Below are 67,215 nucleotides of genomic sequence, written 5' to 3' on the forward strand. Positions count from 1 at the left end.
TATTTTAGTTTTATGCCCATTGGTGCTTATCAAACTACCGTAAATGACTGGGTATTAGACGCCCCTTTTTCTCACAGTGGTGTATACGGTTAGGTAATCTAGCCAGGCATTGTAAAGATAAAAATCAATAATCTTCGTCTGTGAAACTTAGTAACTGTGAAAGTTGTGATTGATGTCCTTTGGGTGTCCGAAAATTAGGTATGCAAAATAAATTATTTTGGAAAATAAATATGGGTGTCCGAATATTTAGAGTGTCCGAACTCAGGTGAATTACGGTACTTTATTCTTTTCTGTAGGTGTTGAATTTATTTTTGGTCACAGTCAACAAACATGGTGGCCGAAAATGCCAGACGATTTGACATCTTTTCTATGCGTCTTTTAACCAAAAACATAGATTAAAAGTTTTTTTCTTGGACTTTTCACAGATTTTTTTCCCTGCGTCTAATACCCCCTGTCGTCTTATACACAGTCATTTACGGTAGTATGGGAAGACTTATGACAGAAACTTACTGGATTCACAAAATTGGTCCTATGTTTCCAAACGGTTACAATTCTAAATTATATAGACTGTACTATTTGAACATTATAGACCTGACCATTGTATTTTGTATGACATCAGTGAAGTTTGTTTCAAGTCTTTCAAAGGACAGTCTTCTATATCTTATGATCTGCTTTGGTACAAATTTTACCAAAGAATGTTTAAATTGGTTATAAACTTAAAAACATGATTTCATACGAACCTTTGTCGTTCTTTTTTTTTTAAATTTAATTATCTTTTAAGGTCCTCCTACATTTTATTTTGTCTATGTATTGAATTCAATAATGAAATAAAAATTATGCTTTCAGTTTAGCTTTCTTGAAAACCCTTAGACACAACATATTTTATACAAAGTAAGACCTTGTAAAACAAAAACACATCAAAATTACTTATCAACTTATGCCCAGACTCACGTAGGTTCGATACCACAAGCCTGTATGACGCTAAACCATTGCCATAAACGTGCATGATGCTAAATCATTGTCCTAAACGTGCATGATGCTAAACCATTGTCCTAAACGTGCATGATGCTAAACCATTGCCATAAACGTGCATGATGCTAATTCATTGACCAAAATGTGCATGGTGTTAAACAATTGTAATAGACGTGCATTATGTCAAACCATTGCCCTAAACGTGCATGCTGCTAAACCATTGCCCTAAACGTACATGATACTAAACCTTTGTGCTAAACGTGCATGACGCTAAACCATTGTCATAAACTTGCATCTTGTTAAACCATTGTCAAAACGTACATGATGCTAAACCTTTGTGCTAAACGTGCATGACGCTAAACCATGGTCATAAACTTGCATCTTGTTAAACCATTGTCATAAACGTACATGATGCTAAACCATTGTCGTTGACGTGCATGATGCTAAACCATTTCCCTTAACGGGCATTATCCTAAACCATTGTCTCATTGTCCTAAACGTGCATGATGTAAAATCATTGTTATAAACGTACATGATGCTAAACCATTGTCTTAAACATACATGATGCTAAACCTTTGTCCGAAACGTGCATGATACTTAACCTTTGTCCTAAACCTGCATAATGTTAAACCATTGTAATAAACGTGTATGATGCTAAATCATTGTCCTAAACGTGCATGGTGCTAAACCTTTGCCGTTAACGTGCATGATGCTAAACCATTGTCCTAAACGTGCATAATGCTAAGCTATTGGCTATAAATGTGCATGATGCGAAATCATTGCACTAGGTCCACAGTCTTAGAGGTCCCAGTGCAGTTTGACCATTGTGATAGCCATGGTATCTGTGGAATCAGTGACGTCCTACCATTATGATAGCCTCGAACTCTGTGGCCTCGGTGCCGTCGGACCATTGTGATAGTCTTGGCATCTGTGGTCTCAGTGCCATCGGACCATTTTGATAGCATTTGTCTCTGCGATAACCTTGGTCTCTGTGGTCTCGGTGACGTCCGACTTTTGTGATGATCTTGGTCTTTGAGGTCTCGGAGCCGTCGAATCATTTTGATAGCCTTGGTCTCAGTGCCATCGGACCATTTTGAGAGCCTTGGTCTCTGTGATGTCGGTGATGTTCGACTTTTGTTAAAGCCTTGGTCTCTGTTGTCTCGGTGCCGTCGGATCATTGTGATAACCTTGGTCTCTGTGGTCTCAGTGCAATCGAACCATTTTGATAGCCTTGGTATCTGTGGTCTTAGTGCCGTATGACAATTGTGAGAGCCCTGGTCTCTGTGGTCTTAATGGCGTACGACCATTGTGAAAACCTTGGTCATGGTGGTCTTAGTGACGTCCGACCATTGTGACAATCTTGGTCTCTGTGGTCTCAGTGACGTCCGAAAATTGTTATAACCTTGGTCTCTGTGGTCTCTATGACGTCCGACCATTGTGATATCATTGGTGTCTGTTGTCTAAATGACGTCCGACCATTGTGATAGCCTTGGTCTCTACGGTCTTAGAGCTGTCCGACCATTGTGAAAGCTTTGTGCTAGCATTGGTGTCCCTGGCGTCAAAAATAACCTTAAATCATTGCAACAATTGGCATAAACTCTTACATACACGCAATAATTTCAAACATGTTTGAAATATTGAACACGACAAAAAAATATAATTTCAATGTTGCTTTTCTGAGTATCAAACTCAGATTCTGGACGTTATTGAGCAAAGTTGAGGAGGAGCTTCTTTACATATGCGTGGATCTGCTCAACCCCGCAAGGATTTACAGGTACCAAATCATTGTCAAGGAAGGCTTCTTATATACTACTTTAATAGAGGCATCTTATTATGCAGGTTGGACATTTTTCTAATCTCCTTGAACACAAGCTCACTCAGTACCCAGTTTACTGTGGCGGGTCTACCGTGGGTGGGGGGGGGGGGGCACAGAGGGCCAATGCCAACCGAGCGGGCCGAAAAGTAATGTTTTTGGGCACGTCTTTATTGATTCAACTGTACGAATATGTTGTTTTGTCACAATATGAATTTATATAAGCAATTGAGCAAATAAACAGTTGAACCTGATTATCGAGTAAAATAAAGTTTACGACACGAAAAAGACTCTTGAAAATGCCATCGGCACCTGAGCATTCGATAATGAAATATCGGCGCCCCATTTTACACAGACACCAGATCAAAAGAAGACAAATATGGCTGCACTTGTACGCGTAAGTTTACTTTTTCAGAATATGTCATATACCAGAAATATAAGTTGTTTTAAACTGTTAACATGTGCACAATATATGCTCGTCATTGCTTTTAATGTTATCGTGTGTGAACAAGATATGTGTGTGAGTGTATGACGTGCATTTAAAAAAAGTTTAAATTCAAAAGTTGCCGCCTTGAAACTTTCCATTTCGGACTTTGTTATTGTCTAGTTCTCGGAATTATGATAGAGCCATTGGAAATTAAAACATAATGATTGATTTTAAACCCTTTTTGGAATTTGTTGTCAAGTTGTATTTACTTCAATTAACTTAAATGGCAATGACATCCGAAGTACCTACAGTATCGTTGAGTGCATTTAATATATTGTAGGTTTATAAAACATTTATTCTTCGTTTATTTATGTGTGTCTCAGGTGGACGAGTGGTTAACAACTTAGCCTGTAATCCGTCTACCTTGGTTCAATTCCCCAAACCGGAGGATATCGTTGTTGTTTTTTGAAAGATTTATCTTAGATCAGTAAATGTTATTTCTTTAATTCAATTGATCTGCCAAAAACATTGACAGTGAAGACAAATGTAAAATTCTATGGCATTATACGATTAAAATAATGCATTGAAAAAAGTTTGATATGTTTATTATTAGTTGTGCCCACCATTTAGAAAGTCCTGGACCCGCCATTGGTGTATCAACAAAGTTTAACCATACATAGATAGTTGTACATCGTGAAAAAGACAACAGGTGGTATATCCATGAATGTTCATTTTATTAGGTTATATTATGGTAGTATTTATATAATGCCACCTTTATTATTTAGTACTCAACACTGTATTACTTTACCTTCCGTTTTCATGGTATATACGTTACAGGTATTTTCAAGCAATAATTACAAAAAATAAAACAGCGAACGAAACTCTACCTGATTATGTCGTTTTGTATCGTGCATTTGATATTCATAAACTATGTTAGGTAAACATTTCGTGTAGTCATCTTTCAAAACAAGAAGACAGGCGAAACTTTAAATATTTCATTATTTAAGAATATTTCTCTTGTAAACATCTTATAAAATGATACGTATATCGATAGTTGTGATCGCACTGGCTCTCGGGCGATGTAGAAGTACCGCAGAAAATATTTGTTCAACTTCAACAGACTGCAAGACCTGTACCTCGACCAAAGATATCCACGGAAACAATTGTGACTGGTGTGTGAAAGATAGAAGATGCTACTCGCCAAAGGAACGACACGACTGTGCAAATTATTCAATTGTCACTGCAGAGAACGCTTGGCAAAAACAGAAAATGGTCGAAAAAAGATCTTATAACCCTGACGAGGCTTACCACAACCTTTTATTATCAGCAGCAGCCTATTCTGATGATCCTCAAACGTGCTTGGACTCCAAATATCCAAAAGGAGGATACAAAGTCATAAACAAAGCAGTTGCGGACTGTGCGGACTTTGCATTTATTAAATACAAACAGTGTTTTGTATATGTTGCAGTGTCAACTGTTACGAAAAAGATAGTTGTGGCGTTCCGAGGGACAGTCTATGAGGGGGATTATAGGCAATTATTTGATGAAATACTCTCAATTCTTTCTAAAGGTAAAGTGGCATTTTCAACGGGCGGAAAAGTTCAGAAATACTTTTCAAAAGCGCAAACAAATCTTTACCCGTGTGTCAAAAGTTCAATCATGGAGATGGTAAAGAAATACCCTCGTTTTGAAGTCGTGGTAACCGGGCATTCACTTGGAGGCGCGATTGCATCTTTAACAGCCGTCTCGCTTGTTTACGAGGGAATCGTACACTCTGAAAACCTGACCCTCTACAACTTTGGAAGTCCTCGAGTTGGTGACAAAGTCTTTGCTGATCACTTTGATAGGATTGTGAACAATAGCTTCCGAGTTGTACACTACAGGGACGTTGTGGCACATCTTCCGACCTGCTTGCTCAAATGCGGGCTTGTTCCAAGTTCCCCTTATCATCATAAAAAGGAAGTTTTCTACCCCGAAGAAAACATGACAGTCCACTCTAATTACAAAGTGTGTTCAGAGGATGAGGATATGTCATGCAGTGACGGAAGCCTGAGCAAGAAATGGTGTGTTAAAGACATGGTTGATTGCATGCGGTATCATAAATACTACTTTCAGCTTCGTGTCGGAACGTACTGTACATCACAAAGGCAAAACGAAAAACCTTTTGATTTGTCCGGTAGTTCATGCAAAGTGTTTCCATAAATTGAGTACATAGATGATAATATACCAATAAGCACATTTCTTCTCAAAGTTATTCTCAACTAGACAACAAGTAGGCAAACGTATGAAGAGTCATCGTTTTGACATCATCAATTGTTTTGTTAGTTTAAACTTAATCATTTTACAACGATTGTGAAACAAAGTTATTACAACATTATATCACGCGAGAGTGTGATTTTGTATTGTGGGGGAAACCGGAGTACCCGCAGAAACCCCACTTGTCCGGCTTGGTGACCACAAACCAAACTCACATGCATCAAGGTCGAACCCGGTTCACCTAGGCTAGAATCGAGTGCGCTAACCACTGCACCAACCGGACAACATCCGGTTGTTTTAGAGTTATTTTATCCGAATGTTTTTTATTTGTTGCCACACATTTGATGAAGGCACCCATGCTGAAAATATTTTAGTTTTATTCCCATTGATGCCTTATCGAAAGAGTATTGGAAGACTTTTGGCAGAATCTTACTGGATTCACAAACTTGGCACTTTGTTTCCAAACGGTTAAAATTCTATATTTTATAGACTTTATTTTATAGATAAATGCTGTTTAAACAATATAGACATGAACATTTTATTTTGTATGAAATTAGGTCAGTGAAGATTCTTTCAAGTCTTTCAAAGGCATTCTTCTATATCTTATGATCTGCTTTTATACAAATTTTACCAAAGAATGTTTAAATTGGTTATAAACAAATAAACATGATTTCATACGAACCTTAGTTTATTTTGTCAATGTATTGAATTCAATAAGGAAATAAATTTATGCGTTCAGTTTAGCTATCTTGAAATGCCTTAGACACAACATATTTTATACAAAGTAAGACCTTGCAAAAAGCACCAAAAGTACATACCAACTTATGCCCAATTAGGTTCGCCACCACAAGCCTGCATGATGCTAAACCATTGTCCTAAACGTGCAAGATGCTAAACCAATGTCATAAACGTGCATGGTGCTGAACCATTGCATTAAACGTGCATGATGCTAAACAATTGCCCTAAACGTGCATGATGCTTAACCATTGTCTTAAACGTGCATGATGCTAAACCTTTGCCCTATACGTGCCTGATGCTAAACCATTGTCCTAAACGTGCATGATGTTAAACCATTGCCCTATACGTGCCTGATGCTAAACCATTGCCCAATACGTGCCTGATGCTAAACCATTGTCCTAAACGTGCCTGATGCTAAACCATTGTCCTAACCGTGCTTGATGCTTAACCATTTCTCTAAACGTGCATGAAACTAAACCATTGTCCTAAATGTGCATGATGCTTAACCATTGTCCTAAACGTGCATGATGCTAAACCATTGCCACAAACGCGCATGAAGCTAAACCATTGCCCTAAACGTGCATGATGCTAAACCATTGCCATAAACGTGCATGATGCTAAACCATCGCACTAAATTTGCATGATGCTAAACCATTGCCCTAAACGTGCATGATGCTAAGCCATTACCCTCAACGTGCATGATGCTAAACCATTGTCCTAAACGTGCATGGTGCTAAACTATTGCCCTAGGTCCACAGTCTCAATGGTCTCAGTGACGGCCGACCATTGTGAAAGCCTTGGTCTTTGTAGCATCGGTACCGTCGGACCATTGGGATAGTCTTGGTCTATGTGGTATCAGTGCCGTCGGATCAGTGTGAGAACCTTGGTCTCTGTGGACTCAGTGCCGTCCAATCATAGTGATAGCCTTGGTTTCAGTGGTCTCAGTGACGTCCGACCATTGGGATAGCTATGGTCTCTGTGGTCTCAGTGCCGTCGGGCCATTGTGAGAACCTTCGTCTATGTTGCCTCAGTGCCGTAAAACCGTTGTGATAGCCCTTATCTCAGTGGTCTCAGTGACGTCCGACAATTGTGATAGCCGTCGTCTCTGTGGTCTCGGTGACCATTGTAATAGTCTTGGTCTCTGTGGTCTCGGTGATATCAGACCATTTTGATAGCCTTGGTCTCTGTGGTGTCGTTGACGTCCGACCATTGTGATTGCCTTGGTCTCGGTGACCTCGGTGCCGTCGGACCATTGTGATAACATTGGTATCTGTGGTCTTAGTGCCGTCGGGCCATTGTGATAGCGTTGATCTTAGTGGTCTCAGTGACGTCCCACCATTATGATAGCCTTGGTCTCTGTGGTCTCTGTGACGTCCTACCATTGTGATAGCCTTGGTATCTGTGGTGTCGGTGATATCCGACCATAGTGATTGCCTTGGTCTCGGTGGTCTCGGTGACGTCCGAACATTGTGATTGCATTGGTATATATGGTCTCAGTAGCATTTGACCATTGTGATAGCCTTGGTTTCTGTTGTCTCACTGACGTCCAACGAGTGTGATAGCCTTGATGTCTGTTTCTCAATGCTGTCCGGTATTGTGACAGCTTTGGTTTCTGTGGCTTCAGTGCCGTCCGACCATTGTGAAAGCATAATGCTAGCATTGATGTATCGGCGTCAAAAATAACCTTAAATCATTGCAACAATTGGCATAAAGTCTTAAACACACGTAATTCTTAAAACATGTTTGAGATATTGAACACGATAAAAACATATAATTTAAATGTTGCTTTTCTGAGTCTCAAACTGAGATTCTGGACGTTATTGAGCAAAGTTGAGGAGGAGCTTCTTTACATATGCGTGGATCTGCTCTACCCCGCAAGGATTTACAGGTACCAAATCATTGTCAAGGAAGGCTTCTTATGTACTACTTTAATAGAGGCATCTTATTATGCAGGTTGGACATTTTTCTAGCCTGAAAATAATCTCCTTGAATATAAGCCTCACTCAGTACCCATTTTATTCTCATGAATTATAAAGAAAACAATTGTTGGAAAAGCATCTTTAGTGGCAGGCTGGTAATTCGATATGACTGACAACTTAGTTTACTCTATAAGTGCAATGATTGAGCTGGTATAACAAACCCATGTAATGAAGATTACAAATGAGAATGTTTGCCTTTTCAGGTCAAACAACGATTTTTGACGATATCTGCTGCTACTGCAGGGACAGGGATGTTTTTGACACTGATGAAGTGCAAGGTTTAAAGGAATGCTGTGGCATTGTTTGTCTGATATGCGCAACACACAGGGAATCAAAATCTATCAAGACCAGAGGCGCTAAGAAACCAAAAAAGGGTGCAAAAAATGACAGTTCATATACAATTATAATAGATACAGTACACTTTTAAAACATAGACCATTCACTTGCAAGCTGTTTGCGACATTCATTATCGTTATAGTGTATTACAAAGAGACATACAACAGAACATATAATATGAAAAAATAACAGACTTATACAACACATTATTTTCATTAATAAAATATTTAAATGTATACACATTTTCTTTACGTATTGAAAAAGAGCATAAAATTACTAGTATCGACTTATTTTCATTTCAGAATAGTGTCATTTCAGTTTAGAAGTATTTTCAGTCTAATTTTTGTTGGTCGAATTGGGAAAATTTTGACTTTTATTTTTATTATTTCTACCCCCCCCCCACCGACTCATTTTTTATTTTTATAAATTCCCTAAAATAATAAAAAAAAGCTTTTATGGAATATTTCCTAGATAGCTAGATAATTATCGCGAAAATAAAGTGGTTAACACAAAACATTTCGCGAACCTTTACAGGTTATCTTATGGCAGTAATATGCCACCATATAAACTAGATAAGATTCGTGTAACCACTTATCTATAAATACATCTTTGGTTCTACAGTAACTGGTTATAAATTTATTATTTTCGCCTAGTTAGCAGCATAATAATTGGTTCAATAATTTGATAAGATTCGTGTTGCCAGTTATCTATAAAAAGATGTTTACAACTCTGGTTATCTACTTATGATTTGCGAATTTCACTAAGAAATTATAGTTAAGCGGTAACACGAATCTTATATATAGTTAACAAGTTATTATGTGACTTGCAAAGTGGAGTCTCAAACCATAACTAGCTTACCCATTATTGCTTAAAGTAGGGAAGCATTTATTGGTTATTTATCTAGTTAAGCAGTTATTATGTTACTACTTTAGTGGAATCAACAAAGTTTAACCATAACTAGAGAGTTGTACATCATGAAGAAATCAATAGGTGGCAGATCCGTGAATCTTCATTTTATTAGGTTATATAATGGTAGCATTTATACAATGCCACCTTCATTATTCAGTACTCAACATGTTATTACTTTACCTTCCGTCTTCATTGATATATGCGTAACAGGTATCTATTTGTTAATACTGAAACAAACAGCAAACGAAACACTTCCTGATCATGTCGTTTTGTAATGTGCATTTGATGTTCATAAACTATGTTAGTCATCAGTCAAAACAAGAAGACGGGCGAAGCTTTAGATATTTTATTATTTTAGAATATTTCTCTTTTAAACAACTTATAAAATGATACGTATATCGATAGTTGTGATCGCACTGGCTCTCGGGCGATGTAGAAGTACCGCAGAAAATATTTGTTCAACTTCAACAGACTGCAAGACCTGTACCTCGACCGAAGATCTCCACGGAAACAATTGTGACTGGTGTGTGAATGATAGAAGATGCTACTCGCCAAAAGAACGACACGACTGTGCAAATTCTTCAATTGTAACTGCACAGAACGTTTGCCAAAAACTAAAAAGGGTCGAAAAAAGATCTTATAACCCTGACGAGGCTTACCACAACCTTTTATTATCAGCAGCAGCCTATTCTGATGATCCTCAAACGTGTTTAGACTCCAAATATTCAGAAGGAGGATACAAAGTCGTAAACAAGGTAATTGCAGTTTGTGGGGACTATATTAAATACAAACACTGCTTTGTTTATGTCGCAGTGTCAACTGTTACGAAAAAGATAGTCGTGGCATTCCGTGGGACAACATATGCAAGTGGGGATTATAAGCAGATATATGATCTAATAATCTCATTTCTTTCTAGAGGTAAAGTACCATTTCCTTCTGGTGGAAAAGTTCAAAAATACTTTTCGAAAGCCTTAAAGAATCTTTACCCATGTGTCAAAAGTTCCATCATTGATATTGTAAAGAAATACCCTCGTTTTGAAGTCGTTGTAACCGGGCATTCACTTGGAGGCGCGATTGCATCTTTAACAGCCGTCTCGCTTGTTTACGAGGGAATCGTACACTCTGAAAACCTGACCCATTACAACTTTGGAAGTCCTCGAGTTGGTGACCGAGTCTTCGCTGATCACTTTGATAGAATTGTGAACAATAGCTGGCGGGTTGTACACTACAGGGACGTTGTGGCGCATCTTCCGACCTGCTTTATCAAATGCGGGCCAGGTTCCTCGTATCACCATAAAAAGGAAGTTTTCTACCCCGAAGTAAACATGACAGTCCACTCTAATTACAAATTGTGTTCAGAGGATGAGGATATGTCATGCAGTGACGGAAGCCTGAGCAAGAAATGGTGTGTTAAAGACATAGTTGATTGCATGCAGTATCATAGATACTACTTTCAGCTTCATGTCGGAGCGTTCTGTAAATCACAAAGGCCAAACGAAAAACATTTTGATTTGTCTGGTAGTTCATGCAAAGTGTTTCCGTAAACAAACAACAAAGATGAGAATATTCCAATATTTATATTTCTTCATATAGTTTCTCTCCTCCACCTAAAAAGAAGGCAGACGTATGTAGATTTATTATTCTGGCATATACTGGTTTGTTCATCCAACATGTTCTACATTTAATGCCACACATTTCAATGAAGGCACTCAAAGCTTTAAATATTTTAGTTTTATGCCCACTGATGCGGGTCAAAAAGTAAGGGAAGACTTTTAAAAAGAAACTTACTGTATTCACAAACTTGGAACTGTGTTTCGAAGCGGTTTAAACTCTAAAATACTTTATTTTGTAGATAAATACTATTTACACATTATAAACATGGTCATTATATTCAATATGCCATCAGGTCATTGAACTTTCTTTCAAGTATGTCATAAGAAAGTCATCTATGTCTTATGATCTGCTTTTGTATACATTTTATCTTAGAATGTTTAAATTGAATATTATGAAACGCTATTTCATACGAACCTTTGTTTCATTTTAATTGAATTAATATCATTGAACCTTGGTTCCTTCTTTAATAAAATAAAAATGATGCGTACAGTTTAGGTGCATTAAGAAGTCTAAGTCATAATTTGATACAAATGAAGACTTTTGAAATGAAGCTTCATGGTGCCTTAATTTAATTGGCTGGAACCTGCAGGCTGCTGAATCCTTTGCCATGAAAGTGCAAGCTGCTGTTCCTTTGTCTTGAAAGGACAAACCAAACCAACACGATGCCAAATATTTTTTTCACGAACCTGAATTATACCACCATTTGTCATGAGCCTACATCATGATAAGATAATTGTCACAAACCTTTATCATGCTAAATCATCTTTTATGAACCTGCATCATGCTAAAATATTTGAAATAAACCTGAGTTAAGTTCAATAATTTGAACCGGCATGATGCTAAGTCGTCTATCAAAATTATGCATGCTCTTGTAGTACTTGTCACAAACCAATTTGATTCTAAATCATTTGACACGAAACGGCATGATTATAAAATTAATCATCTGTCATGAACCCGCATACTTATGCAGTATTTGCCATGAAGCTGCATGATACTGGATTTGTCGTGATCCTGCACGATGCTTAATTATTTGTCATTAACCTATATTATGCTAAACAATTTGCCATGAACCTGTTTGGTGCTAAAGATTTTTTTATGAACCTGCATGATGCTCAATCAATTGTCATGTACCTTCATAATGCTTAATTATGAGCCATGAACCGAATTTATATGATGCTTTAAAAGCATTTGGCATGAACCATCATTATGTTTACCAATTAGGTATTAACCTACATGACGCTAAATTGTCTGCTGACATGATCCTGAATAATTATGCAGTACTTGCCACAAACCAGCTTGATGCTCAATCATTTTTCAAAAACGTGTAAGGTGCTTAATCATTTGGCATGAACCTGCAAGATGCTTACTAGTGTGTCATGAACCTGTAAGTGCATGGTGCTCATTTATTCGTCAATGATCTGGTTGATGCAAAATCATTTAGCACGAACATGATTTATCCAAACTTATTTATCATTAACCTGCCTGGTGCTAAATCGTATGGCTCTATCCGGCATGATTAAAAATCGATTGGCACGAGCCCTTAAAATTAAAATCATTTGACATTAACCTGCATAATGCTAAAGTATTTGTCATGAACCTGCATAGTGCTAAATAATTTGTCATAGACCTGCTGGGTACTACTTCATTTGTAACACACCTTCATGATGCTTTATCGTTTGCCAATGGGCCTGCCATGAGCCATTAATTGCATGATGCTCAATTATTTGTTAATGACCTGGTTGATGCTAAATCATTTGGCACTAACCGGCATGATGCAAAATCAATGGTCGATAATCTGCATGATGCTATTTGTCTATTTCACCGAATGCTAAATTTCCGGTTTGGGTATTTATTGTATTTTGTATTTTGCAATTCTAACTTGCCATCACTGGTTGTACAAATAATTAAACAGCATTTCTGATAATACGATTCTATTGTATATCAATGATTTTCGAATGTGTTATACCGAAGAAGCTGATGTCCAGAGTGAAAAGGAGCCAGTCAAAACCTTCTATGAATTAGGATATGAGTTATTTCTAATGAATTGTTTTCTTTCGGCTTGCTACTGAGCTTGTTTCTGTAGCTTTTCGCATAAATATTTCCAAACAGTTTTTTTTAGATTAAGACAATACTGAATCAGAATTTTCTGTTTTTCGATTTCTTGTTGATTTATATTAAACACAATGCTAATAGTACAGTTATCACCAAGGAACTGTACAAAAAAGTAGGTTAGGGTGCATAAGGGAAAAAATGTTTAGTCTTGCTCTTCTGAATTATTAAGTCGGCAGGCTGGGCGCTTTGTGGTGTAGAACACCAAACATACATCAAATACATCAAATGAACGAATATCTGATCGACACCTGCCGGTAACAGTAATGAAGCTCCAATGAAAATAAACGCTATGGCATTTTGACCACTAGTAGTAGCTTAAGAAAGGAATGATGAACTTAACAGCGATGAATTAATATTGGCGGGGGTCATTGTGTTACAATATTGTATTTGCCGAGTTCGTGACTATCTGGCGTTGAGCCTCTTTAACACTTATTTTTTTTCCTTCCGTCCTTATTGTTCTTTACATCATAAGTGTTTTAAATATTGAAACAACAGCAAACGAAACACTTCTTGGTCGTTCCACTTGGTATGATTAATTCGATGTCCATTTATTATGTTAGTAATACAATAAGAAAGTCTTATTATAAATGACAACTAAATTTTTATGGGCAAAACTTTAAGTGTTTAATAATTTTAAAATCTCTCTCGCACTCTCATAAAATATCGTTTGAAATGATACGAATATCGTTTATTATTATGACACTGACCCTCAGGAATAGTAGAAGTACCACAGAAAATATTTGTTCAACTTCAACAGACTGCAAGACCTGTATCTCGACCAAAGATTTAAACGGAAACATTTGTGACTGGTGTGTGAAAGATAGAAGATGTTACTCGCCAAAGGAACGACACGACTGTGCAAATTCTTCAATTATAACTGCACAGAACGCTTGCCAAGAACTGAAAAGGGGCGAAAAAAGATCTTATAACCCTGACGAGGCTTACCACAACCTTTTATTATCAGCAGCAGCCTATTCTGATGATCCTCAAACGTGTTTGGACTCCAAATATCCAAAAGGAGGATACAAAGTCATAAACAAAGCAGTTGCAGACTGTGAGGACTTCGCATTTTTTAAGTACAAACAGTGTTTTGCTTTTACTGCAGTGTCAACTGTGACGAAAAAGATAGTCGTGGCATTCCGAGGAACAATGCTTGCAGGGAAACCTTTCCAGTTATTGGATGAAATATTTTCAGTTCTTTACAGAGGTAATGTACCATTTCCTACCGGCGGAAAGGTTCAAAATTACTTTTCAAAAGCGCAAAAAAATCTATACCCATGTGTCAAAAGCTCCATCATGGAGATTGTAAAGAAATACCCTTTTTATGAAGTCGTTGTAACCGGGCATTCACTTGGAGGAGCGATTGCATCTTTAACAGCCGTCACGCTTGTTTACAAGGGAATCGTACACTCTGAAAACCTGACCCTCTACAACTTTGGAAGCCCTCGAGTTGGTGACCAAGTCTTTGCTGATCACTTTGATAGGATTGTGAACAATAGCTTCCGTGTTGTACACTACAGGGATGTCGTGCCACATCTTCCGATCTGCTTGATCGAATGCGGGGTAGATCCAGATTTCCCTTACCACCATAAAATGGAAGTTTTCTACCCAAAAAAGAACATGACAGTCCACTCTAATTACAAAGTGTGTTCAATGGATGAGGATATGTCATGCAGTGACGGAAGTCTTACCAAAAAATGGTGTGTTGAAGACATAGTTGATTGCATTCACTATCATAGATACTACTTTCAGCTCCATGTCGGAACGTACTGTTCATCATACAGACAAAACGAAAAACCTTTTGATTTGTCCGGCAGCACATGCAAAGTGTTTCCCTGAATCAATAACAAAAATGAGAGGAAATGAATTAGCAAAATGCTTAACCAATATTCTCTCCGTTTAATAATAGTTTATTGCATGTATGTTAACAATAAATTAATACAAAATTACAAATGGATCATATAAATACCTTATTTAAAGCAAATGAGTGATTATCTGACATGCAAAGGGATCGGGCCACGAGTTATACCAACATCAGTTACGGCCCTCTCCCAAAACGTTAAATTAAATACCAAGCAAAGGTGTTGTAATATCAAAGTTAGTTTTTATATCAATATAAATTTGTATTGTTATAAAAGGACATGGAGAAAAAGTTATATAGAGAACAATATGAGATAAAATATATAGGAAGAAGACGAAACAGAGAAAATTAGAAAAATAGGCTCCTGCTACTGATCTTGTATCTTAAAACGGTTGGTGTTTTTAATAAAACAGTGAACTTCTCTGAATATTTGAACATTTTGATCGGCGGAAACCATGTCATGTCCAAAAAGTAGTTTAGCTGTACTCAATGGATGAAATTGTCTTGTGTTTCTGAACAATGTTAATCTCTGCTCTGTAAATAATGTACAATGAAAGAAAAAAGATTCTCTCCACTAGCCAACATGCAGGTAAACGTATGAAGAGTCATAGTTTTGACATCAGTTGTTTTGTTCATCAAATATTTTTTATGTTCTATTTTGTTGCCACACATTGTAAGTTTAAGTTCAAAGTTTGTTGTACAAAAAACCTCCGGCCCAAACACAAACACATGAGCTTACATATAGGATACAAACGTGAAAGATAGTGACAATGACTGTAATAATATTTCCAAAAATTATTTTCTTTATTACTTTAAAATGCAAAATATATCAACATGGCTACGATACGTATGATCAAAACATTTGTACTAGACATTTAAGTATACAATTTATCAAATGGGTATTCTTGATAGTTTTATGCAACATAAACACTCCTCAAAATATTATATACAGGACATTTCAATAATAAAAAAAACAAACAAACAATAATTCATCTTCAATATAAGTTTCGGGTCATGAGCAAGTGCGTTCTTCTCTCTGTATCCCAAAATGTCTACCAGTTTCAAAAGATATATTATGTACAAAACGTCTAAATGATGCAAAACATTGGCGAAATTTAGCTACATCTTAAACATAGACACATGGATCAGTTGTTAAATTATTTTTTTAATTGAGAATATAATGATAACTTTCTATTCGCTATACATCTGGATCTCATTTATTAATGCTGATCTTTTAACCTATTAGTATACATGAATAAAAACAACGTAACATTCTCGACATGTTGGAGTTCCCAAATGTAGCTAAAGCCGTTATTATTTAAATTGTCTTTAACAGTAGTTACCCTATTGCAAAAGCAAATACTATCATAATATAAAATAATTTAGGGTATCTGTTTTTTGGCATATTGAGAAGACAAACCCTGTTTCTAAGTCCCCATAACTCTAAGCCATATTACATAATTAGCATAGTTTTTGTAACAAAAGGTGTTTTATATGGTTCATAACGAAATTTAAACATGCAAAAGTACTCGTTTTGCCTTAATTGACATATGTTCGGCCATTTTAAACATTTCAATGAAGGCAAGTGTTATGCCCATTGATGCTGTACAAACTAGTATGGTAAACCTTATGAAAGAAACTTACTGGATTCACAAACTTGACACTGTGTTTCGATAATGTTTAAACTTTTTTGGTAAGATAAATATCATAAACCTAGATAACCAGTTACTGCTAAAAGACAAAATGCATAAATAGGTAAGTGATAACACGAATCTTCTCTAGTTAACTATCTATTGTGTTTCTTATTAAGTGGAATTCGCAATACATAACTAACTAGTTAAACTGTTCATGTTATACATCTTAAAAAAGCTAACAAGTGGCAGTTCTGGGCACTTTTAAGCTTGTTTTAAGTCTTGTGATATTTATCTTACCAAAAATTATCTCGACAATTAGCTAGATAGCGTTCGCGAAAATTAAGTAGTTAACACGAAACAATTCGCGAACGTTATTAGGTAATCTTAGGCAGTTTTATGGCACAATACTATCATGTAATATTTTATGTATTATACTTGTATGTTATATCGTGTTCTTAAAACAAGGAACATGAATGTATATGTGAGTTTGAGCGTGTGTTCACGTTAGTCAATAAACAAATTGAATCCTGAACAAAAATGTTTTCTTTTTATTGTAATAAGGTATAAGCCAAACACGATCTTGTAATTAACGGTGTGCCGCACCCGTGTCAGCGTGTATAAAAACGTGACCTCGACATGGGCGAACTTAACAAAAGGGTGAAGCACGTTTACAATAAGAACCACTAGCGGATCGAGGGGGTAGCGGTTCAAGTGTACGTTTTAATTCAAAATAGGAGAAAAAAAGTATTAAAAATGCCTAAAATGCACCATTTCAGACCAGGAATTAAAAAAGATTTTCAAGGGGGGAGTACATGTATCTCCCCCGACCGGCCAACACTTTAAACCAAACCAAATAAACTTAGGGTCTGAGTGAGGGGCGAAAGTAAAAAGGATACACCCCTACGTTACCTCTAACGTCAAATCCTAGAACCGCCCCTGAATACATATATAAAATACGAGATAAATATGGAATGACTTCCGGATTTAATTGGCCAATATCAATGACAAAAAGGTCTATTATTTCAAACGCCCGTATTAAAGCCCCTATGATAGAATGACTTAACATCATTCATGTATATATACAAACGAGTTCTTACAATCCTCATCTATTAGAGGTGAATGTGAAGGTGTATCACTATGTAGTCGCACCAGATTCGGAGAAGTCGTCACATGTATATCCTTATATTAAGATGATGCTAAGTGCTAGCTACAATCAAGTAAGATCGAAGTGGTTTTTACACAAGAGCCTTCTAAACTTTTTAAACCATAGGACTTAAAAGATAATACGTATATTCGATATTGATATTCTTTATTACATAATTACAGATCTATTTCATCATCGTTTTCGCATGACTTCTGCCATCTGCGGCAGCATCTAATGCCTACAGTTAAACAGCAATATCGAAGGAGCTGAATAACCTAGGTCCATGTAGAGTAAACCCAAAACATACTGTAATAATTTTATTATTTTTAGAAGACAGTTTATATATATATACAAATTGTTTGCATTGCATTTTGCAAAGAACAGAAATATTACATGTAAATTGGAACAGATTGTATCATAGCAAGTTAGCTTACAATGATCAAGGTAAACTGTTATAAATATAATTAATATATGCATTCTATATGATAAAGAACTGGGTTTTTTGCGTCAAGAACTTGGTTGTGCACACAAGAACTAATATGATAAATCCATATTCTTAACTTTATATAATATTTTTATCATGATATACAAAAAGTAAAATTGTCTTGTAATTTGTATATAAGAATAGCAGAGTAATTTTAACGTTTTATACAAATGGTAAAACGATGAGCGCTAATCCAATCAGAGTGCAATATTTAATTAAAGAATGAATTTCAAGATATCATTCAATACAGCAATTCAAATACCTCCTGGACTATTATTGAACATTAAACAATACAACTTGCAACTTTCAAATGGTGTAAAAAACATCAATCTTGCATTTTGGTCATGGAAGACCTTGAAAAAATGCTTTGAGAGAAAAATATAAATCTAAAATTCGCCCCTATAATAATATCATTTGTTCAACAATTTATTTGAGCACACTTTAATTTATATGACCATATGCAGTTCCACTACAATGTTACTGGTACAAATCACATACAAGACAATATTAAATAAATAAACGATATAACAACACAGGTATATATAGATTTATCACAAAAAATACAAAATAAATCATAAGTACAAAAAGACAAATGTTTATCATAAATAACCAAAATCAACCATAGCATTACCATAATGATTTTTAATTTTTCATAAGACTGCATATAATAGTTAATTTCATAATTATTATTCGGTCGGAAAAATGTAAATAAAATATATATTCATGCTTTGATACCTGAATTGTCATAGCTACAATCAAACGTCACATTAAGGCAAAAAAAATCGTTTGGAGAGGGTTACATCCTTTTAAAAAACAGGTAGGGTAGGTAGGCTTTTTTATTTTTTAGGCTTTATGTAAGAACAGTCATTATTGTCATTGGAGAATGGTGTAAAAGTAATCTTCTTATAAAGCTTTAAAGATTTTAAACACACACTTATATCATGCATGACTGAAGTGTTATTTTGTGAACTTATGATCTGATAAACCTCAAATATTTTTCTTACGAAATTTCAGCTTCATCAATACTTCACACAAAATTGGATTTTCCATCAGTGCAAATAATTGTGATATAGAAAGTGATTTCGCATTGGGGTCTCTATATAACTCAGGCTAATTGAGTGTTTATGTAATCAGAAAAAAAGTGAAGAAAATATCGTGTGCAGACTAAAAGCAGGCAATGAAAGCTTTTTTATCTACTTAGGTAACAGGAAGAAATTTGATATCTGAAATGTGTTAATGCGTTGTTTGATTTATAACACTATAAAAAGGGAAGTTTTATGTTATGACACAAAGCCTAATAAGAGTATTTACGTAACAATCACATGATGTCTTATGACAGCTACATGTATGATTATGTTTAATCTTCCTCATTTCAAGAAGTATCCTTCACATAGGAAAGGAAATTGCACTTTCAAAAGCACAGGGTCATCCTCAATTGCAAATTGCGTTGTATTTGGTGTCAATGAATGAAACATTCAATTTATAGAGGATAATTGTTTGTGGCGTAGCCGCAAAAGAAAAATTAATTTTTGGTGTTCATGAGGTGAAATATATTGCTATCTTACACTAAAACTAACAATTTTTCTTTTTATTATTAGTGGTTGAAATTAGCACAAGCCAGCAAGCCCTGCACTGGTAAAATGCTTTCAGGGCTTGCTCAAATTCTGAGTTTTATACAGCAGGGCTTGTTCAAAAATTTAATTCCAAGCAGAAGTATAAGAATTCAGGCTTGTTCATCCAAAAGACTTATTTCGATGACTGCATTAAATGCTAAAATTGGAATAAATGTCGTTTAATTACACTTTTTTAGAAAAACATGCCATTTTTTTGCGCAAACATTCTGATGTTTGATTGGTAACGGAGAGCTGGCTTAAAATTCAAAACAATGAAATATATCACTATGATATTTCCGTTTAAACTGTAAAATCTATATAAACTACATGAAAGCATAAAATAACAATGTACAGTCGAACCCTGCTGGCTCGAACTCCAAGGGACCGGAAAATACCTCGAGCCTCGGGAGTTTGAGCCATGTTGGAATGCTTACATTCAGTATAAAAACTCAGCCCTTTTGATCCAGTTTGAGCCAACGAGGAAATCAAGACAAGCGAGTTCGAGCCAACGAGGCCTGACTGTATAGTCATTTAAAGTCAACACGCAAGATCATGTCTACATTAATGATTAACATAATTATAATATAATATTCAACCAAGCCATTCTAATTCTGTTTCACAGATCATAATTAATATTGAATGATATATGCAATTAATAGTAATTTTATAATAAATAAGATATAATGACTGTATAGTACAACTTATTGAAATATCTTTCAAATTCTGCTGGTATGCTTATCTTATGTAAGACCCATAATTCATTTTATCTTGATAATAAGGACAGCTATAAGCTCAATTTTACTCAAGCCCTAGTCAATTTCCTTGCTAGAAACAAAGTCCTGATATGTCCATTTTAAGTGTACCTGGCGGGGCTCAAACCATCGCAATCTTGGGTGCGTGATGAATACCTATGAATACAACTTAACTGATTTCTCACCCTCGTCTAACACACAGATCATGTGTTATAAATCAGAGCTACAGCTTCAAGCTGAACTCCTCCAGTTGAATATTTTCGGTAAAGTTTCTGGAATTGTTTGGAGGTTTGGTAAACATAACGTCACACTGCTCCCGAGTACCACTCCCTTTTTGACTATTGGTGTAGTGGGACTTTTTAGTCACATTTTCGGAGATAATATCCATTTTAGTTGGTAAAGGTAGCACATTGTAAACACCAGCAATGTCATCAAAACTAGTGTGAGAGTACATTGGTTGGGGTCGAGATACGAAAGTTGGATTCATTATAGAGTGTAAGTCCTTTTCAAGATCATCAACAGAAGAGTCGGCATAAGAACTTGATTCTTGAGAGTCAGCATGTGATAACGACCCATCGTTATCATCCCATTCCTTATGAACTTCTGCTTTGAAAATAGTCTGAGAACTGTACAAGCTATTTCTATTCACAGCAGGCATAGATTTGGATTTAAGCTTCACATTTTCATCGTTTTCACTGATTTCCATTTCCTGAGTAAGCAGAAGATGCTTAAGTTTGCACTGTGAGCTCCCCATCTGATGACCTTCAACCCCGCAAAGGTCACAGCTACAGAGAGATTCTGAAGGGACATTATCACAACTTTTAGAATTTTGTGGCCCTGGAGGTGTATTCAATGTTTGGTGACTGCTCAAAGATGAATGAAATGAGTTTTGTCTTTGTGGTGGCTGAGAGGACTGAGTGTTTTTGGAATGGTCCACTCTTGGGGGCAAGGGTTGCATGGCAATCTCACTGTTGATCATGTGGGGATCCGGCGTGGAATTAGAGCAGTCCATTTGAGTGGCAAGAAGCAATGGTTCCAGGGAACTTTTTCTGACATGACGGGACTTTGTTTTGTTTGGATTTGGCACAGGTTCGATTCGTCCTTCGACCCAATCTGGATTTGATTTGAAATATTCTTTGGCGGATTCGATAGCAACCTTCAACTCTTGTCCCATTTCCGTGGTATCAAAAGAATCGGCTGTCAATCCAACAATAGGAGCACCGTCTTTTGTCGGTTCGCCATTTATACCATGCAGGTGACTAAACAAAGCTGTGATATCCTTCATTAAGCAAAACTTAAATGCCATTTCCAACTGAGGAGGAATATCATTTACCGTTGAATAATCCATGTATGCTACACAAAACGTTGTCAATGGCATACCCTTGGAGCGCTCAACTCTCATTTTCTCCGCTACATAATCCACAGCAACAGCAAAATAATCTGGCAATGTTTTTGAAGAGTCAAGCTTAAACTTAACCTTCTTTTTACTACAGCGTAATCGAGCACCCACAGAGCTGAGTACGATAATAAACTCCGCCTCCTGTAGATTATCAACGAGCCAATCATCAAGGCCTCTTTCATGTATTATCTGCTCCTCGAACATGTCAACGTGTACGTTACAGTTGCATGTTTCTATGAGGAATCCTGCCAATGATTCAACCACTTTCTCATGTGCACTGCAGTCGTAGGAGTACAGCAACAACACAGTCGGTACTTGCTTCTGTTCCAAGTCTGGAAATAAATTGAAATGCATCTAAACACGGTAACATGCTTTTCTGCTATGCTTTACACATCAGGGTTAATATTGAGCACATTAAATGAAATAAAGAGGGCAGAGCAGCTGACATTGTCTAATTTTTCAGTTGAAAAGGAACATAACTCATTACAAACTAACTCTTATGAGATTTATGAGATTTCTAAGCCTTGCCATTCCTTTTTATATTTTATATTGTTGCAACCATTTCATTTGAATATCTTAATCATTTTTGAGCCATGGCAGGAGCTACCATTTGAGCACACGGACAATGTAAATAACATGACACCTCTTGTTTTAACCCAGTAAATCAATGTGCATAACTCAACAGAATTTCCGACAAAGTTATGGGACCGTCAACACAATGGTCAGTGTAAACAGATCTAGAAAGTTTCAAGTTAACATATTGAGCGTGGTTCGAGTTATGGCTTTACATCAAAGTTTTTGCATATCAACAACTAAGACCCGGCCAACACAAAGTCTATGAGAACAGGCAAGCTAACAATGGGTATGCGATAAAAACGAGCAGATCAAATATATAAGACAGTATACATGAAGCCATATTGCAAAACCAAGACTAATCACTATTAGTCTGTTTATCTTACTGTAACTATTAGAGCATCAGCAAGTACTATAACACAAAGACTCTTACCTATGGACACTGATCTGTGGAAACTGGCATTTCTGTCAGAACCTGAAATAAAACAGTATACATGGAATTAGATACACCAAATACTTTGCAGAATCCTGAGACTGAGAATGTTAAGTAATTTTATATCAGCAAATCTGTTGGGTAAAATTTTGGTCATTCAGCCATGTTTGAATATGACAAACATAAACAGGTTTTTCAATTGTCTATTTCATGTCTTAATCTTATTAAATCATTACCAATTCTTATCAAGTATTAAGCCAGAGTCATAGCATCTGCCTAAAGATTTTTAAGAGTGTGGTCCTTAGACAAAATGTTTTAAGTGTTGACAAAGTGGTAGTCTTTGGTAAATTTATAGGGTCCAAAATAATGTTAACACTCAAAGAAAGTTTATTTTGGAGGTACCAGGAAGGCACAATATGTGTGTGTTTTACTGTGTCAAGGTCATCCCTATTAGCTCTACTCCATCATCTTTTTTGTTTTGTTTTGGGTTTTTGGCTTAAAATATTTTCACTAAAGCTGCTGCCAACAACACCAACAGTTCCATACATTTCACCATAAAATCTTTAATTTTTAACTTTATATGGAAAGAAAAAAAATCCCCAAACACAATATCAGAAAAGCTTATATAATCTTACCTGAGCCGCTCCCATTTCGCCTGTTTTTATAGAACCTGTAGACCAGTACAACAATAATGATGATACCGACAACGCCGAACACTCCAAACACTGTACCAAGAACGATCTTCAGCGACTCCTCGTACTCCTGGTGACTGGCCTTCGATACCTGAACATTCTCTGAAACATTATGATAAAAATATGAGTAGATGATGTGACAGCCATTAAAACAATTCCGTATGATTTATCCCGAACAAAATTGTCATGATTTTGAAGTGATGTTAAGCTATTTCACAATCAACCCATCGCAGTGATTTTTAAATTGTGTACATCGCAAAGAAGTTCGGACTTTCCAATGGACACTGAAACAGTCAGCTAATTTCATTGAATAAATGGGGCAAAGTCATTTCAAGTTGAACATTTTTCTATAGTTCCCACAACTCAGACTATCAGACACACTACCTCTAGCAAACTGAATACTTTTCCCAATCGGGAGAAAAGAAACTAATCAATTTTTTTTTATTTTAAATATACGCATGTTAACCCTTTATTGTTAATTCAACATCCTAATGAATTGTGGGAGGAAGGTTTTGGGGATTATTGAATTCAGAAATTCTTGTTTTTCATCACATTCAGAAATCAGTTTGCAATATTAACTATAATGATTTATTGCAATAGATATTTACACTCACACAAATTGATATTTCAGCCAAATCGGGATGTTTGAAAGGGATAAGAAACTTCTACTTTAAATACTTTTCTCATTTGCAGGAGACATAAAAGCTACTTTTAAATGTAAAACTTCCCACTTTTTTTATGTAAAGCAATAATATTTTCCCAAAATGGCATATTTCATGGCACACATTTTCTCAAAAAGTCTAGGGTCTTTTTCCCCAAATGGGCAGACAAGGACCTGATTATGCACTAGTCAATTGTAACCTCCAGGTGGCCCAGCAGTGCCGGGTGAATGCGGTGGTTTTTTCTTCCCGCAAAATATAGCGGGGAATGGGCCTTACATAGGTTCCTGGGGCATTTGGCAGGGATTTTACCATCAGTTCGTCCCCACAGGACGGGGATTTTACCTGGGGTTGGCTGGGCTGAAAGTCAAAGTCCCCGCTATTCCCCAGACCTGGGGGGCCATGGTTACAATTGACTGGTGCATTATAATTAATGAAGATAACAAGATTAATCTCCCCTTACCTCCCTGTTGTGACATGATGGAATGATGTGATGGTGTGGTTCCAGCACTGGACACTGAAACAACATGAAATAACTTTGTATTAGATTATAACCTACATTTCCCGCAAAGGAAATCTCCAATTGGCCTAGTTCAATAAATATCAATTAAATGTTATATTTTCCATCATAATATTTTTTTGTTATGACAACTTTTAAAGTTGCACTCTCACAGACTGAATGTTTTGACATTTTTTTTTTATTTTGTCAAAAATGGTAAATCTGTGAGAGTGTACACTGTACCTTTAAAAGGTAGTGTTACCAATTTATGTCATCATTACTCATATGTATTGTGCCATTTCATCCAATAAAAGTTTATCTCTGTTATCTCACCCGTCCCAAGTTTATTGGTCTTTTTTTGAATGTCCAAAATGAACTTGAGTTTAATACAGATTAAATATATGATTATCCTGAAACTTAATTCCAATACAGGAAGAAAAATTGTCTGGCTTGGCATATTATATTTTCGACAGATGAAAAACTCATTCATTTTAAGTACCACACTTAATCATTAAGAATTGCAATAAACAAACATGTATCACAATATGGCTCCCCTCTCAAAGACAACCAGTTTTATTATATACACACATCATAAATCTGCAAGCACTACACTTAAACTGAAATACAATTTTCCATGTTCCACCAATTGCAATACGGCCGTATTCCACTCTGTAGACGCCATATCAAAACAAGTATTATTGCACAATGTTAAAATGCTAAAATAGTGTGGCATAAAAATGCAATTAATTATGTTACAGTTTGCCTTCTATGTGTTTTAAATTGGTGATGTATATAATAAAACAGATATTATTACTGCATTTTGATCTGGGAGGTTGTATTTCTCTCTCAGGAATTTTTGCAGATTGTGATTTCACTCAGATTGCAAAAATATTCAGTAAAATCTGAATCTGAAATATCTACTCAAGTTGAATACAAACTCTCGGAAAGAAACGCAGTTCTTCTAACCCCGTTTTATTCCAAGAAGTCAGTACAAGTGATACGGTACCCTAGTGTTGGGAATCAGACAGAAAAAATACCATCAATAATCGGTTTATAAAACCGACTAATGATCGATTATTAATGGATTTAATCATTATTTAATTTTCTTTGGTCACAATGTATAAGGCATACAGATCTAGTACATAAACCAGTTTTAAGCACCTAACAATATTGTTTTAACATTTATTTGTATAAATTACATCATTTTTTTCAGAACGCAACTACATTGTATCTTTCAGTGTTTACAAGTTTCTATTACAGAACATGAGACCACAGGGTCTAATTTTTGTATTACATTTAATAGTGTATACATTGTGTAAAATAAACACAAAGAAAGATATAAATTTCTTTTTAATAATCGGCCTGACAGTAACAAGTACAACAAACAGTTGAATATTCTATATGTTTTACATGAACATATCCTTTTAGAAACCAGGGAAACTAAATTCTTACATGGTACGAAGTAAACAGAAACATGTTTTAAAAATCACTTTTAAACCACAAATATGAGAAGTTGAGAACCAATCCTTAAGCAGTTAAATTACAAAGAAAATTTGTAATAAGGTGCTTTAGTGACATACTGACTTGATAAGATTGTGACAAGATAACATAAAGATAACATAGTAACGCCTCAACATTTCAACATTAACTAGAAAAGAAATTTAGTTGGTAGTCGTTGCATCCCTTAATTCTTTAATCGATTATTCAAATTTCACTATTGATTGTCGCCGACATAGGCCTTTCCGATCAATTGTCGATTATAATCGATCATCGGCACAACACTACGGTACCCTAAGTCATTTCTCTCCACCTGCCTTTATTCATCATGAAGAATATAATTATGCAATGTGATAGTATTTTATTACTACACAAAAAAGGTCATATATATATTACATAACTTCAATTAAGGTATTGCCTAAAGTTATTACCAAAGACTTCAATCAATAACCACAAAGCACATAAAGTTCTATTATCTGACAATGATGCAATGAAAATTTCAGGAAGTGGAAAAACGGAAATTATCGAAATTATTGGAATTCACACCGAGAAACCATGGCAATACTGTTTGATTTCCTTGTGTTACATTAAACAACGCAATGAAGCTAACCAACAACATTTGTATGAAGACACTTCTGTTATTTAGGTGTACACTTATACATTACTGATAGTTCTATAGGAAATATGCATATCAGCTTAAATACTATCAAATTAAAAGTAAAATGAAAAAAAAAATGAAGTGCAAGTCAAGAATTTATCATTTTGATTTATACAAACTTTATTTTCCTCAATGGTGAACAGAGCTTAAAGTTGATAAGAATCACTCTAGAGTGTGTTTCCTGGACAGAAACCAAAACAGTCTCCTTATTTAAAGGCCATGAGAAAGTAGCTTGAGGAGCTCTTACTCACAACCTCTTGGGTGAGAGGCAGACACCTATACCACTAGACCACTCTAATCCCATTGATCGCATAAAATGTCAAATACATGTAGCAAATGAACACATCTCTTAAACAATTGTTCCAGAATGTTTGAATTTGATCAAGAGTACAATTTGTATACAGATTTAAATGCATGAAACGAAACTGATAGCACTCGAAAAACCAGCACTGGAAATTCAAACCATAAATCACATGTTTATTACTGTGTTTAAACCTAACCAGTGAAAAATAAAATGTACTTATAGATATACATATACAGGGATGTGATTGACCTGGCTGCTGGAGGGCTGAAACATTATCGGCCATGGGGCGCTCTTCGGGTCAAAAGTGCACTGCTGTAGAAGAAAAAAATGGCTTTTTAGAAGCTCTTTTGAGAGCTCTCCTGACTTTAAATTTGAAGCAAACTGGAATATTAACTTAAACTTATATATATATATATTTTTTTTTTTTTTTTTTTTGGGGGGGGGGGGGGGGGGGTCTCTGGGACCATTAGATCCGCGGAATTCCGCGAATCCGCGGACAAATCACATCCCTGCATATAACTGCATGTACAAGTTTACAAGGTCTACTTTGAAAGATATTAGTGCCCTACATAACCATGTGCTGTTACAAAATAACTATGTTATAAAACATCAGGTCCCAATATTTCAAAATACTCAAGTCATATCTCAACCTCAATCTCAACTCATTTGATCACATAACAGCATTATATATATATATATATATATATATATATATGTTTCAATACTGTTCATGTTTACCCTTTTTTATAATCGCAATCACTCATAGAAATTAGAATATGTTGATTAAAAATGTTTGGTCAATATTTTCTAATAAATAAAAAAATTGAATACTCTACTTCAAGTCATTCAAAAGTATTGATCAGAAACCAATGTGTGATGATAACGACAACATGGATGACAATGGACAAAGTAATGTCTATATAGATGTGGCTGCCATGTTTCATAGGTGTAACAATTTCTCAGATTTTCCTGTAAATGGCAATTAATAATGACATGCAATTAAGCTATATGTTGCCATAGAGATATCCCTATGACATTTCCAAGTAGAAGTTAATATGTATCAAAATGTTAACATATTAAAAATAAAAACAGAAACATATCTTTACAGCTAAATTAAATATATGTCAGTGAAAATGAGTATTAATCTCAAGCACAGACAAAATATATTTTAACCACTTACATTTTTAAATGATGATTTCAAAGTTAAGGAGACAGAATAATGTTTATAATATCCAATTCTCTGTATAAAAGTAAATGCTTTGAGAACACAATAAATAATCAGTAAATAAAACAAAGTCGTAAAAATAAAGTAGATCCATTTAGTCTAATATCATTCAACACTTAACTCCATTACGGTCAGAATAGCAGAAAAATGAAAGATATAGACACATGAAGAAAACGGCCAAATGAAAATCAATAAAGGACAATCTCTCTAAGGAAAGGCTTTGATACAATCTGATGCCAGGCTAGCTGGATGATGACACTAATACTATAGAAAAAAGCTGGAAAATGATACTTATTCATTATGAAGACAAGACATGTTAGATTGTTTTGTGTAGACAGTCTTTACTTAACGCTATGCAAGTAACCAAAGAAACATAATTACAAAGCCCAATAGCCATGATAGATGAAAATAATGCCTCGATAAAAAGTGTTTACAATTACAATGTTTAATCCCAGTTCGAGATGTCTTAACAAGATCACCCCGAGCTTAGCCCAACCCTTGTCTGAATTTCTTTCCAGATGAACAAGGACAATCAAGAGACAATTATTTATGGGCCTAAATGTACATGTGTAGGGTTTTAACTCAAGAGTTATGGAAGGTTGGGGTACTGCACCCTGTCCTCTTTTGGTAGTACCATTCTGCCCTCATTGAGACCAGTACAGGCACCCATGGTCTGCTTGGATAGAATGAAATGATCAAGACTGTCAATTATTTCTTCTGTTGTGATTAAAACTTATAATATGGCACATTTAGGATTTTAGCCAAGTTTCAAAAAGGGACATAGTGCTGCAAAAGTGTGACAGGGTGCTAAAGGGGAGAAAAGGACACACTGTATCAACATACATAAACATTAATATTATGAATTTGACATGAAATATTAAGAATTGTGTTTAATAAAAAAAAATGGTTTCAGCTTCAAAATAGGTCAAGTTTGTACATGTATGTATTTATAATAGTGAGTTTATTGGAGGGGAAAAATCGCATGTTTGTCTCATATTAGCCTGTTTCACTGTACAAAAACCAATCACAAACACACGCTATGCTTGGAGAAAAGATGAGTTGCCTATTGTGTTCATAAATTATAAGCATAAAAAAACAACAAAAAAAACAGCAATTCAGCTAGGATAGCAATAAATTTCACCTAGTGAATATCAACTCATGGCAAAGATACCAGTGAAATATGGCTGTTGGTGCTCAATCCAAATTATATTTAGCTATCTTACATTGGAAAAAAAAATGGCCCTCTACATACATGTACATGATGTGTGTGATATCCACTGCTTGTATGTCTATATAGTAAAAAAGAAAAATATAAAACACAATTCTACATACCCGTATCCATACTGCTTCATTGTCTGGATGTAAGTGTTTGCAGACCACTCATCTTCACACCATGGAACACACACTTTCCTGTAAAACAGATTGAAATCAGTATCATTTACCATTACATTTTTGAATGTTAAATTTTTGGACAAAACGCCCCAACTTTTTCACAACTGCTTGGCTAAAGAACTGCAGGGGTTCTTACAACAGAAAATTATCAATCCTCACAAATAGCCATGGGTCTGTTTGAATATAAGGGATTTCATACCAAAAGCAGGGAAAAGGGCTTAGATCAGGGTTCTCAATAAGAACCTGCCGAAACGAACTGTTCAAGTGATATTTGGTCCGGTTTAAATTCACAATTTTTTATTATTTGACACCAATTAAGGTACCTTTTCGCATCCTAGCGTGCTCAGATGGTTTTATTCATCTAATAATGGGGGGATTGTTCAGAACTTTGTTAAAGTCAACAATGTGATTAACCAAAACGTTAACTTTTTTTAACATGAAATATTTGACGACAAGCTCACATATTTAAATTGAGTAATATCTATCATTGCATAGAAATGGGAATGATCATTGAAATCCATGCAGCATTCATCACATCACCAAGCCAAATTTTGCTCATTTTTAACCAGTTGGTAATGCTGCACAGATACTGCTGTATTGCATGCATGAATACAAGTAATTACTATTTTAAAACAATGTATGCAGTTGGATAAGGAGGCCATGATTGGTGACAAAATCAAGATCAAACATTGCTTTTAAGCAATCTGACTTTTGACATCCATCATATCACTTAAATTGCAAACTGATTGAAATGTAAAAACACAAACCAAATACACCCTGATGTCTCATTAACATTATCACATTAACACCCACACAAACCCTGTCACGTGCAGTTAATTTGGTAATTAATTGTTCAACCGATTTAGCTTACAGTACACTCAACAGGTTAGACCCAATTTCCTCAATCAATCTGAGGGATAAAGTTGATGAGCACGTGTTCCTGTGAGGGTAAAACTGTTGTCCTCGCTAAAATCCCACAGAGTTTCTCTGAGTGGCTGGTTTACTGCCGAGTTTAATATGAACAATAGCGTTTGAAATCATCCAATTTTATGACCCCACAGCGGACCTCTGTGTCTCATTCTTGTTCAGGAGTTATTGGTTTTTATGCTAATCACATTGTTAATCATAAAAGATTCTTACCTGCGTTTAATTTGTATTTGTATCCGTAAATGGCAATTGAATATTTTCTTGACTTGTTAATAATAAACATTGAATCATTGATGTGTTGCCACTTATTGTATTGCATCATAAAACATGACCTCTCAAAGTAAACCCCTCCGAGGAACGCCACATTTGTAATTCTTTGGTCGACTGATCACCCTCCGAGGGCCTTAAATTCAAACTCTGAAGACAGGGACAGTAGATAAATTCATTGTGTTGACAGCTATAGCGAAAATCCGCGGAGGGAAACAGAAAGTGGGTCCAACTTGTTGAGTACCAGTATACTTTAAATCTGTGAAATAGTTCTACACCATAAGGTTGAAAAAACTGCTTACAGGTGTGATAAAACACCTTGGGCATGGCAATTTACAGGCGGCAATTTACTAAACAGAACTAGATATACATGTACTGGAGAGACAATGACATCTCCATCATTCTTCTTTGATATGTGATTCAGTTTTTTTATGGATTCAGTAAGTGTACGCTCGACCTGCCACCCCAGACGTATAAAGTCTACTTGCAACCACTATTTAGAGAGATTTTACTAAGTATTTTATGCAGTGTAATGTATCAGTTGTACATGTACAGGCCAAAGTAAAAATCAAAACAAAGATTAAAATAAGCTTTATTCTTTAAACTTAAAGGTGAAAAACATGTCAAATTATATCAGTGAAGTGAGTGAAACTAACATAAGAATCGTAATAATTACACAGAATATGTTAATTTTGTTTAAAAGAAATTGAAAAAACCCAGATACCTGTAGTTAACAATGAAGTGTTTGTTTATTTGACGGAAGTTGTAAATAATAAATGCATAATGACACCTTACGGGAAACAGAGCGAAGGGTAGACTACTCCAACGGACAGCCAAATCCCCGTATTGACAGCGTACCAGTTACCTTATTCACAGTTGGTGGAATTACCGAAAACCCGGAAACTCCATAATTTAAATAGGAACAACGGACCTTTATTCAGAATTATAGGTCCGTGGTGGAACTAAATGCGGAACGAAAGGACACCTCCTACATAATATCATGTTCGTCTAGAGCGATCGCATGGAGGGGATGTATAACCCACACGGGCACCAGTTATTTACGAAATAACTAAGATTCAGCGGTTACGAAATGGAAAGGTTACGAAATGACCAGATCCCGTTATTTTGTACCCTAGTCATTTCGTACCCTCCGATCTTTGATTAGTTCCTACCCATTAGATAGTCATTTCGTACCCGACCTAAACGGTCTTTTCGTAAGCTCGGAGGACCCCAAATAATATCAGTACGGAGTAATTAGAAATTTGATGTGCAAGAAGTGAACCTAATTTTAAAAAATCAAGTTATGCTTTAAAAAATGAATCCGGGTCTGAAAGGCCCAGTACCAGAAAATTCCGGTCACCCAAGTCCAAAAAAGACACACTTTTTATTCCTTGTTATGCTGGGACTAATAATTCATCATACTCCCAGATGTTATGGAATATATAAGAACAACGAGTGTCTTTTCAAGAATAAATACACATTTTACATAAGTTTGATAATCGTTTGAATAAAGAATAACGGTATCAGTCACCCGTAGTTATTCGACGATGGTTAACGGTATACTTATAAATGAATGACAAACAAGGATAGAAGGTATATGGTCGTTGGAGTGTGGAGTGGTAACTGTGCGGGATGCCATCATAAATTAAGGTCCGGGTTGTAACTTAGCCGTGGTAGAGTGGATGAATTTTGTTCTCCATGACAAAAGTCACCCAAATACCAATGTTTTTTGTTGAATTCTTTTTCAAACAGAAATTGTTGTACCTTTTGACTGGGAGTAGAATTTAATTGTTACTGATCCCAGCTTTTGAAGAGCTTGTGTACTCCTATTATTTACACCCGATGTAATATGTAATATGTTTTAAATGTTTAATAATTATCCAAGAAGAGAACCTTATGTAACAAAATCAAGGCATGCTTTAAAAATGAATCCGGGTTAGAAAGACCAAGTACCAGAAAGTTCCGGATACCAAAAAAAACACACACAAAAAACAACAACAAAAAGACACACTTTAAAATCCTTGTTATGCTGGGACCAATAATTCATTAAACTAAAAATAAAAATATTTCATTACTAAAAGTTATGTAAAGTGTTTTCTTTTGTTCGTAATTGTTTGCATAATCGGACTGAAATATACTGCAAAATAGACGAAGAACAAGAAGGTACCGGGTTGGGTACTCAACAATTGATGATATTTTAAATAATAATGCTTTAATTTAGAAGTCATTGACTAAGAAGCGTGGTAGACTATATGTATTTATATCGTTTTTGCTATATATTTTGATAAATTACAAACATAGTTATTTAACAGCTAAATTTGGCTATGCAACTAGAGCAAAAAATGCTAGTTTGTATCTGCTTTGAAAGCTATGTACTCCCCTATCAATGCAAGGGTGAGAACCAAGGATGTCCTTTCTGATAGTTTTCTATTATTACAAGGGACACGACAAGGGGGTATCCGCAGTCCCTTATTATTTGTTTAATTTATAAATTATCCAAGAAACCGCCGTCAAAACGGTATCTTTGTTATAAACGATGTGCCAGTCCTAATTTCTCTCGTGTTTACGGACGATATAACAAATCCTGCTGCTGAAACTGTTGAATTATTACACCGTCAAATACTAGTAAAAGCAATCCATACATATTGCGAAAATACAGGCATGAACAATAAATATTAGTATAGGCAAAGCAGAGGTTATGGCGTTCTGTAGGGATCTATGAGGAATACTGAATAATTGACGTTTGGAGATACTCCATAAAATGTCGTGTCATTTTATAAAAGACACACCATTCGATAAATTAATATTCACACCAAATCTATCTTGGCCTTGTTTTCATAAAATATTAGCCATGCATGCTATGAAATCTATACATTGCATATACAATTATCAGCGAAAAATTGGTTGTACTAATCATAAGGAGACTAACAAAATATTTAACACTAAGGTTAAACCGAGTTTGCGGATTCAAGTTCTTTTCTATCATTGATATGGTATATACTTTCTATTTCTTGGTGCGAATAAATCGACCTGTACTGAATGTTGTTCTAGATTGCGTCACACGTTTAACTTAATATTGGTGCAAGCATTTGTGCATGCCAATTCACAAGTATCCTAAAGCCTGTCATACTATATGTTAAAACTAGGGTATCAGACTACTTAAACTTAACTAGATGTGACCATAATAAGCACTTTAAATCACTTTCAGATGTTGAAGAAAACCAAAAAATTGACTCCCTTTTAATTTATGAAAGAGTGTTGCTAACTTAAGGTGTTTAGCTCACTAATTGTCAATACAAACCAGTGGACAAATTTTCTGTATAACAGTATTAAACAGGCTGTTTGTGTAAAATAGTGCTTCTTATCTCATATCTAGCATAAAGTTCAATCTATTTAAACATATGCATGTGTTATTCTACTTATAATTATCCTAAATTACTTTATGAAAGTAAAAAATGAAAGTTTAAATATTAGTAAATTTATATATAATGTCATATACTGTAAAAAGGCTGTTTGTGTAATTTAGAACTTTCTATATAACATTTCGTACAATATACTTGGACATATGGATGTACTTCTTTTTAAGTGTGCATTTGGTAAGAAATTTAATCATCTTCTTTATGTTTGAGTTTGTTATATGTACTATATATAGGCCTTATACACAGAATAAATTGAGTTTGAGTTTTGAGTTTTGGGTATGAAGACATGTAAATAACATTTTATTATAATCCATCGTAAATCAAGTCTGTATAAATACGAGTTCTCTGCCTTAAAATCATCAGCCAGGAATCACCAGCCAGTAGCCAGTGTTTCTACGAACCATTCGTAAACAAACCTCTTAATAACCGGGCAATCTTGATCGATTCGTAACTGTTCGAACCCGCGTGGCCAATTCCATTCGGAACTCCTCGGCCATTTTTATCGAAAAAAAAACAACCTCGGATATATGCCGGCACATCAGTTGAAGTAGTTCGTTTTTTTTGTGAATTATATCATTAATTAAATGTAGTGCTTTAGAGTTGTATGCATTGATCTAAGTTTAAATTGATTACCAGTGAAGTGTATTATTGCAAACATAATTAAGATTCCCGAGAGTTAAGTCATAAAGTTTTACTGCTAAATAAAATTACTACGCGATCTACATGCAGCGGACTTAAACGTACCCTTTTGTGTATGTAAACCGTCCAAATACACCCGAGGTTGTTTTCGATAAAAATGGCCGAGGAGTTCCGAATGGGTCAATTCGTACCCGTTGAATATTATATTGTGTAAAAAACGAGTCAATATGAACGCACATCTTTATGCACTGTATAAATTTTGTATATGTGCAGGAATACTGGAGATCGACATAAGAGATGACAGTGAATGAAACTGTGACAAGTCGATATTCAAAGACAAGGTAATTAAGTATAATAAAGGTATTGCAATTTTCTAAAAGAAACCTGTTGTACATGCAAGTGTTAAAGTTTTTAAAAGATGTGACATGCGTTAAACGTTGAATGTCTGTAATTTTAATGTTGTTTACCCAATGAAGAGCTAGCAAGTTATTTCTTATATGAAAACACATTCTGTACTGTATATATTTGTGACGTCGTCAGGAAATTCCATCATATAGAGAACACATTTATACTTGGTATAAGCAGGCAATCATAGCTATTCTAAACATGTTTGAACAGTTTCTATTATCCAGTTTTACATACTGACTAAACTTAGTTTAATTGTTGTTTTTTTGTCGTTAAAGGATCTCGCTCATGCATACTTTGATATAATTTATCTTTTGCGTTTTATCTTTATTAAGGATTGTTGGGATAAGAGTGAGGTTTGAGCACATAAACTGGTTTAACCCCCCAGAAATTTTACATTTTACTGACCGTTCCAAGGCGGTACCTAACAATTCTTGATAAACATACCTATTTTATATATATATAATATGTATGCACTGTGCTGTTTGTGGAGTTTTGTGCTGTTCTTCTATGTTTCTATGTCTTTGGCGTTTGCCCAGTGCCACTAAACTGGGTTTATGTTTAAACTTTTTGCTACTGAGCTTGTTTCTGTAGCTTTTTGCATAAATATTGGCACGAAGCTGTTTTTATAAAATAAATAAATATTCTGGTCTTGATTGGAAGCGAACCCAGGCGGGATAGTCAAGGAAAAATGAGAAAACTCATGACATCAAAACCACCCGCCCACAAGGACTCATACACTAACGTAAATATAACTTTACCGTTAACCCGTGTTGAAAAGCGTATCTTTAGAGTGTTCAAGGGTGCCAGCCGTCATTATCTTAGTTATAACACTTCTAATGATTTGCCACACTTTATTTCGTCTTGCAAAAAAGAAATACATGTACATTCTAAAATATTAAATGAGCGAGTCCCGTTAACGTGAAAACATCCCCTGGACTCAAATTCGCAAATGAAGTCACATTTTCTAATACTGTACAATTCAGAAACGCAAAAAAACGTGTCAATATTTTTCATTTTATTATTTGAATAACCAGCGTAACAAATATATTTGTGGCATTATCTAAAAACGTCATCTACACAAATTCAAAATACATCAATGGAAAAATGACTAAACGAGACAGGTTAAACAAAATAGTCTGGCATCATTTGAATGTTTTAACTACGTTTACGACAATGAAACTCCACAAGTTCGAGGGTATTTAACCACGGGACTTCTAGCATCTTGGCTTCACATGACCAATACTTCACAATCTGCAAAATAAAAGAAAAGCTATCATTTTGTTCCATCATGACAAAGCTGTTCCACATAGTAGCAAAGCTAAATTCCTCAAGGGTGTTTTACGTCCCATGACGTGTAAACAGCTCTAAATGTGGCTCTGCACCATTCATTCTGGTGTCTGTTGTCGAAGGGCCGTGTCCTATTCAAATCGGACCAAAAATATTCGGTTTGGATCCGAATGTTAGGTGTAACGTATCATACAAGCTGCTCGATTGCTCTGAATGTATTGTTTATAAACACAAAATATATGCTCATTTTTAAACAACAGTAATATCAACTCATCATTCCAAAGTGTCTTCATTTAAAAAAAAAGAGTATAAGTACTGAACCTTACCCTTCGACCTATTCTCGTGTTAACATCTAAATCAAGATGATACATTGTGCCTGCAACTATCTGAAATCAAGGATTCATTTGTACAACTGGTGAAAAAGAATATATGCACATATGAAATATACAAAAACACATCTATTTAAACAAAACAAAAGCTAGAATAACAAATAACCGACAGCTTGAAAACACTTAAACTGCATATTTCCTTTGAGTGTATTTAAGTGTCCACGATATTTTCATTTCTATAAAACTAACTTCAGGCAGACAACACGTCAATAACTCATTAAGTTGGTCAAAAACTGTCCTGGGTCTTAAACAGTAATGCATATTTAAATGCAAGTGTTTGAAATACTCAAGAAAATAAACACAAAGAAAAATTGTATTTATGTAAACCAATCTGCAATAATCAACAAATGTCTTAGTTCAAACAGTTTCAATGCCAGCTTCATTTTTTAAAAAGAACTAGGCCCATAGTTATGAGCATCACCTACAACAGCATAACGATCGAACGACACGGTAGTACCTGTATCATTTTGAATTGTAGCTATACCCAAGAGCAAGCTTTTGATATTTTATAGTGTTGTATTAGTTGATATAGTTTTAATATGTTATTCGGGATATCGTTGAGAGGGGTGTCCACTCCGGTAGGGACATTTTGAAGAATTCACATTAAAATAGTTAGAAAAAAGGCAATAAAATATGTTTAAATCAAGAATTCACACTTAAAACAAACACTTCAAGGATTCCAAACATTACTATTCAGTGGAACTATGAAACACTTTAACAAATTAAAAGTTATATGTTTACACCCTTAAAATTTACCTTCGTTTTCTATAGTCCTGGTCTCAATATTTAATCAATTGCCATTTAGTGGGAATACAAGTTTATTTGTTCTTCCAGGCGTACTTGAGATAAAAAACAACAACAACTTTACCTGTGTCCTTGCTCTTGTGATCGTGTTCAACGCATATCCGCTACCCATTTCAAAAACAGCTCTTCTAGCCATTCTTTGGATAACTGCATCGTTGGTATTGGCGTCGGTCGAACCCCCAGGAATTTGGGCCAAAGAAAGTCCAGCCATTACGAGCATGACAAATAAACAGATTGTTGGCTGCATTTTTGTTGGATTCTCCTGCGATCAGTTAAAGATCTGGAAGGAACATGAGATAATAATAATAATAATAATAATAATAATAATAATAATAATAATAATAATTATAATAATAATTACTACTACTACTACTACTACTACTACTACTACTACTACTACTACTACTACTACTACTACTACTACTACTACTACTACTACTACTGCTTCTGCTGCTGCTGCTGCTGCTGCTACTACTACTACTACTACTACTTCTACTACTACTACTACTACTACTACTACTACTACTACTACTACTACTACTACTACTACTACTACTACTACTACTAATAATAATAATAATAAACAAAAAACAGCAACAATATTCTTACAGAATGAAAATGTCCTCGTACAATCAAACTAATTTCACCACAATACGAAGCTAATATAAACGTTCAGCTTATATACAACACATGGTCACATTAGTCATTAAGAAGGCGGGATGAGAAGGAAGTAAACAAAAAGGGCTTGCGAATAAACAACTTAGCAAATTAAAGACCAATCCATTCATTTACTCGTTTTTAGTTCATGTTTTAAGCTCACGTATACTTCCGAAAAGTGTTTGTTGACAGCTGTAACAATTATTACACCTTCTGAGACATTAAATGTTCAAATTGTATATTACGCTCGAGCAAATTTCCTCGTTATAATTAAAATGACAATACAAGGTGGTGGGGGTTAAACAAGGGGGGGGGGATTAAACTTATATGCGAGTCTAGACATACGTATGAACTTTATTAAACGTTAAACATGTAGCAGACTTGTTGTTTAGAGATGACACACTTATTATTTCAGAGAACATGGATATAAGAACCCGCTTTCTATCATCATGTCATACAGGTATACCTGACTTTTAATATTTCGTTAAACAAACCTGGTAACATGATGAAAGTTTTCTTTTTATTTCTTACTTATTTGTTTAAAAAATAATGTTCTTTCGCGATCTTTTCAATAACCCCTTAATCATTCTTGTTTTCTTGTCTTGTCCCTTTAACTTGTTTACGTGACGGAGAACGCACGTTTGCATGACTAGCGGTCAATCAGCGTACCTGCCGTGCCCGTCACGTTGTGTATTTTGAAACGTTAAGAGTGGTCTTTCTTGGAAGAAAGCAGTTGAAGCGGAGAAAACTACAAGTAAACACAATAAAGAAAAGACATTATGCACTTTAAACTTGCTCATTGATCGCTGGTTGATGATTAATGTTTAACATATTTATTTTACATCGATTGTCAAACAAGTATATGAATTAAACATTATATGAATCACTGTCGTTGGCAAGATGTAACGAGATGTTACGAGAGTGGGGTTTTATGTTGCGGGGGAAACCGGAATACCTGTAAATTATTCGCTTAAAATTGTCTTTTAAAGAGAAACGGAACATCTGACATAAGTGAATGCAATTCCCTGTCACACTGTGACTGCCCGAACATATATTTCTTATTTAAAATTTGTAGAATTTTGCAGTTCACCAAAAACACGCGTTGTGCTATATTGCTTTGTTAAATCCGGGAAAAACATGTTTCTTGCCTCATCATACAGTATTCAATGGTAAAAATTCGAAAAAAGCTTATGGTAGTGCTCTTACATAACCGTATATGGTACTATATGGCACTCTCTCTCTCTATTTGGACAGATTAAGATCTCGCTATGCCCTGCTGTTTTTCACGAACTTCTCTTTTTGATGGTAACCCCATTTTTCATTGATCACGCTATTCTTATATCAGTGCTACATTAACGTATTGCGTATGCCGTTCAGTGTATTTAAGGCACTGGAACTTGTGCTTTCTTTCATAACATTGTTTTTAAATGGAATGGGCCTTTATTCTTATATTTTATGTCATTAATTATATTTATATAATAGGTCCTTTACGGTAAAAATGCTATTTGTGTAAAGCATTGCTTAAATACCAGAGATTACTATGTATTGAAACATATGCATGCCTTTGTCCGCTGAAAATTATACTTAATTGCGTTGTTACTCATAACGTATTTTGATTATTAGTAAACTCCTGTTTTCTATCCTTTTCTGCAAATAGGCTGTTTCTGTAAAGCAGTGCTTTTCATCCCACGTTTATTTCGAATAAAGTACAATATATTTATGAATGTCTACACATGTTAAGCTTTATATTCTTCTCTTATGTTTTCATTTTGTTAAAAAATGGTCAAATGTATATTGTTTTCAATTCGGTGGCATTATATCTCAAATTAACTTAGTTCGAGTTTTGAGTTGCGTATGTAGACATGTATATATAAGTATGTTCCATATGGCCGAGAGTTTAAGATAGGTTCATCCCAACCAGAGGGTAAGGTGTTTACCGAGTTTCCGCAGAACACCCTGCGCGAGGGTGATTTTCAATATAAGCGAGTTATAAGCAGACAATCAGAGTAATTTTAAACCTTATAAAAAGATTCTGTAATGCAGTCCCACACATTGTCATGTGATTCTTATATATTTAACACCTGGTTAATTTTCTCTTTTTGGGCGTTAACGTAAATACATCTACTGCACTCACTAACGCATACTATGTCACATATAATATCAAAAAGAGTATTCATCATCAGTCATTTCCCAACCGAAGTCGATTTCCTTATCTTTTTTGTATGCAGCTTAAACTAAAACTACAAGATAATTTGAAATAAAAATATGTTTAGTACATTAAATTAATGAAAATTATTTAAGAAAAGTGTATTAGATATAAATAAGTTCATCATATGACTAGCGGGATCTTAGACAATTGACTTGAGAACGGAATTGACTAACATCGGCATAACAATTTCGTGTGTGGCTTCATTTAAAAAAATATGATATACACAAATGCATCATTCAGCAATGGAAAGATGACTGAAGGCGAAAAGTGGAACAAAATTGTCTGGCATCATTTGAAATATTTAAACATTAACGACACGTGGACTCCACGAGATCCATATGTTTGACCACACAACTTAGTGCATCTTGACTGCACATGACAAATACCTTACATCCTGCAAAAAAAGAAGACAAATTAACTATAATAAAACGTGTCTTATAGAGTTGCGAACGGCGCTTGACGTTTAGCAAGTCACTGTCGTTGTCAAAGATCAATATAAATAAAAGATGTATTACATGATGTTGATTTTGATTGATGCCATGTTAGATAAAAACTTTTATCCTGTATTGTCTACTTTTACAACCTGTGATCGTATACATAACTTACAAAATGATTATGGATAAGGAATAATACATTGTCAATATAGAAAAAAACGTATAGTGCAAATAACAAGTACATGAATTACAAAAATACAAAATGTGTTTTGATGCAAAATGTCTTTATCTGAAAAAACTTAAGGACTTACTTAATGTTACCGTAGGATTTGGGCCTATACTCTTGTAGACAGCTATATCAAGGTGATACATTGAGCCTGTAACAACCTTAAAACAGCCAGAACAACGACAAGAGCAGTAGGACTTATGAAAAGAGTATGCTTATATAATTGAAAAAAAATACAACAACAACAAAACAATGATATATATTTATACAAAACAGCAGCTACAACAAAAAAAAATCAATGCGCTTAAAGTGTTGAAAGGCTTTCGGTCTGCTACGGTTTGTGAGTATCGTTATGTGATTGTAAATCAAATTCACATAAACATCTAAAGATAGGGTATGCATTCCCGCGAATTTATTTGGAAATACCTTCATATTTTTACACTGATATTCAATTTAATTAAAACCATGAAGTATCAGTCACTTGAAATACTCATTCAATATGTGGAAATGCACGCTTAGCGAAAATGTGGTGAACTAGTTTTATATTAAAAAAACAACATTATGTGATAAAATTGAAACAATTAAAAATAATTTTGATACAATTATTTGGCTGAAAATTAATCGCTTTTTTCAACATCCCTAAAGTTATCTATTTATGAGGTACCTACATTTGGAATGAGGACTCGACTGTATACAATACTGTTAATGTTGATGTTGAGCATAAAGAATGTTCAACACATTTGACTCTTTGGTTAAACCGATACTGCTAGTTGAGATCTGAGGTTTTAATTTCTTTTCTATCATTGAAATGGTACTATTTCATAATGCGAATAAATCGACTTATACTGATGGTGTAAGGTGAGTGAGGAAGAGAACTACTGTATATTGATTGTGTCACAAGTTTTATATTAAATATTGGTGCAAGCCTTTGTGCATGCCAAATCATAGGTCCCCTAAAGCCTGTGATACCACGTTATAACTAGGGTATCAGACTACTTAAACTCAACTAGACGTGACTAGCATAAGCACTTTATATCTCTTTCAGATGTTAAAGATTACCTAAAAATGGACGCCCTTTTATTTAGTTTAAACATATTTATTCAATTCAATATACAACGATGGAGCTCAAACTGCAGAGTACTACCTCCAAGACGAAGGCGTGTATGATATATCTGCATTCTTATAGTGCCGAACTAATAAAGATGTGCTGACCATGGTATTGTTCTGCTTTGTAGTTTTGTTTGAATGCCGGAAGTGTTGGAGCTGAGCGCACACTAAAGGGACGTGAGTTCCATTCCATGATTGTAAGGGGCAAGAAAGAGGAACCGTAAGATTGTGTTCGAGTGTGTATTGCTGGAACATCATTTGCAGAGGGGAGCAAGTAGACTTGGTTGTTGTGAGCAGTAATGCGGTTGAATAAATATGATGGGATGAGGTTGTTTTTCATTTTGTAGAAAAGTACTTCTTTCAGCCATAGAAATCCAGTTAAGTTCCTTAAGTAGCCGATTGATGTTACAGAATATTAAATTGTTGGCAGTGGTTTTGGATCTAATCCCCCCCCCCCCCGCCCAAGCATCGAACGCATGTATTTATCCTTCAGCAGGCCGTTCTTGCGTCATAAATGCTACGTCGGAAGGCAATATTTTGCTTCGATTGAAGACTTAAAACAATGATAACTTTTCATTTTCTTTGCCATTTTCAATGAAACATAGCGCAGTCTATGCTGCTTACGGAGCCCCGCCTTCGGTCTTTTTCCAAATTTTGATTGAGGGTTTGGTTTCTTATATCACTTTGACAAACCTTTTCACGATACGGCCGTCTGAAGGAGCACTGTTAAAACATTGTTTTGGAAACAGGTTTGTCGAAGTGTTTGATGAAACTAATCACCTTATCAAACTCCGGTTATAAAACAAAGGTGGGACTCTTTAAGTGACATAGACTGGCCTTTGTTTCCTTTAAAATGGTGTAGTAAGCGAAAAGTTATCTTTGATTTAAGTCTTTATTTTCAGCAAAATATTGCCTTCCGACGTAGCATATATGACGTAATTTATCACGTGGTATACACACACTGTATTTGTGACGTCGTCAGGAAATTTAATAATGAAGAGCAAAAAGCGGACATTTCCATTTCATATAAGCGGTAAAGGCAGCCAATCATAGCTACTCTAAACATCTATCAATTTGACATACTGCCATGCCTTTGAATGTTATCCATGGGAGTTTGTCCCAGGTGATCTAAACACTTGGTTTAATTTGTTTTTGGCACTATTTTTTCCCGTTAATGCATCTGAAAACACTTTTATGATAACTATTTTACTGTTTGATACATTGCAGAACAACGAAATTTTAAATATAAATAATTCATTCTGGTTTAGGTGGGGAGCGAACCAACGCCGGTACAGTCAGAAAATTAGTAAACTGACAACAACACAACAAAACACACGCCCTCAAGGCATTTTACACACATTTAACGATAACTTTACCAATAAGCCTTTTTTGAAAAGCGTTACTAACTTGAGAACTTCATAGGAAATATTTGAGCATATATGGCCATTTATTGAAGTTTTCCAGCAATCAGTATCTTAGTTTTAACACTCCTTATAATTTGCCACACTTATTTCGTCATAACAAAGAAGTGCATACAACAATCAAAGCGCTGATAGCGCTGCATGAACAGGGTTTTATACGGGTTTTCATCATTATGATTCACGATCTTGTGTTTATTAAAAAGGTGCTGATATGTAGCACAATGAATCTAAGAGTCCCAGTGTAAAACAACCACAGGGGCCGCCCAAGGTTTTTTGAAGCATGATGGTATATGACAAATTAATATTTAATTGACAATACAGTTAATGGCGCTGTGTAACCAGGAAAACCAGGATGGAGAATGTAACCAATGCCAGCATAATAATAATGCCTAGCTCGGTTATTAGAAACATACCTTGCAATTAATATAGTCCGAACTTTCTCAAACTATATTTTTGGTGGTAAATAGGCAGACGACACTATTAATAGGTATTTATGTTGTGAGTGTTCAAAAATGAGCGAGTCCATTTAGCGTAAAATTCTCCACAGGACTCACTTTCGCAGATGAAGTCACATTTAGATAAAATCTACAATGAAGAAACGAAAAAAAAACCAAACAACAAAACAAACAACAACAAAGACGTCAATATTTTTCATTTTATCATTTGAATATCAGCATTACAACTAGATAAGTGGCATTATCTTAAAAATATTATCTACACATCAATGGAAAAATTGACTGAACGAGGCAGGTGTAACGAACTTATCTGGCATCATTTGAATAGTTTAACCACGTTTACGACAATGGAATTCCACAAGCTCCAGGGTATTTAACCACGAGACTTCGTGTATCTTGGCTTTACATGACCAAAACTTCTCAATCTGCGAAATAAATACAAACCTATCATTTTTTTAAACATTATGACAAAGCTGTTCTACATAGATGCAAAGATAATTCCCTCAAGGGTTGTAAGAAACCAAGTATGATAGTATGTTGAAATATTGTTGAGGAATCGTAATAAGTTGTTGTATTATGTCCCATGACGTGTCAAATGTGGCTCTGCATCATACATTCTGGTGTCATTTGTCAAAGGGCCGATACATATACACTGTACATTTCGGACCAGAAATATTCGATTTGGATCCAAATGTTATATGTTTCGGTTTTATAAACGCATCATACAAGCTGCTAGATTGTTCTTAATTTATTGATTATAAACACAAAATATATGCTCATTTTTAAACAACAGTAATATATACTCATTTTTAAACAACACTAATATCAAATCATCTTTCCAAAGTCTCTTCATTTAAAAAGAAAGAAAGTATAAGTACTAATTCTTACCGTAGGACTTATTCTCGTGTTAACATCTAAATCAAGGTGATACATTAAGCCCATAACAACCTGAAATCAAGGATACATTTGTATCAACAGATGAAAAAAACCAACAACAACATATGCACATATAAACTATACACCAAAAATCGCAACTATTTAAACAAAACAGAAGCTAAAATAACAAATAACCGACAGCTTAAACCACATCTATACTGCATATTTCTTTTGAGATGATCTAAGCTTTCACGATAAGTCATTTCTATTAAACTAACACCAGGCAGACAAGAATACATCAATAACTCATTAATATGGTCAAAAACCGGGTCTATATCAGTCACGCATATTTAAATGCCAGTTTTTGAAATAATCAAGGAAATCAACACACACAAAATGATAATAAAGTAAACCAATCTGCAATAATTAAAAATGTCTTAGTTCAAACAGTTTTACTGCCAGCTTCATTTTTTCAAAAGAACTAGGCTCATAATTATTAGCATCATTTTTAACAACAACGTAACGATCAAACGAAAGGGTATCATTTTGAATTGTATTCATACACAAGAGCAAGCTTTTGGTATGTTTAGGTATTTTATTAGTTGATTTAGTGTTAATATGTTATTCGGGGTGGTGTCCACTACGGTAGGGACATTTTGAAGAATTCATACTTCAAACAAACACTTAGTTATATGTATATGCATACCCTTAGCCTCCGTTTTCTTTATTCCTGATCTCGATACTTAAGCAACTACCAGGCGTAATTGAGATAACTTAAAAAACAACAACAACATTTACGTGTTTCCTTGCTTTTGTGATCGTGTTCAACGCATATCCGCTACCCATTTCCAAAACAGCTTTTCTAGACATTCTTTGTATAACTGCATCGTTGATATTGGCGTCGGTCAAGCCCAGGAATTTGGGCCAAAGAAAGTCCAGCCATTACGAGCATGACAAATAAACAGATTGTGGGCTGCATTTTAGTTGGATTCTCCTGCGACCAGTAAAATATCTGAATATCTTACTTTAAAGACCACTAATAATAATACTAATACTAATACTAATACTAATACTACTACTACTACTAATAATAATAATAATTAAAATTAACTACAATAAGTGAAAACCTAACAAAAAACAACAATATCCTTACATAATGTAATGAGGTTAATGTCCTCGGCAATCAAAATAATTTCACCACACTACGAAGCTTATATGAACGTTTAGCTTATATGCAACACATGTCGACAATTAAGAAGGCGGAATGCGTAGGAAGTAAACAAGTAGTGCACGAGAATAGTCAACTTAGACCAATCCACTCATATACTCGTTCATGTTTTGAGCTGACTTATACTTCGAAAAAGTTAAAAGTCCATTTACGATATTTCACTTAAAAATCGAAATTGTAGGGCTCGTTGTTACTTGTATACAACATACCCTTTTAAATGTACACATAACTGAATGACGTGGTGCACAAAAAGTAGTCCACACATACAAGTACCCATACAAGTAGTTTTCCGTAACCTTTCTCATATCAAACACACATTGAATATCAATTGGATAAAAAACAACAACAGTATTTGCACGCATAATAATGCGTGTTCGGTTTTCAAAAACTTGCTAGGCAAAATATAGAAGTTGTCAATGGTTTAAAAATATCTATCACCCGTTATACATGTGTATCTGACTTTTAATATATCGTTAAATATACCTGGAAACCTCATGAATATTTAATGTTTTCTTTTTGTATCTTACTTGTTTTTTTTTTAAATAATGTTGTTTCGCGAACTTCCCAATTACCCCTTATTCACTCATGTTTTCTTGCCTTGTCCCTTTAAGTTGTTCACGTTACGTTACGTGACGGTGAAAGTACGTTTGCATGATTAGTGTTCAATCAGCGCACCTGCCTGACCTATCACGTTGTGTATTTCAAAATGTAAAACGTGGTCTTTCTTGGAAATAAGCAGTACAAGTGCAATTTTAGTGGAGTACCACTAGAAATAATTCAACTTAAATCCGTTCCTATTATAATGGATACATGGATCTACCATTTATGTTGAAAAAGACGTTTTCTTATTTCCGTTGCCCTAATCATGTATTACAAATTGAAAAAAGCCGCCACAATAACATTGATCGAGACTATAGGTTTTGTCCTTATTGTTTGAAACGAAATGTCTATGTCACAGTGGACCAATACCACTTGTTATTCCTCTTTCCGTTGTATGGTTATGTCAGACAAATATACTTGAATGAACAACTTAAACATAGAATTATAACGTTTCACTTGTTTTACAAATACATGTAATTATCAGACGACAATAGGCAAAGTGTATTATCCATTGCAAACTATATTGTAAAGGCTTTTGCTATTAGGGATGAATTCATTCGTGATCGGTAGTTTTCTATCATAGCTAGAATTTTCTGATATATTTTGTATTATAAAATTTAACATTTAAACTATGCATAATTTTGTCACCACAATTTTGTACTTCTCTGATATTTTCATTTTGGGCCGGAGGCCTTGTATTACAATAAATATTGTGTGATGTTATGTTAATAAAAGCACCATTTGTGTAATGCTTTATCTGGGAATGGTTAAAATGATATCTCAATGATACTGTAGTGCTTCTTATGGATTGGCCTTGTTTTTGTAGAAATTCGCGGTTCACCAAAAGCACGCGCTGTGCTATATTGCTTTGTTAAAACATTGCTCTTGCTCATCATACAGTATTCAGTGTTAAATATGTGCAAATCGAGTAAATGGAGTGGGCAGAACGTGTTAACGGTACCAAACTAGGCATCTTATATGTTTCATTAAATCTGCACATCATTTGTCGGGTTTAAAATCGAAAAAGCGCATGTGAACGCCCTCACATATACCTATGTTATACTAAGTGGCCCTCTCTCTGCCTACGTAACTTGTCCGAGGACGTACAATACTTCAAGTTAATTCATAGGCTGATACTTTAACTCATGTTATGCCGACTGAAATGGGGCTAGTATGTTGAATTTAGCTTTTGTTGTTGGGACAAGATCTCGCTATGCCCTTCTGTGTTCACTAAATACTTTAAGGATCCGACTTCTTGGCTGGTTCCCGGTTTATTATCAAATTATGCGATGGATATAATTTATGCAAATTTTACTTAATTGCGTTGTTAGTCATAATGAAATTTAAAGATTAGTAAACTCATATATTCTGTCGTTTATGGTTAATATGTTGTTTGTGTAAAACAGTGTTTTTATAGCAAGTACATTTCGAATAACAATATATAAGTACAATATATTCATGTTTGTCTACATATAATTAGCTTTACTTCTCTTTATGTGTTCAGTTTGTTATAACTTTGGTCAATGTATAATGTTTTAATTCGGTGGCCTTATATCACGAATAAACTAAGTTCGAGTTTAGAGTTGTGTTACATGTAGACATGAAGAAAACATTTTATTATAATCTTTTAAAACTTGAGTCTGCATAGATTTGACTTTTGCATATTTCATTAAAAGAGAACCTTTAGCATCACGATATATACAAATATATATTTACATAAATATATGCCCGTAAAGTCGTCATCCAGTAGCCAGTGTTCGTACGAATGATGGTCATTTCGTAACCAAATCTTTGTTGTTGCTATTTGTTAACCGTACAGTTGGTCGATTGGTCCGATTGGTAACTGTTTAGTTGGTAGATTTGCAATCGTTCAGTTGGTCGATTCGTAACAGTTGAACATATTATATTATAAAATTTAATAAATATCTTAATTAACTTAATTGTTTTTAGTATTTTAAATGTCTCCGTGGCCTTATGGTAAAAGCGTCAACCTACGGAGCGGGAGGTCGTGGGTTGAACCACTGGCCGTGTCATACAGACGGACGTTATAAGTTGCTGCATGTACAATTGAGTAGCTCCCTTGCCTGGCGCTCGGCATTTGAAGAATAGTGCTTGGAAAAGTGGCGTACCCAGTACTTGTTTAACCAAGGAAAGTTGTACCCGGCCAATCGGTGCTTCACACCGAGCACGTAAAAGAATCAAGGGTCTCTTGGGTATCGCTCCTGGACTACCTTGTATTCCACCACTGTCTCTTCCGCGTGCTGTCCATTTTAATGTTGTTTACCCAATGAAGAGCTAGCAAGTTATTTCTTATATGAAAACACATTCTGTACTGTATATATTTGTGACGTCGTCAGGAAATTCCATCATATAGAGAAAACATTTATACTTCGTATAATCAGACAATCATAGCTATTCTAAACATGATTGAACAATTTCTATTATCCAGTTTTACATACTGACATGAGTTTGTAATGTAATCCAATCAATAAGTTTAATTGTTTTGTTATTTTTGTCGTTAAAGGATCTCGCTCATGCATACTTTGATAAGATTTACCTTTTGCGTTTTATCTTTATTAAGGATTGTTGGGATAAGAGTGAGGTTTGTGCACATACACTGGTTTAAACCCCCAGTAAATTTACATTTTACTGACCGTTCCAAGGCGGTACCTAACAATTCTTGATTAACATACCTATTTTATATATATATATATAATATGTATGCATTGTGCTGTTTGTGGAGTTTTATGCTGTTCTTCTATGTTTCTTGTCTGTGATTTTGTGTTCTATGTCTTTGGCGTTTGCCCAGTGCCACTAAACTGGGTTTATGTTTAAACTTTTTGCTACTGAGCTTGTTTATGTAGTTTTTTGCATCAATATTGGCACGAAGCATTTTATAAAATAAATAAATATTCTGGTCTTGATTAGGAGCAAACACAGGCCGGGATAGTCAAGTAAAAATGAGAAAACCCATGACAACAAAACCACCCGCCCACAATGACTCATACACTAACGTAAATATAACTTAACCTTGAACCCTTGTGTTGAAAAGCGTATTGTTTTTCAAAATTGTGGACTTCAAAGATAATATTTGAGCATATATCAACACGTGCCAGCCGTCAGTCTCTTAGTTTTGACACTTCTTATGATTTGCCCAACTTTATTTTGTCTTGCAATAAAAAATACATGTACAATCTAAACTGTTAAATGAGCGAGTCCCGTTAACGTGAAAACCTCCCCTGGACTCAAATTCGCAGATGAAGTCGCATTTTCTAATAACGTACAATTCAGAAATGCAAAATACGCTTCAATATTTTTCAATTTATTATCTGAATTATCAGCATAACACATATATTTGTGGCATTATCTAAAAATATAATTTACACAAATTAGAAATACATCAATGGAAAAATGACTAAACGAGACAGGTTAAACAGCATAGTCTGAGATCATTTGAATGTTTGAACTACGTTTACGACAATGAAACTCCACAAGTTCGAGGGTATTTAACCACGGGACTTCTAGCATCTTGGCTTCACATGACCAATACTTCATATTCTGCAAAATAAATAAAAAGCTATCATTATGTACCATTATGATCTGCAAAGCTGTTCCACGTAGTAGCAAAGCTAAATTCCTCATGGTAGTAAAAACCCCAAATCTGATAGAATCTGATGAAAACATTCTCGTGGAATCATGAAAACTTGTTGTTTTACGTCCCATGACGTGTCAACAGCCCTAATATAGCACTGCACCATACATTCTGGTGTCTGTTGTCAAAGGGCCGTGACATATACAAATCGGACCCTAAATATTCGGTTTGAATCCGAATGTTATGTGTAACGTATCATACAAGCTGCTCGACTGCTTTTAATATATGGTTTATAAACACAAAATATATGCTCATTTTTAAACAACAGTAATATCAACTCATCATTCCAAAGTGTCTTCATTTTAAAAAAAGAGAGTATAAGTACTGAATCTTACCCTAGGGCTAATTCTCGTGTTAACATCTAAATCAAGGTGATACATTATGCCAGCAACAACCTGAAATTAAGCATTCATTTATACAACAGGTGAAAAAGAATATATATATATATATACATATAAAATAAGCATAAAAAACATCTATTTTCACAAAACAAAAGCAAGAATAACAAATAACCGTCAGCTTGAAAACAACTGAAATGCATATATGTATTTCCTTTGAGATTATCTAAGTGTCCACGATAATTCATTTCTATAAAACTAACTTAGGCAGACAAAACGTCAATAACTCATTAAGTCGGTCAAAAACACTTCTAGGTCAAAACAGTCATGCGTATTTAAATGCAAGTTTTTAAAATAATCAAGGAAAAAACACAAAGAAAAATTGTAATTTTGTAAACCAATCTGCAATAATCAACAATTTCTAAGTTCAAACAGTTTCAATGCCAGCTTCAAGAATTAGGCCCATAGTTATGGACATCAGTTTTAACAACAACATAACGATCGAACGACACGGTAGTGCCTGTATCATTTTGAACTGTAGCTATACCCAAGAGCAAGCTTTTGATACTTTATAGTATTGTATTAGTTGATATAGTTTTAATATGCTATTCAGGATGTCGTTGAGAGGGCTGTCCATTCCGGTAGGGACATTTTGAAGATTTCACACTTCAAACAAACACTTTAAGCTTTCCAAACATCAGCATTCAGTTCAACTTCGATACAATTTAACCAATTAAACGTTATATATTAATATACGCCTAGGAGAACAACTGAATTTGTGTTCCCCTTAAATGGCAATTGATTAAGTAATCAGTTGCCATTTAGGGGGAACACAAATTCAGTTGTTCTCCTAGGCGTACTTGAGATAAAAAAAAACACAAGTTTACCTGCGTCCTTGCTCTTGTGATCGTGTTCAACGCATATCCCCTACCCATTTCAAAAACAGCTCTTCTAGCCATTCTCCGGATTGCTACATCGTTGGTATCAGCGTTGGTCAAACCCCCAGGAATTTGGGCCAACGAATGTCCTACCATTACGAGCATGACAAATACACAGATTGTTGGATGCATTTTTGTTGGATTCTCCTGCGATCAGTTAAAGATCTGGAAGGAACATGAGATAATAATAATAATAATAATAATAATAATAATAATAATAATACCGCTACTACTACTACTACTACTACTACTACTACTACTACTACTACTACTACTACTACTAGTACTACTACTACTACTACTACTACTACTTCTACTAATAATGATAATAATAATAATTATAATAATGATAATAAACAAAAACAGCAACAATATTCTTACATAATGAAAATGTCCTCGTATAATCAAACTAATTTCACCACAATACGAAGCTATTATTAACATTCAGCTTATATACAACACATGATCACATTAGTAATTAAGAAGGCGGGATGAGTAGGAAGTAAACAAGAAGGGCTTGCGAATAAACAATTTAGCAAATTAAAGACCAATCCATTCGTATACACGTACATTTTTTAATTTACGTTTTAAGCTACGTATACTTCCGAAAAGTGTTTGTTGACAGCTGTAACAATTATTACACCTTTTAACACATTAAATTCTCAGATCGTATATTACGCTCGAGCAAATTTCCTCGTTATGATTAACATGATAATACAAGGGGGAGTGGGGGTTAAACATATATACGAGTCTAGACATACGTATGAACTTCATAAAATTTGAAACATGTTGTAGACATGTGTTTAGTGATGCCACACTTATTATTTCAGAGGACACTGATATAAGAAACCACTTTTTATCATCATGTCGTAGGTATATCTGACTTTTGATATATCGTTTAACAAACCTGGCAACATCATGACTGTTTTCATTCTGTATCTTACTAATTTATTAAAAAAAATGTTGTTTACGAACATTTCAATAACCCCTTATCAAATTTGTTTTCTTGTCTTGTCCCTTTAATTTGTTAACGTAACGTGACGGAGAACGCACGTTTGCATGACGAGCGTCCAATCAGTGTACCTGCCGTGCCTGTCACGTTGTGCATTTCAAAATATTAAACGTGGTCTGTTTTGGAAGTAAGTAGTACAAGCGGAGAAAACTACAAATAAACATTTATAATAAGGGAAAGGCTTTATGTACTTTAAACACGCTCACTGTTTGTTCGCTAGTTGATGATAAATGTTTAAACATATTTATTTACATCAATTGTCAAACAAGTATATGAATTAAACATTATATGAATCACTGTCGTTGATTTTGCTCTTGTTGGGACAGTTTAAGTTCTGCAAATTATACTTAATTGCGTTGTTAGTCATAATGAAATTTAAATATTAGAAAACTTATAATTTCCATCCTTTATGGTAGATAGGCTGTTTCTTTAAAACAGTGCTTTTCATCGCACGTTTAATTCGAATTAAGTACAATATATTCATGTTTGTCTATACATGTTTACCTTTATATACTTATCTTTATGTGTTCATTTTACAGGAAGTTCGAGTTTTGAGTTGTGTATGTAGACATGTATAATATAAGTATCTTCCATATGGCCGAGAGTTTAAGATAGGTTCATCCCAACCAGAGCGTAGGGTGTTTACCGGGTTTCCGCAGGACACCCTGCACGAGGGTGATTTTGAATATAAGCGAGTTATACGCAGGCAATCTAACCTTTTTAAAAGTTTCTGTAATTCAGTCCCACACATTGTCAAGAGAGTTTTATATAATTGTAACAACTGGTTAATTTTCTTTTTTTTGGCATTAACGTGAATACATCTACTGGACTCACTATCGCAGACTACGTCAAATATTATTCCAAAGAGAATATTCATCATCTTAAGTCGTTTCACAACCGAAGTCGATTTCCTAATCATTTTGTATGCAGATAAATTAAAACTACAAGACAATTTGAAATAAAAGCATGTTTAGTACATAAAATAAATGAAATTATTTAAGTGTTAATAAAAGTGTTTAAGATAGTAATAAGTTATTACATCGTATGGCTAATGGGATCATAGACAATTGACTTGAGAACGGAATTGACTAACATCGGCATAACAAATTGGTGTGTGGCTTTATTTAAAAAAAAACCCCACATAATATACCCAAATGCATCATTCAGCAATGAAAAGATGACTTAACGCGAAAAGTGGAACACAATTGTCTGGCATCATTTGAATATTTAAACATTTACGACACATGGACTCCACGAGTTCCAACGTGTTTGACCACACAACTTTGTGCATCTTGACTGCTTATGACAAATACCTTACACCCTGCAAAAAATACAAAAACAACAACAAATTAACTATAATAAAACCTGTCTTAAAGAGTTGTAAACGGAGCTTGACGTTTAGCAAGTCACGGTCGTTGTTAAAGATCAATATAAATAAAAGATGTATTACATGATTTTGATTGATGCCATGTTAGATAAAAGCTTTTATCCTGTATTGTCTCCTTTTACAACCTGTGATCGTATTTATAACGTACAAAATGATTATGGATGGATAATACATTGTCAATATAAAAAAAAAAAAAACGTATAGGGCAAATAACAAGTACATGAATTTCATAAATACAAAATGTGTTTTGATGCTAAATGTCTTTATCTCACAAAACATAAAGACTTACTTAATGTTACCGTAGGATTTGGGCCTATGCTCTTGTAGACAGCTATATCAAGGTGACACACTGAGCCTGTAACAACCTTAAATCAGCAAGAACAACGACAAGAGCAGTAGGACTTATGAAAAGAGTATGCTCATATAATTGAAAAAAATACAACAACAATATTATATATTTATACAAAACAGAAGCTACAATAACAAAAAGGCTTTCGGTCTGCTCGGGTTTGTGAGTATAGTTATGTGACTGTAAATCAAATTAACAGAAACATCTAAAGATAGGATATGCATGCTCACGAATTCATATGGAAATGCCTTCATATTTTACGCTGATATTCTGTTCTAAATTCAAGTTAATAAAGTTCATATTTAAAATATCTTCCAACAATGACAGGATCCTTGCGCAAACTTCCTCTGGATCAAATCACTCACATACTATTTATTCCCTGTATGTATTGATGTATCTTAATATTGCCCTCAACCTATGTCACTCATGGACAAAATAAATAGATTTATATCAGATGTTTATAAATATGCATACGCAACATGCTCACGACTCTCGTGTCAAATTTCTGAGACAAACTGAAAAATCTTCGCACACTTTCCGTTCCAGTCGGCATTACTTGACTGCACTCAATAATCGAAGCAGGCCGAAAGCCTGTCAACGCTTTAAGCGCTTTAATTTTAATTGTAAAAGAGTATAGTATGCCTTAAGTAATGGTGAGGGTTGTTTTTATGTACTTACACTAATAAATGGTTTGTGACGACACCGTCGCATATATATTTCTTTTGTGTAAGAACATAGTAATGATCTAAATCAAACATTGTCAAGTAAGAGCCGATATAAGACTATTTAAATCAAGGAAACTTTACTAATGAATGAATTTCTATCACTAAAAACTGATACTAGGATATTATAAAATATTATAATTTCAATGCAAACATTTTGGTTTGATATTTTACGCCAAATATGCATTTAATTACATCTTCAAAACGATTCATGTGTTTTTGTTGTTGTTTTTCCGATGACCCAGATTCTATATCACTCCGCTAAGCCTTCATACTTTTATAACCGTTAATCGGAATATGCAGATCGACATAACAGTTTTAACATTTGGCGAATTAATTCACACACGGGCGTTTTAACTCCAGCACTGTTTGAGTTACATCTGAATTATCTTGTTACTAATCTGCCCTAGCTACTCATCTGCGTTTTGCATTTAAATTTGTTTGATCAAAGTATAACTCCAATCCATAAATAACATCATTTTTATCGTAAATTCCAAGAAAAGAACGCTAAGCGAAAAAGTGATGGAATAGTTTTATATTAAAAAACATAAGTGATGAACTTGAAACAATTAAAAATCATTTTGATACAATTATTGGCTGAAACTTAATCGCACTTTATAACATCCCTGAATATATCTATTTATGTTGTACCTACATTTGGAATAAGGACTCGCTTATAAACAATACTGTTAATGTTGATGTTGAGCATTAAGAAAGTTCAGCATATTTGACTCTTTGGTTAAACTGATACTGCTAGTTGAGATCTGGGGTTTCAATTTCTTTTCTATCATTGAAATGGTACTTTTTTATAATGCTAATAAATCTACTTATACTAGTGGTGTAAGGTAAGCGAGGAAAAGAACAACTGTATCTTTATTTTGTCACACGTTTTACGTAAAATATTGTTGCTAGCCTTTGTGGATGCCAAATCATAGGTCCTCTAAAGGCTGTAATACCATGTTAAAACTAGGATATCAGACTACTTAAGCTAAACTAGACGTGACCATTATACGCGCTAAATATCACTTTCAGATGTTGAAGATTGCCTAAAAATGAACCCCCTTTTTAACTAACGAAGAGTGTAGCTAAATTTAGGTGTTCAAGTCACACATTGTCAATAGAAACGAGTTGGCATGCATGCATATGTAGTGGTATCCCTTGGATTGAAAGAATATGTACTTCTTGTTAAAAATTAATATTAATGCTAAAGTTGGCGAATTTCCTGTATAAGAGTAAACATGTTGTTTGTGTAAAATAGGGCTTTTTATTTCATGTCTAGCATTAAGTTCAATCTATTTACACATATGCATATGTCAGTCTACTTATAATTATCCTAAAGTGCTTTATGAAATTCAAAATGAAGGTTTAAATATTAGTAAATTTAAATATAATTTCATATATGGTAAAAAAAATGTTTGTGTAAATCAGAACGTTTTTTTTTACAGCATCAAGTACAATATACTTGAGCATATGAATATGCTTCATTTCGGGTGTGCATTTGGTTAGAAATTTGAACAACTGCTTTATGTTATAATTTGGTATATGCTCTACATAGGCCTTATACACAGACTAAATTGAGTTTGAGTTTTGAGTTTTGTGTATGAAGACACGTAAAAACATTTATAGTAATCCTTCATAAATTAAGTCGGTATAGAGAAGAGTTCTCTACCTTAAAATCATCAGCCAGTAGCCGGTGTGCCTACGAACCATTCGTAACCAAACCTTAATAACCGGGCAATCTTGATAGATTCGTTACCATTCAAACCCGATTGGCCAACTCATATCCGTTGAATATTATATTGTGTAAAAACGAATCAATATGAAAGCACATCTTTATGCACTGTATAAGTTTTGTATATGCGCAGGAATACTGAAGATCTACATAAGAGAAGACAGTGAATGAAACTTACAAGTCGATATTCAAAGACAAGGTAATTAAGTATAATAAAGGTATTGCAATTTTCTAAAAGAAACCTGTTGTACATGCAAGTGTTAAAGTTTTTTAAAAGATGTGACATGCGTTAAACGTTGAATGTCTGTAATTTTAGTGTTGTTTACCCAATGAAGAGCTAGCAAGTTATTTCTTATATGAAAACAGATTCTGTACTGTATATATTTGTGACGTCGTCAGGAAATTCCATCAGATAGAGAAAACATTTATACTTGGTATAAGCAGGCAATCATAGCTATTCTAAACATGTTTGAACAGTTTCTATTATCCAGTTTTACATACTGCCATGAGTTTGTAATGTAATCCAATCAATTAGTTTAATTGTTTGTTTTTTGTCGTTAAAGGATCTCGCTCATGTTTTGGCACGAAGCTTCTTATAAAATAAATAAATATTCAGGTCTTGATTGGGAGCGAACCCAGGCGGGATAGTCAAGGGAAAATGAGAAAACTCATGACAACAAAACCACCCGCCCACAAGGACTCATACACTAACGTAAATATTACTTAACCTTTAACCCTTGTGTTGAAAAGCGTATCTTATTTTTTCAAAGATGTGGACTTCAAAGACAATATTTGAGCATATATCAACACGTGTTAAAGGGTGCCAGCCGTCAGTATCTTAGTTTTAACACTTATAATGATTTGCCACACTTTATTCGTATTGCAAAAAAAGAAAGAAATACATGTACATTCCAAAATATTAAATAAGCGAGTCCCGTTAACGTGAAAACCTCCCCTGGACTCAAATTCGCAGATATAGTCACATTTTCTAATACTGTACAATTCAGAAACCCAAAAAACGCGTCAATATTTTTTATTTTATTATTTGAATAATTTGCATAACAAATAGATTTGTGGCATTATCTAAAATATTGTCTACACAAATTCAAAATACATCAATGGAAAAAAAGGCTTAACCAGACAGGTTAAACAAAATAGTCTGGCATCATTTGAATGTTTTTAACTACGTTTACGACAATGAAACTCCACAAGTTCAAGGGTATTTAACCACGGGACTTCTAGCATCTTGGCTTCACATGACCAAAACTTCACACTCTGCAAAATAAATGAAAAGCTATCATTTTGTACCATCATGACAAAGCTGTTCTACATAGTAGCAAAGCTAAATTCCTCAATGGTTGTAAAAAAACAAAGTCTGAAAGAATGTTAAAACATTCTCGTGGAATCACGAAAAGTTGTATTACGTCCATTTCTGTCACATTGAACTCGGTCTAACATGTTATGGCCCCATGATATTGTAAAAATGATCTAAAAAAAACTGTGTTGCATATAGCTGTTAATGTATTGCACTAACACTCCTGAAACTTCATATGAATGTTGGTCAGCATGGACTGTTGTCCAATTGCCATTTCTTTCACACTTCACTAGGTCTTCCAAGAATTGGCCATATACTTTGTAAAAAATAGTCTGAATAGCTTTTGAATGCATGAAGTACTAAAAGTAACTCTGTAGAATGCCTTAAATGTTCATGAAACTTTATAGAAATGTTGGTTAGCATGGGATGTGGTGCACCTGCCATTTCTTTCACATATAAATATGTCTTACAATACTTATTGCCTTTGACTTTGTAAAAAGAAATGGTCTTAAAATTGTCACTCATTAATTTCACAACTCATCATTTAACCATTCCTGTGTCCAGATGGCATATGTTTTTTTGGTCATGAGTGTTAGTTAAATCATTCGATTTCAAGGTGAATGTAAGCAGAAATACAACAATGAACTCCAAGTCGGGAGGGTTGCAGAGATAACAGGGGGCAAGTTGCCATGTAAAACCATCTTTCTCACCCATCTACCCACATATGAGGAGTCCAGCACTGCTGAACAGGTATAAACATTTTTTTTGTAAGGCCACTCCTTTTTTATTTTTTGGTTTACAAGAATTTTTGGTAAAAATGTCCACCGGGTGGTCGAAAAAAAAAGGAAAAAAGTCACAAAACATACTCTTAAAGGGTGAAAATCAGAGAACAACATAAAAACATTGAAAATTTATATCATTTGCTTGACATTTTAACATGTTTACACGTATAAACTATCAAAGATACATTGAATATCACTCAGCAAGACATTTGTTTACCGTAGCTTTAACGGTATGCTAAAGCAAAAGTGAATGCAGAACACTTAAAAACTTACCAATATAAAAAAAATAAAAAAGAAGAAAAAGCGAATTTTACGCATTAAAATACACAAAAATTGCACTGTATTAAAACAATTCATTACATTTTCTAAATGTTGTTTCAGTTTTTTCAATATTGGAAAATGTCAATAAAGTGAAATAATTACCAATTTTGAAAATAAGGAAATAACAGTTTATGAAGACATTTGAGTTTTAATATTATGAAAACAATTCCTGAAAAACTAAAAACCAAACTAGACCTAGATTTGAGTTTTAATAACCCTTACCATGCTTGGTACTAGTTGCATGTTACCCGATCCATGCAAAGTCCGGATATTTTCAGACAGGGATAATTACCATGGGATGTTCACCAAATCCCTTTCAAATTCAAATCTTGCAGCAAATTACCACATCAGTACATAAAATCACATAGCAAAATAATAAATCTAGTATGTGACTTAACATTCTGTACCAATGATAGTAAACTGACAGAGAAATCCATAATTATGTATCAGATATTTTCATCTTCTTCCAACTCCGCCATTTTGTGTATACATGCATTCACAGGGCATCTATACTTCATGCTTGTTTATTTTTCATTTTAAAGAGTATTCCTTGGTTACAACAAGAAATTTCATTAACAGTGAACTATCAAGCTCATTACAAATTGAAATGGACTTATTCAAAATAGTTTTCCGTGTTGTTTTATCTAAATGTTCTGCACACAACTCGCAGGCATTAGTAAATGTCATTGACACATGTGTTTAACTCTGTCATTGTTTTTACTCTTCTATCCCAAACATGAATAAACATGTAATCTAGAATAAACACAAGCTTTACATTGACTCAATGACAAGTATTTCCAAACCATTCTGTGATTTAAAATCCATAAACACCACCGACTGAACTTGTGAAACTAGGTCACCGGTGTCAACTTAGAAATTTTACTTTCGATTTCACCACTCACACTTAGTGCACTGTTATTTGATATTTAACCATAACATGTTATAAAATGTTTTTCTCACACATTATTTTCAGATATTTGTGTCTACTAATTCGATGGCAGCCGCTGACACTTTTATTTTTTATCTATAAACAACAATATTTTCGTGACCTAAATTGGCGGGGAAAAACAACAATCACGTGACAGTTATTGTTCGTGTCGGCTGTTAAATTTGCTAGTGTTTATTGCTATTGTTATTTTAACAACTCCTGCATATTTAAATTAATTATTTCATACAAAGAATGACTGCTATCGTCAATTCTACCATTGCCAACGGCGCTGCCATAACAGTTGACTCGCACACATGCTATCACTATAAATTGGCGAATACGCCTAAGAAACAACAAACCAGTCGAGATCTACTGCATTCGTACTCTTATCTGTTCATTTTTCTTTCGTTTCGCACCAAAATCAATACGGTCGGGAAAGTAATTTTGAAAAAAAAAGTGAAAATCATTTTTTATTTTTTTTTGTACTTTTCGGAAAATTAGACCCGCCGGATTTGTAAACCAATTTATATAAAAGTAGTGGCCTAATATACTTTGCAAAGCGCTTTTGATTCAACTATAGGATCCAAGTACTGATTCATTTTAAAAACAAGTAAAATTGAATTGTTTTGAATTTTTGCTTGACTATAAATGAAATATATATTACAAATAAGCCACAAACCATTAATTTCTAAACTCTCTAAAATACGAAATACTTACGATGAATTTGCTGAACATAACACTTTCACTTTTCCCCATTTCAGAGACTTATAGTCGACATCCTACAGCAGGTCAACTTAAAGAAATGGTTCAATATTAAACATTTTATCATAGAGGTATGTTTTTGCAATTCTCAAAGTTTTAGAATGTATAGGTATATGTATTTGTCCACTGTTTGTTGAAGGTTCCAATGGTCAAGGTACTTTATGCCAATATTCCACACAAAACATCCTTCCTACCAATCTCCTAACCCCTCCCCAGGCAGTTTACATGCTCAGTCAGGGAAAACATACTGCTTTCAAAGCTGCATTCGCAACTATTTATTTAACACTTCTGTTGTACATGGTTGTAATTTTTTGAGGGGTTAATTTTTTACTCTTTATTGTGCATCAATAAGGTCTCAACTTCAACCTTAGTCAAACATTAAATTTAAGGTACCGGTAGCTTTCGGATGATCACATATTGCTAATGTTTAACCTTGCAGAGATGGTCAAATAAAAAATCCACAAAATACAAGCAATTTACATACTAGTGTCAATAACCTTTTCTTTGTTTAGATAATTTTGTGTCGCCTGAAAAGACGACATTTAGGGGTTACTTTTGTCGGCAGCGGCGGCGGTGGCGTCCGTGTTCCATTTTCGCTTTCCCGGGGTATATCTCCTAAACTATTAGTGGTATCAACTTGAAATTTCATATGTAGATAGATCTAATTGAGAGCAAGTGCATTGCACAAGAACTGTTACTCTTGCTGCCATATTTTTAGAGTTATTGCCCTTTGTTAATTTTCTTGCTTAGGTTTTGTCCGTGGCATATCTCGTAAACTATAGGAGGTATCAACCTGAAACTTATTCCGTAGGTATATCTGATTGAAGGAAAGTGCAGTGCACAAAAACCGTAACTCTTGCATCTATATGTTTAGCGTTATTGCCCTTTGTTAATTTTCATGCTTAAAGTTTTGTCCGGGGCATATCTTGAAGAATATAAGAGTTATCAACTTGAAACTTCATAGCTAGATAGATCTCATTGAGGGCAAGTGCAGTGCACAAGAACCGTAACTCTTGCTGCCATATTTTTAGAGTTATTGCCCTTTGTTAATTTTCATGCTTAAGTTTTGTCCGTGGCATATCTCGTAAACTATAGGAGGTATCAACCTGAAACTCATTCCGTAGGTATATCTGATTGAGGAAAAGTGCAGTGCACAAAAACCGTAACTCTTGCATCTATATGTTTAGCGTTATTGCCCTTTGTTAATTTTCAAGCTTAAATTTTGTCCGGGGCATTTCTCGAAAACTATAAGAGTTATCAACTTGAAACTTTATAGATAGATAGATCTTATTGAAGGGGATCGCAGTGCACAAAAAATGTATCTCTTGCTTCCATATTAGAGTTATTGCCCTTTGTTAATTTTCATGTTTAACTTTACCTTGCACACTTTTTAGCTCACCAGAGCACGAAGTGCTCAAGGTGAGCTATTGTGATCGGTCTTTGTCCGTCGTCCGTCCGTCAACAATTGCTTAAAGAACATCTCCTCTGAAACTACCTGGCCAAATTCAATAAAGGAAATAATTCGTCAGGCGACACATCCGACTCGCGGAGTTCTAGTTTAATTCTTTAGCTTATGTCTTCTCATTTTAATAACAGACTTTATGTGTGTTTCAAGACTCAATTACATCAAAACTAGGGTAAGATAACATCCTTTTGGCTAGAAGTTGAAACTGGCTTGGTGCGATTTATCATGCCATTATAACTTTTTGGTCTGATGATAGGGGATGCTAAATTTCAAAAAAGGTGCATTATAAATTGAATTTGAGTGGAAGTGGTCTATTGGAATAAATGTGCATTTGTCCTGGCTCTCACCAAGGGGTTGTTAGTTCGAACCCAACCAGGGTTTCTGCCTAGGAAACAGACTCAAAATAATGAGCAAATGGAGAAAAATCACATAAGTGTAAACTGCTACCATACCAAAAGCTTGCTGCAGTTCCCCATTAGCACATGTTTCTTCATTATGTGTCAGAAGTTTACATAATTCATTGATCGGATATACTAGATAATTGGCTATCATAAAACAAATATAATACAAAATTGAGTATAAATGGAGGAAACTTAATTAAGTTTGTTAACAATCAAAATATTTAATAAATAGCCTTCTGACCAGGTGGGTATGGGAATTACAAAATGTAATTAATATAAGCTTTGATAAAGTTTGATCTGCAAAACTAAAATGAATGGAAATTTGTTTATTCCACCAGGATGTGTGCTGGTGCCAATACAGCTTAACGTCAGCATTGGAGACATACTGACAACGAAGGCAGAAGCGATTGTGAATGGGGTTGGTTCTGGGTTCGAGATGAATGGAGTCATTGCTCAAGCTTTGCTCAAGAAATGCCCTAACATCCTGCCTGAATGCCAGCAGAAGAGTAAGATCTTACAGGAATATTTTACAGTTACCTGTTTGCAACATATTGTTTAAGTAAGATTTTATAATAGCTTGTGTACTATAATTTTGTGTAAAGCTTTTTTAATGTCAATGTTGTGTTGCAGTTTTGCTTAAAATTTTTGCCTTAAGCAACTGTCTAAGATATTGAAACAAAACTTCGTACACATATTCACGAACACAATATGCATGTATGAACCATGAAATATTTATGTCTTTTGATCAGCTGAGAAAAACAGGAGTGCTTGTTCATATGAGTATGTTGGACTTCCTGTTTTCATGGAAGCTGAAGTTGTTGAAGTTGTTAATTTTGAACCTCCTCCTCCCCCCCCCCCCCCTAAAAAAAATAAAAAACACAACAACAACAAAAACAAACAAATAAATAACAAACCCACACTATAACATGTTTTTCAGAGGATGATCTGAAAAATAATGGAGTTGAGATGACCAAAGTGGAAGTTCTGTCTGCTTCCTGTGTGATCCATGTGATGTGGCAGGTTTCGCTCTCTAACTGGAGGTCAAAGATGACCGCCTGTCTGAAGAAGGCTCATAAACACAGCCTCAAGAGTGTGGCCTTCCCAGTGTTGGGTTCAGGTGGGTAATTTTGTCCTGTGTGGGGTGGCTGGTGGCTCTCTCTTAGTGGATATCCAAGATTGCTGTGGGGTGAGAGTGGTATAGTGATATAGGTCTCCGCCTATCACCCAAGAGAACAAGGGTTCAAGCCCCACAAGGGGTACTTTGTCATAGCCTCAATAAGAACACAGTACTGGTTTCTGCCCAGAAAAAGGACAAGAGAGTGATTCATAGCAGCTATCAGATGACTACAATCGAGCAAAAATAAATTAGTATAAACAAAGAGTGCTGCCCTTTTAAATCACCCTTGCAAACTAAGTCTTGCCCATACTGGTAAATCTCAGACCAATTAGTGAATAAAAAATGCATAGGGTTGCACAATCAGACTTCTTTCATCATACTTAATCAGAAAAATCAGGGAATAGTGGCTAAGTGAGTGAGGGATCTTTAATAGGGGAAAAGTAAATAGCTGCAGTAAATGGCTAATTAAAAAGAAATATTATTGTGTTTTGTGTGAAAGTTATAATAGATGAATGATGACCTTTGGGTGTCCGAAAATTAAATTATTTTTGAAAATAATTACCGGTATGGGCGTCTGAATTCCTAGAGTGTCCAAACTCTAAGGTGAATTACGGTAGCTGCAGTAAATGGCTAAATAAAAAGAAAAATTATTCTATTTTGTGTCAATGCTCAAGATTGTATATAATTCTAGATATCTCTGTTTTCAGATTGACAACATGGTAGATCCGAGAATCCTTGTGGATGTTAAATTTGACAAAAATTTAGGCATCTTCACCTTAAACAGCCCTTCAAACCAGGTCAGCGCAGCAATTGACTGCATCCACAACAAGATGCGACAATACAAGCGCCAAGAGAGCACACAAGAGCTCGCAAAGCTCCTATATTCTCGAATCCAGTGGCATTGGCTTTGTGAAGATAGGACGGCGCAGGAAACAAAGGAGTAAGCCTATAGTGAGCTGCCAAATTATGCAATAGAGATGGCCTACAAAGACAATAAAGATACTGTGGAATTGACATCCAAGGATGGGAAGGTGTACATAATTGACTTCAAGAAACTTGTGGAGTATCAGAAACTGAACAAAGGGGACACTGTGCATGTGGTCAGGAAGGATGTACTCAAAGGTAGGGTATTATGTAAAACTTGGATGTGGAATTAATGCTGCCAATGAAGAATATTGTAATAAGGTAAGCGCTTGCTTTAGTTAATGTCCATTTTATAAGGAGTTTAACATAATGTCAGATGACAGTAAACTAAGCGCCTGAGAATTGCTATTTAGGTGGTTAAGATGTGCACCTGGGGTTTTGTCTCAAGCTGAACTAAGTCAAACAAAGAGTTATGGCCCATTCATTAGCAAAAATTGGCATTTCTCGACTTGAGTCGCTCAAATCTCCAATACTGAATAAACAGATGACATGAAAGTTTAAGGGAATGTTGTTGGGGTGATGAAGTTGTGTACCTGGGGTTTTAACCTTGGACAAACAAGAAGTCATAGTTGCATAATCCTTTAATACCAGGCTATTTTGACCAATTTCAGTTAATTGGAATTTTTCACTGCTCTAAAAGAGATCAACATATTTATTTATGTTGTTACTGCTGGGATTTAATATTTGCATTTTTGTTTGTGAATAGACTAGATTGTGAAATTAAAAATCCAGCAAAATAATGAATAATACGGGTTATCCAATTATTAAATAATGAAGTCGCAAAATTAGAAAACACAAAAAGACTGCTCATCAATGTGACCAATCTACAGTATTTGGCACTTTGTTAATTGTATAATTCTCTCTTAGCTGAGCTGGTCCAGCTCCCTGCCTCGTAGATGCCTATGAGCAATAATGAGAATGTGAAGAAGGTTGCATTGCCACGGGGGAAGAAGTACTCAGGTGGAACGGGAATTTATCCAGCAGGCGCGTAACGGGGCGTACTCCCGGAAGAACAAGAACAGTCAGAATATACAGGTTGTAAAGGTAAGTTGATGATGGGTATAATTTGTCAGAAAGTGTGATCTTTAATTAGTTTGAGGTCAGTACCAGTTTGTAAAATAATTCTGAAAAATATATTGAAAATGGCAAAATTGATGGTCATTGGCAATCGTATATTCTGTGCTTTAGAACATCAAATTTATCAGTATTAACATCTCAGTATTAGCATCACTGATCATTCTTTAAAGCCTTTTTTTTAACTTTTAAAAACGTAATAAAAAAAATGAATAACTGACGATAGTCCATAAAATAAAGTTGTCATTTAAAGGTTGGCTTTCCAAATAGTTGACTGCAATTTCATATCAGGGCGGCGTTCGAGGGTATTAATCACCTTCAGTGATAGCTCTAGTTCAGTATGTACTGTTTGTTATATCAAACCAAGTTAAATGTATATGAACCAATATAAGTATGCATGTTTTCTAAACAGTGAATAAACATACTCTTTTGTAAGAGCAATGGATCCCCCTGCCAACCTTTTGGGAATTTTCATTGATAAGTGTTGTAATCTGTTTTACAGGACTTTGTCCAGTGTGACATAGGAAATATATCTGCATCTAACATTGTCCAGCCTTCAACCAACCAGGAGAATTACTTTTTCTTGAATCCCTACATCTTTCGGCTCACAATGCAAATGCAGGTAAGCTGCATTTACAATTTTCAACGTACATCCTGCTAAAGCGATT

The 67,215-nt window shown here is 34.7% G+C and overlaps 2 protein-coding genes and 1 long non-coding RNA gene across 3 annotated transcripts; all 3 read right to left on the reverse strand.

The window, feature by feature from the left end:
- Nucleotides 1-18,099: 18,099 nt before the first annotated feature.
- On the reverse strand, nt 18,100-31,980 carry LOC128217622 (interleukin-17 receptor D-like). Its single transcript, XM_052924888.1, has 6 exons — nt 31,894-31,980; nt 29,916-29,993; nt 24,864-24,917; nt 23,685-23,843; nt 23,050-23,091; nt 18,100-22,375 (listed from the first exon to the last, which is right to left on the reverse strand). The coding sequence occupies exons 2-6, from the start codon at nt 29,923-29,925 to the stop codon at nt 20,868-20,870; spliced, it is 1,773 nt and encodes a 590-aa protein (XP_052780848.1). The 5' UTR covers nt 29,926-29,993; nt 31,894-31,980; the 3' UTR covers nt 18,100-20,867.
- Nucleotides 31,981-36,637: 4,657 nt separating this feature from the next.
- LOC128217727 (uncharacterized) lies at nt 36,638-38,857 on the reverse strand. Its single transcript, XR_008258266.1, has 4 exons — nt 38,725-38,857; nt 38,180-38,395; nt 37,249-37,308; nt 36,638-36,886 (listed from the first exon to the last, which is right to left on the reverse strand). It is a non-coding gene; the product is annotated as an uncharacterized LOC128217727 (long non-coding RNA).
- An 11,777-nt stretch (nt 38,858-50,634) lies between these two features.
- Nucleotides 50,635-52,773, reverse strand: LOC128218487 (cystatin-SN-like). The gene is made up of 4 exons (XM_052926163.1): nt 52,638-52,773; nt 52,206-52,421; nt 51,316-51,375; nt 50,635-50,886 (listed from the first exon to the last, which is right to left on the reverse strand). The coding sequence occupies exons 2-4, from the start codon at nt 52,386-52,388 to the stop codon at nt 50,758-50,760; spliced, it is 372 nt and encodes a 123-aa protein (XP_052782123.1). The 5' UTR covers nt 52,389-52,421; nt 52,638-52,773; the 3' UTR covers nt 50,635-50,757.
- Nucleotides 52,774-67,215: the final 14,442 nt, after the last annotated feature.

This window comes from Mya arenaria, chromosome 14 (assembly GCF_026914265.1).
Source record: "Mya arenaria isolate MELC-2E11 chromosome 14, ASM2691426v1".
Taxonomy (NCBI): domain Eukaryota; kingdom Metazoa; phylum Mollusca; class Bivalvia; order Myida; family Myidae; genus Mya; species Mya arenaria.

Bases quoted from the DNA above. Each gene is read 5' to 3' on its own strand.
- LOC128218487 (XM_052926163.1), bottom strand. From the start codon at position 52,388: ATGCATCCAACAATCTGTGTATTTGTCATGCTCGTAATGGTAGGACAT. The intron at 51,376-52,205 runs GTAAACTTGTGT...GCTTAATTTCAG, and splicing joins TCACAAGAGCAAGGACGCAG to GTTGTTGCTGGCATAATGTA. The intron at 50,887-51,315 runs GTAAGATTCAGT...TTTATTTTGCAG, and splicing joins ACACGAGAATTAGCCCTAGG to AATATGAAGTATTGGTCATG.
- LOC128217622 (XM_052924888.1), bottom strand. The intron at 23,844-24,863 runs GTAAGGGGAGAT...ATAATGTTTCAG, and splicing joins CATCATGTCACAACAGGGAG to AGAATGTTCAGGTATCGAAG. The intron at 22,376-23,049 runs GTAAGAGTCTTT...ATTTATTTCCAG, and splicing joins CCACAGATCAGTGTCCATAG to ACTTGGAACAGAAGCAAGTA.